At 34.3% G+C, this 72,089-nt stretch overlaps 1 pseudogene; it reads right to left on the reverse strand.

The window, feature by feature from the left end:
• Nucleotides 1-27,644: 27,644 nt before the first annotated feature.
• LOC103551178 (cellular retinoic acid-binding protein 1 pseudogene) lies at nucleotides 27,645-47,905 on the reverse strand (annotated as a pseudogene).
• Between the last annotated feature and the right edge of the window lie 24,184 nt (nucleotides 47,906-72,089).

Here is a 72,089-nt window from a genome sequence, read left to right on the forward strand (position 1 = left end):
TTAAAATAATTAGAGATCAAAAAGCTCTGGAGTGTAATTAACATTTTAGTGTAATTAACATTTAGATGGAGAATATACACTAATTTTTGTGTATGTATGGAAATTTCACTTCTGTACTCTTCTGAATATTGTTGAAAAATCATTAATTCTAGACTTACTTGGGTGGAAAATGTATTTCCTTCAATGACTTTTTTCTATTATCCATACATCAGTTTGTCCCAGTTGAATTACAAATCTGTTATGGAGATAATGTCTTTTTCCTCCGCAAATTATGTGATGAAATCTACTCCCTAATGTGATGGTATTTGGATACGAGGACTTTGAGATGTAATTAAGTCATGAAGGTGGGATCTCATGAATGGGGTTAGCACCCTTGTAAGAAGAGGCTAGAGTGGTAGCTGCTCTTTCTGCCACGTGAGGAGATAACGAGAAGCTAGCCATCTGCAAAATGGAAGAGACCCTTGACCAGAATCTGGCCATGCTGCATCCTGATCTCAGACTTCTAGCTTCCAGAACTGTGGAAATTTCTGTGATTTTAAGCCACTCAGTCCGTGGTAATTTGGTACAGCAACCCCAACTAAGACAGAACCCTGACTCAATTGTCTACCTACAATTTTACACACAAATTGTGTGGTATAATCATATTACCACAAAATGAGAAATTGTGTGTTTTCCACATAATTATTTTTTCAGAAAGTAGACACAAATAAAATTAACATGGGGTCTTTTTTCCAGCACCGTGACATAATTTGTATTGTATAGATAAACATCACTGCAAGCCTGAATGTTCATAACTGTGATAGATGTATAACACAGGAAAAGGATTAGATACAAAAAAAAGTGACAGTAAAAGTGAAAAGATATTATAGAAACCAGGGTAGGACAAGCAAACGACAAGATAAACACTATTCATTTGAAAGGATGTGTGGAAAACACTTTCTGAAGCTATTTCTTAGAATTTTGCATGCATTTTTCATGACTGTCAGATCTGTCAAATCCTAAACGATTTATCAAAATGTAAGAGGGAGCAAGTGTTTCCTGTCTGGTTAGTCGATTTGTTCATGTATTTTCATGTCAAACCATTTTGTCAATTATTTTTATAATTTAATAAGAAGCAAATTATTATCATATCAAGTAGCACATATATATCGGTTTTGAATGTATTCAGTCCCTTATATATTTTTCAAGGAAACACTTTACTTGAAAACAACACATGAAGATATGGGAAAATTGTCTTATATACTTTCAAATTTCTGTACCAATTTTGAATTACTGAGAGAATCAAATATGATTTTGATCATGTTGCATAGAGGATATTTATCATTTTGACCTAGATATTTGTGAATTCAAAATTCAATTTTCAATAAAATGGACTTGGTTTGAAGTTTTTTTTTTTTTGGCTGTTATTAACACTTGTAAATACTTTCCATATAACAAAAAATTATATCCATTCTAAAAAAAAGATGGGGGGCTGGCCCTGTGGTGCAGCGGTTAAGTGTGCACGTTCCTCGTCTCTCAGCCTAGGGTTCACCAGTTCGGATCCCAGGTGCAGACATGGCACCGTTTGGCAAAAGCCATGCTGTGGTAGGCGTCCCACATATAAGGTAGAGGAAGATGAGCATGGATGTTAGCTCAGGGCCAGTCTTCCTCAGCAAAAGGAGGAGGATTGGCAGTAGTTAGCTCAGGGCTAATCTTTCTCAAAAAAAAAAATTTTTAAAAACTTTTTAAAAATTTTAGAAAAGATGTTTTTGAAAGCTATAGTCCATTATGTATAAAAGAGAATATATCATTATTTGCTCTTAAAAATGGTTTATGATAAAAGTTTGTATACTTATAGATATAAATAGGAACTGAATTCTAATCTATGAATATTCATTTTCTTATTTGAAATTGTAGCCTACCAACTTTTTAATATCATAAATAATCTGATTCATCCATCTCATGCTTAAAATGATTCTACCCTTTCATGATATTTTGTTTCAAAGAATTATAATTTCCAAGACCTATGTCAGTAGATTTTTTTTTGTTTCAAATTTTTAAATAAAATTGATCTAAATGTGAAATAAGAATAAAATGGTGGCATAAATTGATGGTGGACCGTGGGATAGAGATTTCTCCCTGTTGGAGTGGAAGTTTACACATAAGTGAGGGGAAGAAGCTAAAATGATCCTCATGGTAATTATTGCATAAAAGTAACCTGAGCTCCTTGTAGAAATGGCTAATTCTAGGTCTGGTGCTGGAAATAGACAAGATGTACCTGTAACATGTCATAATGACAAAAAATGAGAAAGTACTCCCCAAAACACACACTCACAGATTCTTGGTGCGAGGATGCCAAAGCAATACAGGATTGAGCTGAAAGAGCACCCTTTATTCAAAGCTGGGACCATTTGAGAAACAAAATACAGTAGTATTGGACTGTAACCCAAGAATAAAATAAATATCTATGAGTCCATACTGATATAAACAAATGAACAAATAAAGGAGGAGGGGGAAATCTCTTGTGCAGAAGAATCCCAAACAATTTGTGGAGATACTGTGCTCTCAAGGAAGTGGAACATAACTCCTCACTTCTTAAACTGTGGATTGAACATAGTGATTTCCTACCAAACAGTAGAATATGGAAAAGTGGGAAAAAAGAGTAACTTTGTAATGAAGAAACCTGACCAACTCTACCTCAGTTAGGTGATCAAAGTCAATATCATCAGTGATAAGACATGTTGATAGGCTGTACACTTGATGTACACATGATATCATGAAAATAGTACTTCACCTCCACGGTCTTCTTCCCATAAACTCATAACCCAGTCCAATCACCAGAACAATGTATCAGAAAAGCCCCAAGGGACTTCGTACCTCACTAGTACTCCTCAAATCTGTCAAGGTCATCAAAAATAAGGAAAGTATGACAAACTGTGACAGACAAGAGGAGCCTGAGGAAACATGGCAATTAAATGTGTGGTGATATCCTGGATAAGATTCTGAGTGGACATCACACACCAGTTAGACACCCTAAACCCAGATCCTAAAGTGGACATTAGGTAAAAACTAGGAAAATCTAAATAAAGCATAGACTTTAATTTACCATAATGTATCAACACTGGCTCAGTAATTGTGCAAAATACATCATACAATTGTGAAATGTTGATAACAGAGGAAACTGGATACAGGGACACGGAAACTTTCTGCACTATCTTGGTAATCTTTCTGTAAATCTAAAATTATTCTAAAAAGCTGTTTATTTTTTTAAAAAAGACATGTTTCGGAAAATAATGGGTGATACTGCCCAAATTAAGTAAACAACTTCAAAAATTTTTTCCACTTCCCTTTCTGTTGTACGGATATAAAATGTTTCTTCTTTTGTGGTATACTTGTCTTAAAGAAACAGCATTTAAAAAGTTGTATGACTTAAAAATATTGTTTTAAACTTGTATAAGGGATTCAATTAATCTATTTTCTAAGGGAGAACTCCGTTGATTTATTTTTCTCATCCAGACAAGGCACTTCATCTTTATGAACATTAAATTTCTCATGGGTAAAATTAAGGTATTAATTGCTTTACCCTAAGGTTGTTGAGAAATCTAATGATTCAATGGATATTAAAAGACTTTTAGAAAATTATAATGAGCTACACAATTTGTATATATAATTTCTCCCTTCAGATTCTTAACACTATGTTATACTTACTATTTATTACTATTACAAATATGACTAAATGCTCATTCTCTTTATGAATATACTGAAAGAATTTAATATTTGCTTAATGTAGAAATCTCAATTATCAAAAAATTCATAATATATTATATATTATATAAATATATATATTATATATAATATTAATAAAGAAATTTCATTATAAAAATGCTGGCTTCTAGCATAGAATCTTCTGTTTTTTCTGCATCTAGGTTTTCCATATGTTGCTCATGTTCCAAAATGATAAATAAAAGAAATCCTTAAGAATCTGTTTATTTCTTGCCTCTCTACTTGTTCATCTCATCCATTTCGTGGATTTATAAAAATTTACAATTGAATGACTCCTAAATATACAGGTTCTGCCCATTTATCACACACTGCACGTACCATCACTGCTTACATATCTACAAGGATCTCAACTTAATGTGTTCAAAATAAAACTCTCATTTCTCTCTCGAATCCCCTTCATAACCTATGCCTTTACATCTTGATAAACAGCAATAAAAACCCACCCATTTATTCCACCCTAGGAATTATTCTTGATTCTTCTTTGCCTTTTACAATCCATGTCCAAATTTCACCAAGTTTTGTTAGCTGTACTTTCAAAAAATTTCAAAAACGACCCCTTTTCAACAGCTCCATTATTAACACCATACTCCAAACTCATCGTCATATGTCATTTGCACTTTTCCTGATTACTCTTTGTTCTGTGCACCCTATTCACCCACAGCCCATGCAATCACAAATCCTTCCTTGCACAACATCATCAAGCTTTTTCAAAATAAAATTTGAAATCTTTCTCATGACCTATAAATTCTTATGTGATTGAATCCGGTTGCTAGTCAAACTGTCCCCTTCGCACACTCTTCTTCAGATATACTGAGTCTCTTGCTGAACTCAGAAAATGCCGGCTCCATATTTGCCTCAGAGCCTTCGCCTTTGTACTCATTGTGCTCTCTGGTGGATTCATCTCCCCAAAATGTGCCATGATTCTTTTTCTCATTTTACCAAAGTCCTTTCAGAGAAGCTTTCCAGTTCATCCTATAAACATGACACCCCATTCACACAGTGTCACTCTCTTCCTTTGTTTCCTTTCTATTATGAAAATAAAGTGAATAAATTCGTGTTAGGTTGGAAGGAGCTCTATAAAATTTTCATATAAGGAGATTAAAACAGAGAAGCACACACACAGCCCAAGACAAATGACAACCCTCCTTAGTGTCATATAACAATATCACTTATCAAAATATTATATTTATGTACAATATTATCATAGCAAAAGTTTTAAAACATCCACGCAGAACAAATATGTGGAGGTAGGTTGATAACACGAAGAAGTTACAAGTTTTCTCTCGCTGTATTTTTTCTTATCAGTTTTATTGAGGAAGCATTTGCACAAGCAAACTGCATCCTCCAAATGTGTACAATTTATTACGTTTCGATGTTATGTACACTGAGGAAATCACCACCACCATTAAGATGCAAAACGTTTCCATATCTCAAAATATTCCTCACATCCTTTGCAGTCCATCTCTCCTTTTGCCTCTAGTTCTAGGCAACCACTAAACTATAGGTCAGTTTGCATTTCGTGAAATAAATTGAATCATATCTTGTGTACTATAACGTGCTTGGCTTTTTTCATTAATCGTAATGATTCTGAGATTCATTCTTGTTATTATGTGTATCAACAGTTCATTTCTATCTCTTGCTAAATAGCATTCCATTATATGGACTTGCCATATATTATCCATCCACCTGTTGATGGACCTTCGAGTCATTTTCAGATTTTGGCTTTGGGGAATAAAACTGCTATGAATATTTGAGTACAAATCTTTGTGTAGATATTTGCTTTCCTTTCCCTTATAAATACCAAAGAGTGAAATGTCAGAACTGATAAACAGTTCTACAAAGTTATACCTTTGTATTCCTATTAGCACTCTATGAGAGTTCCAGTTACTTCATATCTTCACCTACTCTCAATAATGTCAGTCTTTTTAATTTTAATCCTTCTAATGAATGTGTTGTGATATTTCATGGCTTTTTTAATTTGCATTTTCCTGATATCTAGTTACGCTGACAATTTATTTTTTTGCTTACTGTTTTTTTCAAAATGTTTAGCAATTCTTTATTGTATTATTTGTATTCTTATTATTGGGTTGTAAAAATTCATCATATATTATACATTGTGCCCATGGTCAGATATATGTATTGTTAATATGTCTCCTATTGCCATTTTTCTCTTTTAATAGTATCATTTTAAGAACGAGAGCTTTTCATTTTTATAAGGACATAATTTTGTTCTGATCTAAAAAATATTTTCTTACATTAGGTTTCACAAATATTTTCTTTTATAATTTCTTCTGAAAGATTTATGTTTTTAACTGTAATATTTGGGTGTATGATCAATTTCAATTTAATTTTGTTTATGATGTAGGTAAATATCTATATTTCCTTTTTTTTTCTCATAAAGTCATCCAGTTTTTCTGGCACTATTTGTTAAAAGGTTTTCCTTTCCCTGTTATATAGCTTTGGCCCCTTTGTCAAAAATCACTTCATTGTAAATGTCCAGTTCTATTTCCGGGCACTTAATCCTGTTTCATACATCTAAATGTCAATTGTTTTACCTTTACAGCAGTCTTAATTACTCTATAATTATAGTAAACCTAGAAATAATGTACTATTAGTCCTCATTTGTCAGATGAATCCATTTTAGAATTTCACATTCTTCATAATAGTTCATTGTCATGTTGGGTAACAATATGGAGCCAGCTGCCTGCACTTGGCCAGTTTTATCATTCCAGACTTTTTCTTTCCACTGTAGGAGCATTTTCATGTAGTACCACTTTATGCAGGCTGTGGATGGAAAGCTCTACTCACTTGTACAAGGGGGTGACCTCTATTAGTGTACTTTAAGTAGTCCAATCTTTTCTTTCCCAGTTATTATTTTTAAACCACATGATTGAGGTATGTTTGAAACACAAAAAGCCCTGCATATTTAATGTGTACAATTTGATAAATTTGGAGAGAAATATACATTCATACAACCAACACCAAAATTGATGCCACAAACATTTCCTTCACTTCCAAAAATTTCCTCCCATCCTGTTTAGTTATTATTATTTTTTTAATAAAAACACTTAATATAAGACCTACTCTTTTAGCAAACTTTTAAATATGCAATACAGTATTTTTAACTATAGGCACATGCTGTACAGTAGATCTCTCGGACTTGTTGATCTTGCATAACTGAAACTTGGTACCCTTTGAATAATGCCTCCCCATTTCCCCATACCCCACCCCCTGTCAACTACCATTCTACTCTCTGTTTCTATGAGTGTGACTATTTTAGATTCTTCACATATCTGGTATCATGTATTATTTGTTCCTCTGTGTCTGTGTCTGGGTTTGTCCAATCTTGGGTAGAATAATGAACTGACCATACATCAACATCCTTGGCTACAGTCCATTAGTCTTTGTAAAGGTATAGTTCAGTTAATATTCAGGTAGTGTATTCTACAGTAAACATTGTTCCCTAAGTCCAGTCCATTGCACGGTCTGTCTAGTTCTAGGAGCAATTAGTAATTTTCCATCATTATGTCAGATCTCCATTGGAATTGTCCTCTTCTCTACCATACAGTCTCACCAGTAAACCAGGTTTCTCTATCAGATGCTAAATTATATAAGCAAGAGTTTGGCAAATGTGGTCCACAGACCTAACATATCTCATTACATGTTTGCTTTTTTTAAATAATGTTTTACTGGAATATAGCTATGCCCATTCACTTTTTAATTTACTATTGCTGCTTTCATGCTCCAATAATCGAGTTGAATTGTTGTGAACAGACATCATACAGCCTGAAAAGCCTAAAATATTACCAGACTCTCCACAGAACAAAAAAGTGACATCACTAGGATACAGCAATACAGAGAGGAATTTAGGCATCCAAGGAATGATTTTGCTCTTGTCGCCAGCTGAGACTTTGGAGGCCAGGCTAAACTTGAGACTGGATGTATGATTCCATTTTGCAGTAGATCTTCCATGTGACATTTTAGTTAAGAAAGAACTCCTTAAAAGATATAGATGTCTGGCCGAGGAATTCATTTTCACTAGGGGTGCAACGAGCTAATAATTTCCCTTTCAAATATACTGTATATTTTTCAATGGCTGGAGAAACACTTTTGGTTCAGAAACCAAAAGTCCAGAGGATTCCAAGAGAGTTACATTGCTAGAGACTCCATTCAGACCTAAGATCAGTCACAGACACTTGTTGTTCCAAAAGACATAAAGGAGACAGAGACAGAAAGGTAAGGCCTGTTTTATAGCTGCTTGTAGTCTCTCTGTTGTGGAGGCCACTCCTCATTTTCCGCAGACTGCCTGGGAAGCTGCTATAAGGACTTCTATAACTCTCTATGTGTCAGATATATTCTTTTGAATATCAAAGAAGCTTATCAAGTGTTTTGAAAAATCAGGATACTCTCACCAACATCTCAAAAAGACTTGGTTTGTGAATAGAAAACCTTAAGAATAGAGTCTCTGAATAGAGTTGAGAACTGACAAAGGAGATTAGCAGTGTTTGCAAATATCCACGTTCATTTAAAAAGAATATGTTCTCAGATCATGGTTGTATGTCTCAGATTAAATTGGTTAGATATTTAATGACTAAAAATTTTGTCTCTTGTACTTTGTAATTTCTGAAGGATATTATTAAAGTGAGTTACTTAGGTTGTATATTTGTCAATTGCTCTTTGTAGTATTATTGCTCTTTGACCTATATGATTTTGAAGAATATAAAAATAGATATAGCACACTGAAAAAAACATTTAAATGCTAACAATCATCTTTTTAATTCTCATTAGCTTTTTGCCATAAATCATATTTTACATGTGTGTCAGTTATCAATTTACTGCCTTGCAACTCTGAATGCACCCTTCAGTATATGCTCTATAATAAAACAACAAAATTCCTTTAAACATTTTTTTTATTTAAAGTGAGTAAAATGTTAAACTTCTTGCCACAGGGCTCTTTAGGGATATTTTAAAGGTAAAGCACTTTCTGCATTTTCTGGTGTGGGATAGGAGTCAATGATGTGGGTGTGAGGACATTCACTGAATCCCGATCCTACCACATACCCAGAATGTGGTCTCTGCAACCATGCAGCCAGCAATTAGCTTTCCTCTGCCCTCCTGAACATGGCAACGGTAAGCAGTGGGCTCTCCAGCCTCCCTCGACGAGCCCCTACATGGCTTAAACTTGAGAAGGTGGCCTATTGTTTGCCTAGGAGCTTCAAACCAGCTGTAGCCTCACTTAACTGGTAAAGTTCTCTATTATCCAGCAGTCAGACCACAACTTCCCGAGTGAGGGAAGAAACCCTTCCCAACTTGTCCTTCTGTGGGTTCTCTCCTGCAGCCCTGGGATAACATATAGAGTTTCCTTGGATTTTAGAGGGTTTTTGTGTTTACTATAGCTAATAATTGTTTATATTAAATATTACCCTGTTTAACTTACTGTGTGGTTTCAATTTCCTGATCAGACTTGGACTACTACAGAATTTGTATCAGGAGTGGTTGCAGGAGAAGAACCCTAAAGGTAGGATTTGGGGATGGGTTTGGTCTTGCCTTTTGTCTTGATTGTATGTTGAGTCCTATGCCAATTAGAAATGTGACCCTAGTAAAGCATGGTATGCAGTGGAATCAGAATTAATTAGACTATCACCTGTGGTTAATTTTGATAAAGTGACAATTCAAGCACAAGCCTTTGGAGGTCAAATGGCTGCTGAAATTGACCATTATGGCAGTAATTATGGACTATAGAAACCACAATGTGGCTTGTGTTGCTTGAGTGCACTTGAGTGCTTACAGAGAGAAAATGACAAGCTCAGATCTGTTAAACCCTCACCGCAAGTGATATTCTGAGAATCAGACAGCTTCTTTAATAGCCCTACCAGTCTCTTATTTCTTATATCTACGGGGCTGATATGGATGAAAATAAAAGCAATATTTAATTGTGTGCATGCTAAATTACAACGATAATTGAATTCACAGTCTCCCTGAGTTTTTCACGTGAAAGTTAGGGCATTAGTTGGGAAATAAAGATATTATAAAACATAAAATGAGGACATCTGTCTGGATCCAGAAGAAACTGAGAATATTGAGTTATCAAGTACTTCTCAATCTTCTTTACCAGTAAAAGTAACTTACCTTTCAGTGTCCAAAACAACTAGCTTTCCTCATATTGAAAACACTATGATACTCTCAATTAGAGAATGTGTCATGAAAATGAATGCTCATTTTCCTCGGGACCCACTGCAGTGACCTCCCATTGCCACCAGAATATAAGTAAGATCAAATATCAGCATGTTTCAAGGGTCAGATATACACTTTGAGAAGAAAATAACTTACTCACAAAAGAATTGCAAAACCTTGGCAATATATATCACCAAAAACCTGGGGAACATATGTGATAATAGAATTTAAAAACTTAGACCAAGGAAGGCAAAATATAACACTGGATTGAATAAATTGATTGATATATGTGCACTTCTTAGAGACTACAATTTAATATATTAGCTCATGTAGCTGAAGGTTACTCTAACAGATTACTTGTTTTGTTGACTGAAACTTCTGTCTATAGGTGGCCTATATTTAATGAGATTGAAATGCCAGAGCTTACGTGACATCACCAGAAATCCAAAAGATTAGGATCCAGAAATTACAGAGTTAGGAAAGTTGGACTGGATCTAACATGTGTCACCTGCATACCCTCCCCCTTTCCAGTTATGTTCCATAAGAAGGCCCATAAGATGCTCCCTTCATTAAGGCACTGGGAAATACATTAGTGAGGGGAACACCTGTGCCATTGAAAGGCTCTGTGGTGTTCTTCTTTGGAGGCCAAGTATGACTATACTGAATACTGCCATTGAGATGGTAGTCTAATTCTAGGGGATGATGGGACCTCAGAACAGCAGATACCAAGTGGTGGCACTTAATTATCAAACACAAGATGTGTAAGTCAGTCAGAAAGGACAAAATGGATATAATGTTAATTGGAATGTTTTGGTTCGCCAGTCTTTGGTGGTGACTGATTTATCACAATATCTCTGGGAATGAAATAGATAGGCAGCCTATTAGTATATTTTTATCTTTAGAATAGAAAAATCTCTAAGTCTGGTAGCAAGAAACTAACTCAAGCCATCAAAAAAATTAGTTCTAGATTAGAGAGTGATGTCAGCATCATGGCAGAGTGAGCTCTTCCATTACACACTCCTCCCTAAGACACAATGTAAAGAACATTCATAAACCAACAGAGGACATAAACACAACACAATAGACCTCTGAGAGACTCAGGCAGCCATATGCTTGAAGGTGGAGGTGCTGGACTTCCCAGGAGGAAGTGGAAGGAGGTAGGGGGATCTCCTCTCCTTTCCCTGAAGCAACCCAGGGTGTGGGACCCCACGCAGCCCTGAGAGAAGAGCAGGAGGGGCAGCTTTTGTGGGAATGCCTTCACTCTATGAGTTGCCTACCAGCCATGGGAAAGCTCCACACAGAGAAGGCTAAGCAATTGCAGGGGCATCTTCATCAAGCCTGAACCCCAGGAGGGCATATGGCAAGGACAAAATGAGAAAGCCCCTGGAATCACACATGTAAAAGAAAGCAGCCCTCTCCCTGCCTGGCCCACCAGCTCAGCTAGTCTGCCAGAGCAAGGGACATCCAGAGTGCATGCACATGCATTTGCAAAGCAGCAGTAGCAAGCAGGCAATTGCAGATCGAACCTGTCAGCATAGATTCCAAAGGACAGGCAAAGATGCCAGGGATCATGGTGGGCTCAGAATACATAGCTCCTAACCAACCCCCCCACAAGTGGCAGCAGGTGGAATCTGCCACCAGATACTATCACTATATGAAGGTAGAAATCCAACGCATTGAATAGTATGAAGAAATATATTAAGACTCAAGACCAGAGGAAAATGACAAGCAGCCAAAAATCAATCCTGAAGTCACAGAAATTTACAATCTAAATGAGAGAATTCAAAATAGTTATCACAAAAAAACCTCAATGAGATTCAAGATAATTTAGAAAGACAGTTCAATGAAATCAGGAATAAAATGAATGAAAAGAGGCAATTCTTCACAAAAGACATTGAAAATATAAAGAAAAACCAATCAGAAGTGTTGGAGACGAAAAACACAATGAAAGAGATAAAGATAAATCTGGACTTCTTGAATAACAGACCTGATATAATGGAGGACAGAATTAGCAGTTTGGAGGACAGAAACATAGAAATGCTTCAGATGGAGGAGAGAGAACTAAGACTAAAAAGAAATGAAGAAATTCTTTGAGAAATATCTCACTCAATTAGGAAATGCACCATAAGGATTACAAGTATTTCAGAGGGAGAAGGGAAGGAGAAACGGGCAGAAAGCTTGTTCAAAGAAATAATAGCTGAGAACTTCCCAAACCCTGGGAAAGAACTGGAATTACAAGTAAAATAAACTAGTAGAACTCCTAATTGCATCAATGTGAAAAGACTTTCTCCAAGGCATATATTAGTAAAACTGGCAAAAGTTAATGACAAAGAAAAAATATTAAGGACAGTGAAGCAGAAGAAAATAACTTACAAAGGAATCCCTGTCAGAATTTCAGAGGATTTCTCAGCAGAAACGTTACAAGATGGGAGAGAATGGAATGATATATTCAAAATTCTGATAGACAAAAACCTTCAGCCAAGAATACTCTATCCAGAGAAAATACCCTTCAGATGTGATGGAGAAATAAAAACTTTCCCAGATAAACCAAAGCTGAGGAAGTACATGGCCACAAGACCTCCCTTCAAGAAATGACCAAGAAGGTCCTCTGAAAAAGAAAAAGAAAGACCTGAGAAAGGAGATAAAATGGTAGACAAAATCAGAAAATTGCAGTTCTCTATCAGAACAGGTTAGCAAAAACTTACTTTTAACATTAAAAATAAAGGGAGAAAAACATAAAAATTAACTATAATCTCATCACTTTAACCACAAACTCACAACACAAAATGGAATGAGTCTTGACAACAATGACTTACAAGAGGAAGAGGAAAGGGATGGAACCTGCTTAGACTAAAGAAATAAGAGGCTCTCAGAAAATGGGCTCTATCTCCTACAAGATTTTCTATACAAACCTAATGGTAACTACTAAACAAATAATCAGAAAAGAAACATAAATAATAAAAAAGAGAAAACTGAGAAAACCAATACAGAGAACTACTAAACTGAATTGCCAGTCCAAAATACATGGGACAAGAAATAAGGGAAATACAGAACAACTGGAAAACAAGTTATAAAATGTCAGTATTAAGCCTTCATATATCAGTAATCATTCTAAATGTAAATGGATTGAATTCTCCAACCAGAACACACAGAGTGGCTGGATAGATTTAATAGACATATAGAACACTCCATCCAAAAACAACAGAATACACATTCTTCTTAAGTACACACAGAACATTCTCCAGGATACACCATGTGTTGGGAAACAAAGCAAGCCTCTATAAATTTAAAAAAAAATGAAATAATAACAAGCATCTTCTCTGATCATAATGCTATAAAGCTAGAAATTAATTACAACATAAAAGCTGAGAAAGGGACAAAGATGTGGAGACCAAACAACATGCTACTGAAGAACCAATGGATCATGTAAGAAATTAAAGAAGAAGTCAAAAATATCTAGAGACAAATGAACATGAAAATATACCATACCAACTCATATGGGATGCAGCAAAATTGGTCCTAAGATGGAACTTCATAGCAATACAGGCCCACCTTAACAAACAAGAAATATCTCAAATAAGAAATCTTAAACTACACTTAACAGAACCAGAAAAACAAGATCAAAGCCCAGCATCAGTAGAAGGAGGGAAATAATAAAAATTAGAGCATAAATAAATGAAATTGAAACCAAAACCAAAAAAAGCAGGAGGGTCAATGTAACTAAGAGATAATTCTTTGAGAAGATAAACAAAATTGACAAATCCTTAGCCAGACTCACTAAGAAAAAAAGAGGGAAGCCTCGAATAAATAAAATTAGAAATGAAAGAGGACAAATTACAATGGATACCACAGAAATACAAAGGATTATAAAAGAATACTATGAAAAACTATATGCCAACAAATAGGACAATCTAGAAGAAATGGATAAATTCTTAGACTCATACAACATCCCAAAACTGAATCAAGAAGAAATAGAGAATCTGAATAGAAGAGTCACATGTAAAGTCATTGAAACAGTGATCTAAAACCTCCCCAAAAGTAAAAGACCAGGACCAGGTGGCTTCTCTGGAGAATTCTACCAAACATTCAAAGAAGATTTCATACCTATCTTTCTCACAGTATTCAAAAAATTGAAGAAGACAGAACACTTCCTAACACATTTTATGAGGCCAACATCACTCTGATCCCAAAGCCAGACAAGGAAACACAAAGAAGGAAAATTATAGGCCAATATTGCTGGTGAACATAGATGCAAAAATCCTTGACAAAATATTGGCAAACTGAATACAGCAATACATTAAAAGGATTATACATCATGATCAAGAGGGATTTATACCAGGGAAGCAGGGATGGTTCAACATCTGCAAATCAATGAGATACACCACATTAACAAAACGAGGAATAAAAACCACCTGATCATCTCAATAAATGAAGAGAAAGCATTTGAAAAGATCCAGCATCCAGGATAAAAACTCAATAAAATGGTTATAGAAGGAAAATATCTCAACATAATAAAAGGCCATATATGACAGACTCATAGCCAACATTATACTCAATGGTGAAAAACTGAAAGCCATCCCTCTGAGAACAGGAAGAAGACAAGGGTGCCCACTCTCACCACTCTTATTCACATAGTATTGGAGGTTTAGGCCATAGTAATTAGGCAAGACAAATAAATAAAGAGTATCCAAATTGGCAATGAAGAAGTGGAACTCTCACTCTTTGCAGATGACATGATGTTATCTATAGAAAACCCTAAAGAATCCATCAGAAAAGTATTATTAATACCCAGCAACTACAGGAGCTGGCCCTGTGGCTGAGTAGTTAAGTTCAGTGCTGCACTTCGGCTGCCCAGGGTTTTGCCAGTTTGGATCCTGGATGCAGACATGGCACCACTCATCAGACCATGGTGAGGTGGCATCCCACATAGCTCAACTAGGAGGACCTATATCTAGAACGTACAACTATGTACGGGGTGGCTTTGGGGAGGAGAAGAGGAAAAAGAAGGAGAAGGAGAAGAAGAAGAAGAAAAGATTGGCAACAGATGTTAGCTCAGGTACCAATCTTAAAAACAAGAAAGAATCAACAACCACAGCAAAGTTAAAGTATAAAAAATCAACGTAAACATCAGTTACTTTTCTTCAATAATGAGCTAACAGAAATAGAAGTCAAGAATACAATCCCATTTACAATCACAATGAAAAGAATAAAATATCTAGTAATAAATTTAACCAAGGAGGTGAAAGACCTATATAATGAAGCCTATAAGACATTATTGAAAGAAATCGATGATGATATAAGAAATGGAAAGGTATTCCATGCACATGGATTAGAAGAATAAACACTGTTAAAATGTCCATACTACCTAATGCAATCTGCAGATTCTATGCAATCCTAATCAGAATCTCAATGATGTTCTTCATAGAAATGGAACAAAGAATCCTAAAATTCATATGGGATAACAAAAGATACTGAATAGCTAATGCAATACTGATAAAAAAAAGAATGAAGCTGGAGGCAGCATAATCCATGACTTCAAAATATGTTCCAAAGACATAGTAATCAAAACATCATGGTAGTGGCACAAAAACAGACACACAGATCAATGGAACAGAATTGAAAGCCGAGAAATAAAACCACACATCTATGGACAGGCAATCTTCGACAAAGGAGCTAAGAACATATAATTGAGAAAAGACAGTCTATTCAATAAATGGTGTTGGCAAAACTGGATGGCCACAGGCGAAACAATGAAAGTAGACCACTATCTTTTGTCATCCACAAAAATTAACTCAAAATGAATTAAAGACTTGAAGGTAAGACGGGAAGCCACAAAAATCCTAGAAGAAAATATAGGCAGTACACTCTTTTACATCAGTCTTAAAAGGATCTTTTCTAATATCATGTATACTCAGGCAAGGGAAGCAAAAGAAAAAAGTAAACAAATAGAACTGCATCAGACTAAAGAGCTTCTGCAAGGCAAAGGAAACAGGAACAAAACAAAAAGACAACCCAACAACAGAGAAAATATTTACAAATCACATATACGACAAGGGGTTAATCTCTGAAGTATATAAAGAACTCACACAACTCAACAACGAAAAATTAAACAACCCACTCAAAAAATAGGCAGAAGATATGAACAGACATTTTTTCAAAGAAGATATATGGATGGCCAATAGACACATGAAAAGATGCTCAACATCACTAATCATCAGGGAAATGCAAACCAAAACTAAACTGAGATATCGCCTTACTCTAGTTAGAATGGCTGTAATCACCATGACAAAAAATAAGAAATGTTGGAGAGGATGTGGAGAAAAGGGAACTGCTACTCACTGCTACTGGGAAAGTAAACTGGTTCAGCCACTATGGAAAAAAGTATCGAGATTCCTCAAAAAATTAAAAATAGAAATATCATATGACCCAGCTATCACACTACCGGGTATTTATCCAAGGAACTTAAAATAAACAATTTAAAGAGGCTTATGCACCCCTATGTTCGTTGCAGCATTATTCACTATAGCCAAGACGTGGAAGCAACCTGAGTGCCCATCAACTGATGAATGGATAAAGAAGTTGTGGTATATCTACGCAATGCAATACTATTCAACCATTAAAAAAAGAGACGAGGGACCTGCCTGCCAGATGCAGTGGTTAAGCTCGCACATTCCTCTTCACGGGCTGGGGTTCCCCAGTTTGAATCCTGGGTGCGGACTTATGCACAGCTTGTCAAGCCACGCTGTGGGAGGCGTCCCACATAAAATAGAGGAAGATGGGCATGGATGTTAGCTGAGGGCCAGTCTTCCTCAGCAAAAAGAGGAGCATTGGTAGCAGATGTTAGCCCAGTGTTAATCTTCCTCAAAAAAAAAAGTAGACAAAATTGTCCCCTCTGCAACAACAGAGGTGGACCTTGAGGGTATCATGTTAAGTGAAATCAGCCAGACAGAGAAATACAAACACCGTATGATTTCACTCGTAAGTGAAGATGAACTATCACATGGACAAAGAGAACAGATTAGTGGTTACCAGAGGGGAAGGGGATTGGGGGGCAGGCATAAGGGGTAAAGGGGAACATTTATATGGTGACTGACAAATAATAATGTACAACTAAATTTTCACAGTGTTATAAGCTATTACGACCTCAATAAAAAGAAAAAAAAAAACATTAGTTCCAGATATAACTCAGATAACAGACCTAGACTCCGTGAGTGAAAGGGATACTGAGCCCCCTTGAGGGAAGACCGTGCACTGTTGTCACAAATACACACTGTAAATCTTCTTGCAAGGCTTCCCCAGAGAGTCTGTGGCCATTTAACAAAGTGGATGTACACTAGACTAAGCAAAACGGCATATCCAGACCTTTCAAGAATAACCAGACACTGGCTCCAAATTAACAGTAACGTCTGGTGACACAAAGCAACACTGGGGCCCATGAGTCAGAGTAGGGGCTTTATGGTGGTCAGAGGATTGATGGAATTGTGTCTGATTACAATGAGCTCAGTTGTTCCGTGGATCTACTTGTGGTTATTTTCTGAGTTCCTGAATGTATAATTGGAATAAATACACTTTGAAACTTCAGTCTTCACACTGGCTGTTTGATCTGTGGGGTGAGGCCACTAAGGCTGAATGGAAGCCCGAGGCAATTTCTCTTTCTTCCTAGATGATAAACTGGAGAGATACTGCATCCCAGGGAAAATTTCATAGATTAATGGCACCATCAAATAATTGAAAAAAGTAGGGATGCTTTTAATGATCACATTCCCATTTAAATGACCAGTTTGGCCTGTGCAGAAGGCAGAGGGATCTTGGAGAAGGACTGGACTACTGTGAAGTAAGGGGGTGATGACTCCAGTTACACCTGCTGCCTTAGATAGGATACTTTGAGTGGAGAACATCTTCAGAGCCCTGGGACTTGCTATGCAGCTGTTGATCTGGCTCATGCTTCTTTCTCTGCATCAATGTGTAAGGACCACCAGATACTGTTTTCTTTCACCTGCCGGGACCAACAGTATATCTTCACAGTGTTGCCTCAGGACTATGTCAATTCTCTTTTTTGCCATAATATTTTCAACTGAGACCTTGATTGTCTGACATTTCACAAATCATCACACTGGTCCATTAAACTGATGACATATAGGTCCTGATGAGCAGACTATAAGTGCTTTATTTAAATGGTTTTGTATGGCATATGTGAATGAAAGAATGGAAAACAAACTCCACAAAAATTCCCCCTATCACCACCGCAGTGGGTTTTTTGAAGGTTTAGTGGTCTAGAACATGTCGAGACATTTCCCCTAGGGTCAGAAACAAGTTGCTGCACCTCACACCACTTACCACAAAGAAAGAGGTGCACCACCCTATAGGAATTTTTGAATTTTGGAAGGAACATATACCTTACTTGAATGTGCTGCTTCAACCCATCCCCAAGGTCACCCATAAAGCTATCTGCTTGAGTAGAGACCAGAGCAAGAAAAGATGCTACAGCAAGTTCAGGCTACAGAACAGCTGCTCTATCACTCGGTTCTTATCATCCAACAGACTCAATGTTACTTGAAATGCCTGTGGCAAATAAGGATGCTCTGGAAAACCTTTTGCAAACAACATTTGGAGAATCATAAAACAAATCTCTAGGATTTTGGAGCAGATCTATACCTTCCTCTGAACAAAACTATTTTCCTTTTGAGAAAAAGTCTCTGTTTTGCTACTATTGGGCCTTGGTTGAAATTGAACACTTAGCCATAAGCCACAAGGTCAGCTAACCACGTGGCATGAGATTCCCATCACGAACTGGGTATTAACTGATCTAACGAGCCATAAGGCATGGTGTGCACATCAGCATTCTCTCACGAAGGGAAATGGTATATGAGAGACCACTTGTGGACAGGTCCAGAAGGTATAAGTAAGTTGTATGGACAGATGGCCTAGATTCATTAAACGCCAGCTTATGTTGTATTGCCTTCTCCGTCTGAATTCAGACCTATGGATTCCTGGAGTGTTCCTTATGACCAACTAACTGAGGAAGAACAAAATTGAGCATGCTTCACAGATGGGTTTGTACAACGTGCAGGTGAGACCTGCAAGTGGACAGCTGCAGTGCCAGAGCCCATTCAGTGATGAGTATGAAGGCGAGCGGTGAAGGAAATTCTTCTCAGTGGGCAGAACACTGTTACATGGAATGCCCCTTACCAAGGCTAATCTGGCTACGCCTACTGACAGATGCCTAATTGGCCAACCAAAGAGACCAAAACTTAGTCCTAGACATGTTGCCATACTCTGTGATTATATTAGACCTTTCCATCACGTAGGAGGCAAACATTTGTCTTCTCTGAAGTAGACACACTTTCTGGATATGGATTTCCCTTCTTTACCCATAATGCTTCTGCTGGTAGCATCATTTGTTTTCTCACAAAATGCCTGATCCAGAAGGTAGTCACAAGGTACATATTTCTAGTTACAAGATAAATAAGTAATGGGGATGTAAAGTACAACATGATGACTATAGTTAACACTGCTGTATGGTATATTTAAAGTTACTAAGAGAGTAGATCCTAAAAGTTCTTATCACAAGGGAAAAAACATTTTTCTTTTTTTTTTGTTTGGGTGTAACTATATAAGGTGATGAACGCTAACTAACCTTATCATGCTAATCATTTTGCAATAAGTGTAAGACAAGTCATTGTGCTAAACACCTTAAACTTATGCAATGCTGTGTGTCAATTATATCTCAGTAAAACTGAAAGAAAAACAAAACAAAGCAAATGAAGAAGCAAAATGCCTGATCCCGTATCATGGCACTCTGTACAGCGTTGTGTCGGATCGTGGAAGTGATTTCACAGCAATGGGCTCATGCCCATGAAATCAACCAGTCTTCCAATTACTCCATCATCCTAAGGAAGCTGAAGTAATAATAACATGGAATGACTATGAAAGACACAATTACAGTACCAATTGAGAAACAGCATCCTGAAAGTATGTACTTTAGTTTTACAGGATGCAGCATATGCTTTCAATCAGATACTGTTGTATGGTGCTGGTTCCCCCACAGCCAGAAAGCATGGATCTCGGTGTCAAGGGGTGGAAGTGGAAATGGCTCTTCTCACTAGTACACTAGTACACCCACACATGGAATTTCACTTTTGTCCCAGTAACTTTGAGTTTTGCTAGCTTAGAGATCTCACTCTCCAAAGCGAGGAATGTTTCCACAAGGGGACACACATGATTCCATTGACTCAGAAGATGAGATTTCCACCTGGCTATTTTGCCAATGAACTAACAGACAAAATAAGTTTAATTCCTGGAGTGATTGATCTTGATTATTAAGGTCAACTCAGGAGCCACTACACAATACTGTCAAGGAAGACTATGGCTGAAACTCAGGGAATTATCTGGATGCCCCTTAGTACTCTCAGCCTCAATATTAAAGGTAACTGAAAAACTACAGCAAGCAATAACTGAGACTCAGACCTTTCAGGAATGAGGGTTTGGCTGTCCCACCAGTAAAGAATCCAGAGCATCAAGGAGCTGTCAATATCCACTCCAGCCCAACTCTGGCCTAGTTCAACCAGCAAAATTCTCTGTTATGCGGTGATTGAACACACCTCTAGCCAGGGCTAGACCACTTCTGAATTTATCTTCCTTTGGTTCTCCGCCTCAGCCTTGGGGTATAGAATTTCTTTATATTTTACAGTTATTAATTTGTCATACTTACTTATTGTTTTTTCATATAAATTTTAGGTTCATTTCATTTCTCAACAATGCAACTTGCTGCAATTAATTATCCTTTATATTAATCCACCCCTGCTTAACCTACTGTATGTTTTTATCTCCTTAGGATTCAGACTATTATAATATGATATTAATATTTATTCACAAGTTTTCTTCCATTTTTAAACTTAGCATTATTCCTTTTTGCTTTCTTTTGTAATAAAGTTATTTTTAAAAATTATTTTGTTTTCTCCATTATTTTGTTTTACTTTTATGAACAGGAACATTTATTTTATTAAGTACCTGCAGGTAATTTAAATGCATATAAACTCAGATAATAACTTAATAGTAAATTTACTCTTTCTGAACAAAACCTAGAACTTCAAAATTTTCAAAAACCTTAATCATGAACCTTTTAACCTATTCTTGTTGTGAAGAGGTATTTGAAATTTTTCATTTTTTTCTCTTGAATTATAAATACTTCTAGTTTTTTCCAGTCAGTGTTCATTTAAATTTGTTCGTATGTTTACCGGTACCTTTTTTCACAATTCCTTCATAACCCTGAACTGCATTATGGGATCTTTTTTCTTCTTTCAGGCCAAAAGAAAAACTTAGAATTTGTTGGTGTTGTATTTGATTCTTCCCCCCATCTCCTTGATTCTTTAGCATCATTTCCACTGTCCTGCTCATATTTTTGTTTTTCAGTATTATTTCTTTAAATATATAAAAATATATATATTTTACATTTGAATCTGATCATTTCTTTATGGCTCAATTTTTAGGTATGTTCTTTTTAGTCATTCTTGTTTATACATAATGTGATGTGTTCTTTTTGTGTTAAGCGATTCTTGGCTGTGCATTCTCTACGTTCCATCAAACTTTCTATCACTTTGAGACTTCTAATTGAAATTCCTTTCCTCATGAGAATATTCACTTTTGCTTCAGCCATTTGCCTTGGGCATGACCAATATGAGAGTACAGTAAATTAAATTAAATTTTCTGCTTGAATCTTTTTGAAACTTTGTTGATCACACAGCATGGATTTGGACTGCAAAAATATATGATGCCTTGTTAGTGGTTATGAATTCTCAAGAATGATTTCATTCTCTCTTTACCAAATTAAAGTGGAGAGAAGCAAGTGTCTTTGTGTCTTGAGTTGTATTCCTAGTGTAACCTTTTGTGATCCTAATATTTATAGGAGTTTCCTATGAAAATACAGCACTGAGGCAGTTCCTCTCTCCCTGGCACTCTATGACTCTCAACACAGGAGCTCAAATATCCCTATTGGGCAGAAACTCTCAAGGGGAAAAAGTTGTGTAACTGGTTGTTCCACAGATTCTCTGGTTTTGTTCTCCACAGATTATCTTGTTTTAGGATCTATAGATTTCTTATTTGATATCAGTCCAGTAATGTACATAAAATGGTTTAGTTTGATCCAGAATTTTACTGTTCAAGTAAGGAGGGTGATTCCACCTCCTGTAGTGCTTAAAAACAGTAGTTGATAATATAAAATGATTTACCACTTTTCAAAAAACAAAGGGTACTTCTTAAAAGTTATTTCAAAAATTCAGCAGACACTAAGTGAAATAGACATAGAAGAAAACAACCAAAGTATTAAAATGACTATTTGCCCCACACATTAGCAAATATCATTTTAAATGGTGAACAACTAAGCTATTTCCATTAATATTTTTATTTCACATTATTTTGGAAGTTCTTATAAATCTAATAAGAATGGAAGGAAACAATCAATTATGTGTTTAATTTTCTCATTTCCTGATACTGTGATTTCAGGTGACAGAATCCAGAAAACACAGAAAATAAAAGAAATAAAATGAGGGTATGGCAAGTGACGAAGCACTCAACATAGAAGCAATGTTGATTTTCTTTAGAGTCGTGAAAGCTAGTGAAGGCACATACAAAGCTATGAAATGTTCAGAAAACTAAAATTTAATGAAAAGAATGTATAGGAGTTATAAGGAGAAAATCTAACATCTTTAATAAATCCATAAAACAAAATCTAAAAAGAAAGTTCAAATACCCATATTCCATAGTCTCATTTTGGAGAACACCTAATGCAACAGCGCTAATTCCCTACGTCTATGTGTATTATCTGTCTATCATCTCTCTCTCTCTCTTCCTCTCTCTTTATCATCTATCTATCTTCCTATTTGGAATGTGAATAGAGTCACAATTTTTAAAGACTGAACAAATTTTACAAAATACACAAGAATATTATTTAAATAGTTATCGTAGGCGTTTTTAACCTAATGTTAATATTAAGAATCTACTTTAATATATTATCTCAAGGATAAACAAATATATCAGTAAAATAAAATTCAGAAAGATGACCTCATATAGATGGAGATTTATTATATGACAACGTTAGTGTTTCATTTTAGTAGTAAAAGGATTTCAAAACAGTTCTGGCTCATGTGATGGTCACATGGAAGCAATAAATACAAAATTACAGGAATAAACACATATAAAAATAAATTCTAAATTAATTAAAACCTGAAAAGAGATATGGTGAGAAAAAAATAATTTAGAAGACTCTACACAATCTAGAGATCCATAATTTTTTTAAAAAGGAGAATACATTAAATCTTTAGAAAAGAAATGCAGTCATATCTTTCAAAATTAAAATTATATTGTAAAGAAAAATATAGCTGAGCCGTATCAATAAATTGAGGCATACTCTCAATGACTATTAACCTAAAATATTAAAATCTGAAACATGAAAATGGAAATTTGAAACTGAGGAAAAAGCGCAAACAGCTATATACAAAAATGTATGAACAGGCAGTTCACAAAACAGCAAACCCAAATTAACTGAGAAGTAAAGGATGCTAAATTAAGGGACAAAAATACATAATTTCATTCTAATGGATTGGCAAAAATGAAAAAATAGTACTATTGCATATTGACGGTGAATATAAAGGGGAAAATGATCCATTTCCTAGTAGAAATATGTATTTCTTGAGCATGAATCATTCTGGCAAAAAGTATTTAAATAAATTTTGGCAAATAAAAGGCACACACTTTAGTCTATCAATCTCACTCTTGGGAATCCAAAACACTTAAATGAAAGCATCAGTACTTAAATACCTAAAAAGAAATAAGCGAATGTCAATCAACAGAGGAAAGTCATAGACTGTCACAGCTGTTTGGGGAGTATGAGTGAAGTGGTTAGAGGGAATAAGTTAAGTGCATACAGTGAGCTTTGAGGGATTTCTATGTTATATTGTTATGTTGTTCTGAATTAAGTTTCAGAGTACTACTTCTAAATATCATGACATTTGTAAAACTGTGACTACTTCCAATAAATTATCTTATTCAATTATATATGGAGAAATCTATGGACAGATACCTACCTTAGAAGACAGAAGGAGGATAAGCAAAGGAACAAAACATATCTGTTTGCTATTCTTGTTTTGCAATTTAGGAATTAAAGGTACAGACATTTAAATTAATTTATTAGCTAGAATCCATTAGTGATAGAGTTATGATCCAGTGAGCTTACAGCCTGACCATCAACTACTTATATACATTTACATAAATGTGTACATATAATGTATGTTATATATATCCAATCTAATATATAGTAAACTCGATGGTTGCTAATATTAAAAGAAGTAATAATAAGCAGGACCTGGAAGAACTCAAGCTATTTTCTTTTACCGATTTATTTATGAAAGCCTAGGAATGTGATGAGTAATTGATCTATAAATTTACTGAAAGACAGAGAATGTTCAAGAGTCCTTTATTTTGTGCAATTTTATAGTTATTTTTTTCTCAAAAATTGCATATTTTCCTCCTTGTGACAGTTATTACAATCAATAAGTTTTCTTTATTTGTAAAGTTTGCCAACAATATCTTTGCTGAAGAAAATATATCACTTTGTGATATGCTCGCTAAATGATTACACTTTTCGTCTTTGATAAGAACTTTACTTCAGTTATGAGTATATAATTAAATTCGAATTTTTCTTATGTTGGTTTCATGAACATGAACTTTAGGTATATTTCCTCAAAACATGGCATTGTAAATTAAATTGCTTTTGCAACATATTTCAGTAATCTTGTTTTCTAGTCCATATCCTTGACTTTTATTATATTACTACTGATTTTTGAAAAAGTGAAATCCAATTCTGTAATATATGACAGAGTTTTGAAAAGAAATCTAGATTGTGATATTTTCAAAAAGAGAATCTAACATTCATGTATAAAAATTTTACTTCTTTTTCTGCTCTCTGCAAAGGCACACAATCCTGTTTCTTAAATTAGGTACTAAACAGGAAAGCAGAAAATCAGCATAGTTGAATATAGTATCACTTTCATTTGCTATTGCTATTTTGAAAATAGTTTAATTTTATTTAAATAAAAAGTCAATATTTCATGTGCATGGACAAATATACATATAGTGCTGGCTTGCTCTTATTATAGTATAGAGAGGTCTTGATTTTAGAGATAAAGTAATTTTGTGCATCATATTTGTGATGCATGCAAACTGAAAATTAAACTACGCCATAGAGTATGAAAGGAATCTAGGAGTAGATATAACATCTGAGCATCTTACACAACATACTGATAAAGACTAGAGGAATATATTTCTTATATATTTAGGTAAGAATAAATTTTTTACCTGAGCATTATCTTAGTAATGATTTATTCTCTGCAGTGTTTTTAAAAATGAAATCCCAGAATAAACAATATATCATATTTTTCAAATTTAAAAATTCCCAATCCTAATAAAAACAATATACAATTATGTAATTAATGAAAAAATCAGTTAAGAAAAATTAGCCGTTTATTTTAAACCAAATAAAGCACTGAGCTTTACACTATTAATTAGTATGTTTAATGTCAACTGACCATGGATGCTGAGAATATGTCTCTAAATACATATGAATAGATAGATGATATCAGATATATATATATATATATATATATATATATATATACTCTCATATCAGACAAGGACAAGCATACACATATTAGGTAAGTATCTATCATAAGCATGCAATTAATATTTTGAAAGCTCAACAAAATATTAACGTACATAACACAGCATTCTCAGAAAGATAAATATTGAAAGAAACTTGATTTTTGGTAAGGAGAATGTTGTTTCTGTTTGTTGTTTGCTGTAATTTTTATTAATGTACTGCTGGATAAGTACTGTCACTATTCTTGTTTTACAAAGGCAAAAACGGAAGTACCAGAAAAATATGGAAAATTATATCTAGGATTATTCAGGGTAAAAGTTGAATGACAATATGGGTGAAACTAGAGGACATTATGCTATGTCAAATAAGGAAGACACAGAAGGAAAAATACCGAATGATACCACTTACATGATGAACCTAAAATAGTTAAACTCAGAAGTAGAGAGTAGAATGAGGGTTACCATGAGGAGGGCCTGTGTTCTCCTCTCACTTTCCCTTTACCTGGCACAGCTGTTTCTCCTGAAAAAGCTCTGCATATTTAATCCAGCCTTGGTGTCATCTTGGAGGAGCCAAAATGGCACAGAGGGTACAAAGAGTGGAGTAAAAGAGTAGGCAATAATATAGTATTTGGGGATTGACTTTGCAGTTCTCAAGGAAAACCACATCTGGAGAGGCATGAAGCGCACAGGTATTCCCTGGCTCAATGTAGTAGTCACATAGATTTACATGAAATCTATGAAAATCTACCCTACACAGAAACAGTTGCCCTCTCAGAAACTATTCCTGTCTCCTCTGCTGGGCAGTCGGAGATCTCTTCCAATGTCACCTTTTTGGGAACCAAAAAACCTTTTTACAGATGACTCTAAGCTGACACATGTTTTATATTCCATTGGCTAGAATAGGTCAAAGGCTTTTGCTTAAATCAGTCACTGACAAGGACAAAGGGTCCCTATGGATTGGCTTAAATGAGTAAAGAATGATCTCTAAACTTGGGTTGCATTCACTTTTCCCCAGGTCAACGGAGGGCAATAACTATCACTCTTCCGTCTCACCCTCTCTCTCATCATCATTACAAAATTGTTTACAAGATAAAAATAAGGAAATAAATTATTTGCCCAGATATCTAAAACTAAGTATCTTAATAATGGCACACTCACATCTTATAATAATAATCAGAACTTATAAAGAGTAAGTTAAACCCATATATATACAGGTATAAAGTATTTATGTTACATATCATTAGAGTTAAAAAAAAAAAGCAAAACAAGTTCCAGAACAGATCTAATAATGTAACTCTGCTTATTATAAAATATTGAAATAGAAATATAAACATGGATATATAGACATATATAGATAATGATATTCTTAAATTCAGCCATCACATTTCTTAAAACATGCAACAGAAATGGTTGTCTTTAACACTGGGACTGATATTTGGGTAAGTTCGAAAAAGCGACTTGTATTTTGACTTTGAGCTCTCTTCTATAATTGGATATTTCTATAATTAAACAGTGCTTGCCTTAGTGTCAATATATGTGACTTGATTTGACCTGTCTTAGCCTTCTACATGTGCTGCGATGTCCTTGTTTATTTTGCAAGTAAATACATTCATTTTCTTTCAAAATATAAATTATTATAAAATTATCTCAATGAACTATTGCTTGACCTCCCAGAACATGCACATGCATCTGGTATTTGCTTGCATGAAACAAAACATTTGAGAGAAATATTTTGAGGAAAAGTTTTCCTCGAAATGAATGAGGGCCAGACTTGGATAATCTTTAGGTCTGGAAACATTCTATAACCACTTCAACTGTATGCAGACAGAAATACTCTGGTTCAATAAATCTCTTGGTCGAGGCCCTTTTAAATGATCAGTGATCTAAAGGGAGAGTATATTTTCAACAACATTCAAGTTAAATATTATATTTGTCATCTTTATTCATTTACAACTCATATTTTAAATGAACATTAGTTGGAATTAATCTAACATCATTAATTTATTTTGTCAATTTATGTCATATAATTTAAATGTCATAAATATTTTACATCATTTCTACCATACCAGTTCACATGATGGTGCAGTTCAGTATATATTTGCAGTTTGATATAATCCCTATCTTTATTTCGGAAATACATTTTTATGTTTTATTTTTATGGGTACACCCAATCAACCCATCAAGAAAAACAACGCCAAAGATGTGCTTTTTCGCTTTTTTTTTTTGGCATAGATTTCTTTTCCTTTCTTATTTTTTTTCTTGAGCTGTGTCCAACCAGTGTAATGACCAATGAAACCGCGCAGGTACTAAACTACAGAGCACCAGGGACACAGAGGCACGAAGGCCTTGGGAGAAAACACTACAACACTGTTGTGGGGAAAACAGGATCGCCTACTGTTGATACAGGGGAAGGGGAGGTCCACTGGCAGCTCAGACCTATGAGATTCCTAGGGGAACATGCATCCCACCCCCAAAGCAGGAGCAAGCCAGCCATCTTCACTTCCGAACATAAATTCTCGTGCAGACCAAGTCGTGGGCGCCGAACTTCATGATGAGCTCGTCACTGGCCAGCTCGCAGGTCCAGTAGGTTTTGGGGCCTCCCCCTCAATGAGAGTTTGTGTGCAGTGGATCTTGTTTTCATTCTCTCAAGTGGCTAAACTCCTGCACTTGCGTCCATCCACTGTCTCCTCATCAAAGCCTTCTCCGACCTTGAAGTTGATCTTGGTGGTGCACACCGTGGTGGATGTCTTGATACAGAACTGATCATCCTGGCGGATCTCCACGTGCGGCTTGGACTCAGTCACCACGGCCACTTTCCTCAGCATGGCGTTCACGCCCGGCGTCTTGAGTAGCTCGTCAAAATTCTCACTGCTGATCAGCTTCCAGGTGTCCGCGAAGTTGGGCGTGGTGGCACTGGTGGTGGTGACAGGGAGGCGGCGGCAGGCACACTCGAAGCTGCAAGGTGGAGATTAGCAGTAGATTTCTAACGCAATTACTGGATCATTCTCTACTTCACTATAAAAGTGTAAAGCGTGGTATTTTATCTACTGAGTCCTTAATCCTTAGCCCAGAGGCTGACACATGACTACTAACTTTCCTAAAAGTTTCCTCCCTTCTTTTTTTAAAAAAAAATCTTCTATGAAAATATGCTTAACACAAATATTTGCAAATACATGGTGTTTCCCCTGCTTTCTCAAGTTTCAGGCATGGGGTAAATAAGGTTTCATTTTATGAAGAACTAGAGTTAATCTATACTTTCACAGGTTTATAGGGCTAGAGAGCTGTTTATGACTGTGGCTTTTGTCAAAGGATTTTGCCTATTCTGACTTGATGTGTCTAGTTCTACCAATCTCTCATGCCGAAAATGACTTTTATGCTTTTCCCTTAAAATTAATGTAAAAAGTATTTTACTTGATGACATTCTGCAGATGCCTGACCTCGCTGTTTTAAAGCCTTGCTAAGTTTCAACCTAAAATTAAGCTCTCTTCTTTATATTTAACTTTTAGAAGTGGCTGTAGGTTACCGAATGTAAATGTTTAAAAAATACATATGTCAAGATGTTGATAGTTTCTTATTTGCGCGTTTTTGAGACATAAAGATTAGAGTACAATTCCGTTTTTGTATTCACATATTTATATAATTGAGATCATTATTCTAATCCTAGAAATTTAATAAGTATATTTTAAATGATCCCTAGGTAATGCCTGGAATTAAGGAAGAAATTAGCAATTGTTTGAAGCTGAATGCTGCAATAAGTTTTATAGGCATTCATTGGGAGTCTGCAACAGCCCTCGTTAGGGGAAGGCTAATCAGGATTGCATCAGGGAAATAGCTCAAGTACCGACTCAGGAGATGATATGAAAATAACCATAACAATTAAAGAAACTAAACAAATAAGAAGGATATGAGAAATTGCTTAATACACTAATTGTTACAGTCATAAAATGGTATAATGTAAGTTATTTCAAATGGATATGTTACAAAACTGCATTGTATCATGATAAATCAATAGCAAGAAAAGAAATGTTGAAAATTGGAAAGGGAATACTTGGGCTGTCTATAAAACTTGAATATAAACTTAGAGACGACTTCATCTTATAAAACTACTGCAGTGTTAGAAGCTGGCGTTCTCATGTTTGATGCCAGTGAAGAGGAGGCTTCACCTGGAGGCCTTCATCTAGTATCAGGTTGTCAGTGTGATGAGTTTTTTATTTGAAGTATGGCTCTAGAAGGTATTCTCACATGGAAGCCACTAGCATGCTAGAAAAGAGGTGGAGTTAATGAAAAAATCATTGAGCATAGTACAAAGGCAAATAGTTCAATATATTTTATGGCATCTCTACATGCACTAACTGATGCAAGAATTAAAGTAAGTTTATGTCCTTTAACCCAAGCTTCTGGAACTTGGCATCAGGAAGTGAGAGTCTTCCTGATATACACATCCTAACTTTGTTACCAAGCCTTGAAAAAAAGTCATATTTATAAAATTGTGATTATTAAAAGACATCGCTTAAACATCACATATACTGATACATATTTCATAGGCGTTTGAGAGTAAAATTATTTCCTGTTTTTAATTAAGTGGGTTGATTACTCAGGCCCCAGCACTGTGATACATCCTGTGCAGGTACCATGGTTAGTACATAGGCCACAAAGTCATGGGAGCAGCAAGCGTCCACCTCTGTAAGCTGTGACTAATAAACAAACATGTATACAAAACAGAAATTAACAAAAAAAATAGAAATGATGAAAGATTATACTTCTCATTCCAAGTGTAACAAAATATAGTGAGCCTGTTAATTTCACCATCATGACTCATCTACTTTTCAAGTAATTTTCAGTCACATTTCTTCATTAAATTTGTTCTATGATTAAGACTTTATTTTCACATCATTCATATAACAATGTGGGAATGAAACAGTGGCATTTACTTTAGGACCTTGTTACAGGTTGAAATGTGTTCTTCAAAAATTCATATGTTGAGCTGATAGCACCCAGTACCTCAGAGTGTGACAGCCTTTGGAGTTAGGGTCCTTCAAGAGGTAGTTAGGTTACAATCAGGTCATTAGGGGGCCCCTAATCCAATATGAGTAGTGTCGTTACAGGGAGAGGATATTAGGACACAGACACACAGAGGGAAGACCATGTGAACACACAGGGAGGAGACAGTCATCTAAAGCCAAGGAGGGAGCCTCAGAAGACATCAAACCAGCCAACACTTTGATCTCCAACTTCTAGCCTCTAGAACTGTTGAGAAAATCAATTTTTGTGGTTTAAGCCACCTACTCTGTGGTACTTTTTTATGGCAGCCCTAGCAAACTAATACAGACTTGGACTCAGAAGGAACTACTCTGCATGAAATTTGTGGTGAAATGATTCACACTTGCATCCGATTCTGTGGGAGAAAAAAAAAACCTGATGTAATTGTTTGCTTTGTCCTCACAGAAGAAAAATTCAGCTATATTAATGTGTTCTTTTCTTTCTTTCTTTTTTTTTTTGTTGTTGTGAGGAAGATTGGCCCTGAGCTAACATCTGTTGCCAATCTTCCTCTTTTTGCCTAAGGAAGATTGTTAACATCTGTGCCAATCTTCTTCTATTTTATGTGGGATGCTGCCACAGTGTGGCTTGATGAGCAGTGCTAGGTCTGTGCCTGGGAGCCAAACCTGTGGATCCCAGGCCATGGAAGCAGAGTGTGTGAACTTAACCACTATGCCACTGGGCCAGCCCCCTTAATGTGTTGTAATTACTGTTTGGCTGCTGGAAGCTTTTAGAACAGAAAACTTTCAGACTTTTAGATATAAAAATTAGTAAATATTTATGTTATAATCAATATTAATTATCATTTTGTTGCACATCAATATAAAATAAGACAGGAAAATACATGCCTTTTTGTCCTTGTGAATAATATATATATAAACTTTTAAAGAAAAAGTCATATTGATTTGGATCTGTGCTTGGGTTTATGTTATCAGAATATATACTATCTATAAATAATAAAAATAAGTGAAATCTTAAAATATTTATAAATTTCCTTTAAAGCCCGATTTAAATTATTTTCAAGTTGTCTAGTGAAACCATTTAAAATTTCATTCTTTAAGGGGCCAGCCCGGTGGCAAGGTGGTTCAGATCGCATGCTCCACTTCGGCGGCCCAAGGTTCACGGGTTCAGATCCCAGGTACGGACCTAGCAGCCCTCATCAAGCCACGCTGTGGCGGCGTCCCACATAAAATGGAGGAGAATGGCACAGATGTTAGCTCGGGGCCAATGTTCCTCACAAAAAAAATAATAATAACAAAATAAAATTTCTTTTTAAAAATAAATACATAGATGAACAGCACCCATTTTAAACACATTTATCACTAATACAAAATTTGTATATAATATTCATATTTTTACATTTATATTTAATATTAAAAAAACGTTTTACTTGTTTATTTTCACTTAATATTTTGGATATTCATCCAACTTTTGAAACATGAAATTTACATAGGAAGAAGCCAAATTTGATCAAAATGTAAACTTTTAGTGATATTATATTTTTTATATTATTGCTCTTTTAGAAACATAAAGCAATTCTAATTTTAATATTTCTTATCTGGAATCACTTTCTGCAAAAATCTCTCCAGGGCTGGTCTAATATATCATAAAATTTAAGAGATGGTGCAAATTCCTTAAGAAATCTAGAAATCTTTATTTTTCTTGTTTCAACTGTTTCTCCTGGATTAAAAAACAATTGATTGCAAGTGCATGAGCCTTGAAAATTGTACCATACTGGCATGAAATCCCACAGATATTCTCTTTGCTTTTCCATGGTCTGGTGGTTGTTAACATACTATCTATTTATATTAAGGGTGACAATTATATATAATGTTATATATAAATTTTCCAATTAGGTTTCTGTGAATATACCTCATTTAATTATTTGCATTGCCTGGTTTTAGAAATTGAGATGTACAAAGTACTTTTCTATTAAGGCTGATAGATGAGTAGGGAGAAATAGGTCCCAAAGTGGTCAAAATGTATAAACCTCCAGTAATAAGATGAATGGTTGCTGGAGATGTAACATACAATATGATGACTATTGTCAACAGTGCATTGGAAATTTGCTACAAGTAAATCCTGAAAGTCCTCATCACAAGGAAAAAAATTTGTAACTATGTGAAGTGATGGATGTTAGCCAAACTTGTGGTAGTCATTTCACAATATTATACATACATCAAGTTATTCTGTACACCTTAAACTTATACAGTGCTGCATGTCAATTATATTTCAACAGAACTGGAAGAAAAAAAGATCCTATATAAATTGTCATTTTACATTTTCCAACATGATGAACTTAAAAAACGTTCATGCTTTGAATACTATAATAGCACAAAGGAGAGAAATCTAATTAAATTTAGAAATATGCATCTCCTGAGAATGTGTAATGTGAACTGACCCTTGAAGAAATTGTAATAGTTCAACGGGAAGAAAAAATAAGTAAGAGTGAACTGAGCACAGAAAATATCAGGCAATTCTTTTTTTTTTCCCCCTGAGGAAGATTAGCCCTGAGCTAACATTTGCCACCAATCCTCCTTGTTTTGCTGACGAAGACCGGCCCTGAATTAACATCCATGCCCATCTTCCCCTATTCTATGTGGGATACCTGCCACAGCATGGCTTGACAAGTGGTGTGTAGCTCTGCACCTGGGATCTGAACCAGCAAATCCTGGGCCACTGAAGTGGAATGTGTGAACTTAACCTCTGCACCACCAGGCCAGCCCTGAATATCAGGCAATTCTGAGAGGAAAGAATTGTGAGACAGTCTGATATATCAGGAAATGCAAGTCTCTGTACATTTTATTGGTAGAAAGTGAATGAAAGAAAATTAATATGAAACATTGTTTCAAAGGGTAGTAGATGAATGAGTTTATATACTAATCAAAAGAATGTTTTATTTAAAAAAATTTATTCCTAAACTATGGTGAATCATTGAAGAATTTTGAAAGCAGGTATAGGATCTCCAAGTCTAGTTACAGTATGTCAGATAGCGATTGAAACAACTAGAATAATCTGGAAATATCATATTTTGAAGTACAGCAGATAACTATGGAAGGAAACAAGATTAGTTGAATTAAAACTTCAGAGAAGCAAGAATCCTACCTGGTTTTGAGATGAGATTGTTGGCCATTCCTGTTTCCCTGTCTCCAGGGGTGATTGTTGAGTATAGGCAAAGGCTAAGGTGAGGGCTTGCGGTCTGCAGGGGGACTTGGTGAGAGGAGACCAGCAGACCTTTTGACAGTTGTGTAATCTTGCCCAAGAGATTGGAATCTAGATCATCCCCAAATGCATGGCCAATTTTTCCATTGGCTATTTGTTGAGGGATGGGAAGAAGAAGTGAAATCGTCCACGCTCACAGGGTTTTTAGGCAATAAAAATGTCACTAGAGGGAGAGTCCTGCAGCATACACAGGACAGATTTTGTGATCAGGGCATTTGAACTCAGAGGCAGACTGTATCTAACTAAAACAGCAAGTTGAGCTGGATTCAGGAGACTAGCTGTCCATACTAGCTTCCTCAGTGAACAAAGGTGAATCATCCCTTGATGAAACTAAATCAAACTCTGATCTGCATTGCTTTTATAAACAAATTTCCACATATAAGAGAAAATATGATGATAAAGGAAGCATGAAAATGTGAAAGGATCAAGAAAGTGAGGATATAGTAGAAGCAAAATCCCAAATGATACATGGGTAGGAACTAGCAGACAAGAATTATAAAATAATTAGTATGAATACATTGAGAAATTCGAAGAAATGATGGAGAATCTAAGCAAAACACAGCAATATATTAAAATCAAATCACATTATACTAAAAAGCACAATATCTGAAACTAAGAACAGATTAAGTTTAACTAGAGACTGAATACAGGAGAAGAAATGATTGGGGAGCTTGAAGAAAAATCAGTGCAAAATGTCTACACAGAGAGAACAAAAGAATGAACAGAAGATACCCCCAAAAAGGGAGATATGGAACATAGTTTAAAGTTATAACATATATATTTGTAATCTTGGGAGAAGAGATGAAAGAAAGGGGGCAAAAGCAATGTTTTAAGATTTTTAATAGCTTAGCTTTTCCAAAACTAGTGAAAAACTTCAACCATCTGATACAAGAGTTCAGTTAACCCGAAACAGAAAAGCACAGATACACACAAACACGCACACACAGACAGACATGCGCAAACACACAGAAGGGCATCACAGACTGGTGGCTGACTCTTCAGGAGACCCACAGAATCCAGAAGGCAGTGGATGCTCTTTAAAATTCTGAAAAAGAAAAAAAATAACAACAATAATCACACCTATCAAACCACCAATCTAAAACTTGGTAGCATAGAAAATGAAGGCAACATGGATACAGTTTTAGAGAAATAAGACATCTTAATCCTACAGAAATTTGTTTTAAAAATATAACATCAGAATACACATTCTTCTAAAGGGCACAAGGTCTAGTCATTAAGATAAGCCACGTGATGATCCATAAAAAGCTGTTAATACATTTCAAAGGAGAGAATTTTACAGTATATATTCTCTGGCAGGATGGGTCTAAATTAGAAATCAATAACAATGAGATATATAGAAAAATCTGAAAATATTTGGAAATTAAGCAGCAAACATATAAATAACTCAGTCAAAGAAGTTAAGTAAAAATATTTGAATAATAATAACTAAAGAGCATATCACAATTTGTGGGATAAAAGTTTCTCAGGAAAATATTGCCATTGTCATTTCTCCTTTCAAATCTATTTTTACTTCATGTATTTTTAAGCTCTATTGTTAAGAGCATACTATTGTTTTCCAATTTTTTAAAACATTTTATTTAGAACAGTTTCTGATATACATTAAAAATATAAAGAATAGCATTTCCATATACTCAACATTCAATTCCGTCTATTATTAAGAGCTTACTTTAGTGTGATGTATTTGTTACAATTACAGAATCAATATTGGTCTGTTTTTATTACCTAAAATCTATACCTCATTCAGATTTTCCTAATTTTTACTTAGTATGTTTTTTCTGTTCCAGGATCTTATGCAGGATACCACATTATATTTAATTGTCATATCTCCTTAGGGTCCTCTTGGCTATGACAATCCTCAGACTTTGTTTTTGATGACTTCGAGAGTTTTGAGGAGTGTTGGTAAGGTATTTTGTAGAATGTCCCTCAATTGTAATTTATCTGATGTTTTTCTCATGATTAGACAGGGGTTATGGGTTTTTTGGGAGAAAAACGACAAAAGCAAAGTGCCATTTAATTCACTTTAAAACAAAGGTGTATAAATACACAGTGAAGTAATTCTCATTGTATCACTCTATGCTAAGTGGTTGGAGTGAAATTAAAAAAAATTCTTATAGGCTTCATGGAGCTTGATACTTGGATTAAACTCAAACTCTAATTTGGGTGAAACATAAATTTGTTTGAATACTCTCATTTTTCATATTTGCCACAAATTAAATTTCTGTTTCTGAGTAGAACAGTGAAATTACGTATATTTCTTTGACAAAGTTAATCAGTGATTCCATTAGTCATAAAACGATTTGAGTAAATTAAAAATCTATTATAAAATATACTGCTTCAAGTACTTGAGATCAAAGTGAGAATAGTCTCTTTCTGCCTTTAGCATTGATTCCTTTAAATTGTTGCTTAAAGAGTAAAATAGAAAGAAATAGATCTATTTATTTAGAAACAATTAGACAGACTCTCAAGCTTATTCTTTGTAGCACCATCCAGTTAATTCTGACTCCTAGCAACCCTGTGTACAGTGGAACAGAACCCTGCCCGTTCTGTTTGCGCCATCTTCTCACCTTCTGGTGCTATATCAGACCATGCTCTGAGGCTTTTATTCATATGGTTTTCATGACATTTTTTTTGGAAGTGGGTGACCAGGTCCTGCTTCCTCGTCTGTTTTAGTCTGGAAGCTCTGCTGATACCTGTCCACCATGGGTGACCCCACTGATATTTGAAATACTGGTGGCATAGATTTCAGCATCACAGCAACATGAAGCCACCACAGTATGACAAACTGACAGAGAGTGGTGTGGTTCCCTGCCAGGGAAGTGAACTCAGTCGGCAGTGATGAGAGCGCGAAGTTGTAACCACTAGACCACCGGGGCTGGCTAGAGCTTATTTACAACAGTACCAGTGCCAAAATATCAAAAACCCTTATGATAGAACTTTAAGATAACATAAGTATAGATGGGCTGGAGTCACAACAAATCAATGACATTATATAATATTTTTGTAACACATTGTCTTAATCTTAAATGCTCTCTGTTTACTCGATTAATTTTAGAGCACTCCTTAAAAGGAGTTATTATCTCCATTTAAGGACCAATAACAATAGAATTAGATTTAAAAACACAAATTATCTAAAAAAGAGCAATAAAGTAAAAAATAAAGGAACAATTAACCATTTCTATTATGATCTTCTTAATTTTGTTTCTAAATAGAGAGGAATGCCATTGGGACAACGGTTAGTTTAGTAGGATACTCTCAAATTTAGATTCCAGCTGTAATCCAGACGTTCAAAAGTGCGCTTATAAACAACTGATTTACAGTTTTCACTTGAGGATGTGGAGAACTGAAAAGATTGTTGATCCTACCCTGGGAAAATATTTTTTTTAAAGTCAGACAAATTGCATAATCATAATTTTTCTTTAATCAATCAAGGAGAAAATGGCACAGAACAACCAGCTAATCTTACATCTGCAAAGGAACATATGGCTGCAAGGAGAGATGGGATGCGAGAACTTCTTTACCTGGGATAGAGGGCAATTGCTTACCTGAGATAAATGCAGCTAGATGAAAACTTCATCCAGACTAACTAACAATTGGGAAAGACTTATAGCTAGTCAGAATATAGGGTTCTCTTTGGAGCTACAAATATATGGAATGTTTACACCCTTTGCAAACTTTTTCTCCATTAAACCCACCCAAGACTTACATTAAGAAAAAAAATTGAGATTTCTGAGAAAGATCACTCTTTCTTTCTTCATTTTATATAGATAGATATTATATGGATATGCATAGATATATCTTGCAAAAACAGATCAGGAGAGACCCACATCGAAAACTTGGTTTGAATGGTGAGACTGATGATACCACACACACCAAGAAGGTAGGATAATGTTTATTACTTAGGTAACTAACGTCTCTGGGGAGAGCAAGGCAGACATCTCAAGCAAGGCCAAAATGGCTTAAAAAATCAAGGAAAAGTAGACTGGTTTTGGTGTATTCATTATGATGAGGGGATGGAGTTGGAATGAGGTTCCCTGCACTGGCAGATGCTTTCATGGATTCAATCTCCTGCTGGTGCCAAAGGAAAGAGCACCCAGATTTCTTACTACCTTTCCCAGATGTGTGTGTTACAAGGGGAAGAAGAGGGAGCGAGGAGTTCTCAGCACATGAAAAATAGGGTCAGACATTTTACGTATATACATAAATACATATATATGTATATTTTTTTACTTTATATTAGATAAGATTGGACATAACTTAGCCCATTTGGTAAAGACCTAAAAAATAACTTGATCTACTACTTTCACAAAAACAAAGGAATTGAAGTAGACAAAGCCTCACCATTTAATCCATAAAAACTAGTCTTCATCTTCAACCCTACACATAAGGAGGAATCTTTGATGCCCTTTCCAAGTCCCATTGGCAATATTCCTCAATTTCTTTGAAAATATGAGGAAAACTATCCAATATCTTTATAAACAATACACATGTACCCATGCTAATGGATGCTGGATAAAATTTCACAAGATCAAAGAGGCCAGAGTGTTCATCCTTAAATTCCCTAAAACTATCCGCACCAGAGATGAGATCCTCTGATGTGTGTATAACAGTTAAGATTTTGAAATCAAGATATTGCAACATAGGTATATGTGGAATCTTAAAATGACAAGTTTCTTCACCATGAAATCATGGAAGAGAACAAACCCCGTTTTAAGAATACTTTTACTTAACACTGCTTGACTTACATGAGCTTTAAACGTTCATAAAGAATTTTAACTTGTAATTACATTAGAAGAGAGTATATGGAGTAGCTTGGCTTGAGTTTTCACCACTCCTGAAGTCCATGGATCAATAGGTAGCTGCGCCTTCTTTTAATATCCCTGGTCCTTTCACTCTTTACTAATAGCCCAGGACTGAGAGGCAATCATATCTTAGTCTTCCATAAAAAGAAAAGCAGGAAAAGAAATAGGAAATATTTTTCAGAGGCAATATAAGTAAATTTTGTCTTTTGGATAATACCATATTTAGGCCCGTGTCAAAGAAAATTGCACTGGATAGAATTACACAGGCCAGGAAAACTTTATGCAAGACTACTGCAGGAAGGGAGAGAGACTGAACCCAAATCCACTGCCACAAGAGGCAGGAGAGTTTTCAAGTGCTGGGGTGAGCTAGTGGAAAGTACTGGAGGACATTAGGTGGAGATTGGTGAACGTGATTAGGTCATCTGTGTTTGCTAGTTGACACTTACGGAAATTAGATTCCTACCTTCCCACGGAGACTGGGAGATAAAGGCACTATATTTTTTGATGATTAAATTCAAAGAGATGTCACCTTGATCCTTGAGAAAGGCATTCCTGGATTGTAAAATTGGCAAGTGGCTGGGAGAAGATTTATATCTCAAAGGGCAGAGACAGACTTTGCAATTTCAAGTTTTCTGAAGTAAATGAGGAAAGGGACATCAGGGGCCTAGAAACAGGAAGAAACCTGTCAACTTTAGTCAAGCTGAGGAGAATGGTAAGACCCTCTTGGTCACTTAACAAATATACAGATTGTAAAAAGTACAACCCTATTGTTTAAGAAATATCCAAGGTAGCAGTTATGGTATAGATTTGTAGATATCCATTTAAAACCCATTTCTAGTTGGGACTTTGAGAGAGAACCAATGTGCTACTGGAGAAACAGAGGCAGATGTGGAAAATTATCACTCTAGGGATGAGGAAAAACATCACAGAGAAAGAGAAGGTGACATTTTCTATGATGCAGATTGCTTCAACATTAAGGAAAATCCTCAAGAGATCTTCTGGTTCTTCCTTGATTGATGGCTACATCCTTATGGTTGACTGTCAACTGAACATTTCATTGTTGAAGAACCAATATAATGTGACAATTATATTAGCATATAATGACAAATGAGCTTGGCCTAATTTTGGAAAATTTTACAAGTATTATTTTAGATACTATGACTAATGATTTGCAGATTAATAATTACCATATGTTTTATTTTGGACGGAGCCTAAAATGACATTTCCATTAAATACTTTAAATTGCTTTATTTTTAAAAAGATTATATTTTTATCTTTGAATTTCAAAAGCCTATTCCCTTTAAATAATTCTCAAATGTATCTAATACATATTATCCATAATCTATATCTGGCAATGTATTGCTCTGTAGGCATGAATAGGGCATGTTAAAAAGGAAACGTCATTACTTTTTAATCTAGTCAAACAAATTTAAAGGCCTGTGTTTTTATATTCATCATCATCTTAAAGAAAATCTTGTTGTGGGATTGACTTTTAGTTATCTAAGTTTGAAGTAATCATTTTAATTTTGGAAAAAGAATGTGCGTTCCTTTACCGTTAGGTTGTTGTAAATGGAATTAAAGATGCCCTGTATTAACAGAAGGAAGAGATAGCACAGGCAAATGGAAATTTTAAATTTTTGTTGATTTTTTAAAAGAATCGAATGACTTTGCCACTGATATTTTAGAATATAAAATGTGTTACTTAAATATTCTTTGTTATTAATTTTTGTTATTTCATAAATAAAATAGATTTACTTTCTTTCTTTTATCTGTGAGGCCTTTTTTGGTCCTGTTATGTATTTGATTGCTATTTAATATTTGTAAGATAAATTTGTTGGACTGTATTACCAAAATTATGAATATTATTTATTTTAGTATCATTGCCTCATTTACAACTGTAAATGACTGGTAAAATGTAAATGACTATAAAAAGACTGGTAATACTTACCAGTTCATGATGAAACTGAACCTCAGATAACTTGAGTAACTTGCATAAGATCACAGGACTGGTGATGTCTGGGGCTGGTCTTGCTGGGGATGTATTTCTCTTAAGATCATTACCAAATAAGACTCTCTCTCCCAAAATGCCAACACGAAGAAGAAAATGAAGATGAAAAACGAGAGGAAAATTAAAATCTAAGAAATCAAGAAAAGGAAATGTGTGTCTGTCAGATTAATATGGCCAAACGTTTATATAGAAACTGGATTACAGTTCTCAAATCCCAAAGCAAGAATTCAAATTAAAACAAATGAACAGATGAGCAAATTTCAGGATGGTCTGAAGTGGTAGAATGCAAGTTTTTCTGAGCGATTATCAAGAACTTTTGTTGGCTTTCATTTGTACTTTGGATGAATAGCGGTTTTGGAAAAGATTATCTAGGCTTCAAAGTCTGTGCAAAGTCATGACTTCCTCTTTGGCATGACGTTCCACTACGGTCAAATTAGAAATTTATAGCTTTACGGTACATAAATTGTGATGCTTGGCAATAGTGCCAAGGGGTGTCCAGCACTCTACTCAATGTACTAGGTCTCTGGCTGCTGATTATTAGGGCTGTTACCTGATTGTAAGGTGAAGAACAGATCTTAGTGGGTCACACAGAAGGTAGAGGAAATGATTTACGTGTCTGGAAGTGGTCATTGGAGGTAGAAACACACATGGTTATGGTTTCCATGAATCTGAATGATCTACACCCTACACTACTTAAAATTTCTTGCCCTATCCACTTTTCACTGTGAAATTCTTGCTTTAAGTCTGTTGAAGAGCCTAATTCATTTTAGCCTTTTGAAAGCAGAAATGTTTTTTGGTGTGTAGAAAATATTCAATATTTTATTTACAAATATATAGATTATCCTTTTCCTTGTTTACTAATTTATTTAATCATTTATACACTAATTCGTTCATTTACTAAATTATTAATTTTTCAATTTGCTCATTTATTTAGGAAATATTTAGTATCTGTGGTTGGAAACAGCTGGTGCTTGGTAGAGTGGGAATCAAGATAAGTAAAGTTTGTTTTTTCAGGTAGTTTATATTTTAGTGAAGAGGAGACAAAATGAAGTAATAAACAAGTAAATGTATAGAATATTAGGCTGTAATACAAGTTGTGGAGACAAATAAAGCAAAGTAATGGTAGAGAGAATGATGTAGCCATGGGTACTATTCTAGAAATGGCTGACAGAGGAGACCTCTTCTGTAATTTTCACTCAGGGATCTGAGTTAAGTGACAGAGGTATATGTGGTTATTCAAATGAGTGAATGTAAGAAAGTTACTGGTAATCAAGATTAAATCCTTAAATAGAACATTTAAGAGAACACTTAAAAAATTGTTAGAAAAAATTTCCCACAAGTATAGGAAAATAACTTTCATGGGTCCAATTATTTTAGAAATACTGGGCTATACAGAACCCTTCTAGAAGGAGGGAAATATAAGCTAAGACAATGAAATAAAAGATCATACATTGTGTTAGGAAAAATAAAGAACAAAATGATTTAGTATATCTACGTCGGAGAATGAAATGAAAATCAACAATAGATTAACAACAGTAGATTAGAAAGACCTGCTATAACTTTGGAAATTAGGAAACCAGCAGTTGATAAAAATGCACTTAATATTGTATTGAATATACAATAAGAGTATCTTATATTTGGATTAAATCTTCATAAGATTATCATCTATTTATGCATTATCATTTTAGAACTGAGAAATCAAAGACATTCATGTTTAAGTGACTTTATCAAGTGTAAATAACGAATGAGTGATATTATAAAGTCTGGGTATCTTTGGACATCCAGAGTCATGTTTTTTTCTATCAGGCTATCATCTAGAAATTTTAAGATACTGTTTAAAAAAATATTTTTCTGATAAAAAAGTTGAATTCCAATAGAATGTTTGTTATAATGTATTCTTTATAATTGTGGGCGTAAACAGATTCAAAAGGTACACAACATTATTATGAAGAATGTTATCTTACAGAAGAAAACCTAGATAAAATACCCTTAAAAGTAATTTCTGTGAACTTTTAAAACAAGCTAGATTTGCCTGGGGGCCTGTTAAAGTAAGAACAGGTGAAAGCCAGTAAAATTTTTAATTAAGTACAGAATTATTGATAGAAGTTTGCAAAAATCAATTGTATAAAACCATTCTTTTTCCTTTTTTGGTGAGGAAGATTGGCCCTGGGCTAACATCTGTGCCAATCTTCCTCCATCTTGTATGTGGGATGTTGCCACAGCATGGCTTGATGAGAGGTGTGTAGGTCCATGCCCAGGATCCAAACCTTCAAACCCTGGGCCACAGAAGTGGAGCATGCAAACTTAACCACTACGTCACTAGGTTGACCACTATAAAACCTTTCTTGACATTTAATTTCCAATTCTCTCCAGGACTGACAAATAGCCTAAAACTCTCTTGGGATTCTAGCAACTAGCTTTCTAACTTAAAGTAAATATTTTCATTAAAAACAGATGTCTATCTGTACTATGCCTTGTAATCCCTATTGAAATGAATTTCATTGGAGGAAATTGAAACAATGTAGTGAAAAAGTCAAATCTGGAAGTAATCTAAAATTTATATTGGTTCCATATTTTCCTGAGAAAGATTTTTTTAAAGAATTTTATGATACATGGAAATACTATGGGCTTTTAGGATTAAGCTCCATATTGTCTCTCTTGTAAAGAGCCTATAGGATGCACACTAGTTTTAGTCAGTCATAGGAAAGAAACAGCAAATACAGGTACAGTCACCTAGAAAAGAAAATGTTTTTGGGTTCTTTTAAATGGTTAGGTTATCATTTTTTCAATGCCATTTTTATTCTATTTGCATCTCTTTAATTCTAGTCTAGAGACTGTAAGAGCAATCCCTGATTCTCCTTTTCTCATCCTAACAACAAGCAAATCTGTCACCACAAATGCACATATTTTTCATATCTGCCATTTCGATTAATTTCTTAACCAGTTGCTAGTCTTGCCACACTGCCGATACTCTTTTTTCTCAGTCTTCAGTTACTCTGAATAGTCGAATGAACAGTTGTAAATTATTAGAGTAGATAAAATTATTTTGGTTATTAACGAGGCAATAACTATGATATACGATAATAACAGCTTCCACTTATGGAGCACCTACTCATTTATGATATGCTCTTTAAAATTAATTGTTAAAATACTGACTTAACCATCCATTTCTAATTTCTAAGAAAATGCTATGTATGTTTTTTTCCTTATAACTACTGATACATACGTGTGCTTTCTGTCTAATCTGTTTAATTAATTTATATTCTCATAATTTAGAAATTTACTTCCCTAAGAAGTGAAAATTCTGCCTTCCTTTTACAGAAAAGAAAATTCTGCCTCTCCAAGACAAGCAACCCCCCTGGAGATGTTTCAGATGTCAATTGAACATTGGAGACATTTCTATAATCAACTTCTGTTTCAATTGGAAAAAACTCACAATTTGTAACAAATTATAATGTGTACCACAACCAATTACAAGTATATTTCTGTTCCACATTCTTCTTAATTTGGTAACAAAATAGTGTTGTTATGATAATATTGTACTCCATCAAAATACTAACACAAAAACAAATGATTGAATTCAACATAGACTTTTTAGCTGAATTTATAATGGCTTTCAAAATGATGTCAGATGTTTCAGCTTCTACAGAATGAACTTCCTAAGCTTCATTTAGATTACCAAAATTTTATGGGAAAAGCAAATCATTGTGAAATTTAATTCTTTTATCTGATATTGTCTTGAAATATTTAATTAAGCTGAAACAAAAATGACATCATTCAAGTGAATTTGAAGTTTCTCTTCTACTAATGGAACTGACATATTAGTAATCATTACTTCATTTTTCATACATGCAAAATAAAATTTGAAAACAAAAATGAGTTAAATGAAATTAGAACAGTCATTTGATCTAAATGAAAAGTCAGACTTTAAAGAGTGGTATATAAATACATTTTCTGGAGCTAAGCAAGTTAGAGTGCCAACTTCAGGTCTTAAAAATTAACATGTGCTGCTTTGGAAATAGATGCTGCTATGGGCAATAATGATGTTATCTGGTCCCCAGGTTAGAAGGTAAATTTTGATAAACATAGTGTGCAAGTTACACATTCATCTTCATATTTCCTGAGAAACAGAATTCAGTACTTAATTTTTTTATAAACATGCATTTTAGCTCATTGTGATTGAAAAGCATTATCACATAATACAAAAGCAATGACCATAAAATATAATAAACAGTTTTAGATTTCTACGATGGAGTGAAGGACAAAACCGTCACAGCAAGAGTGATGAGAGTACTTTCTTCAAGTTCTACAGCAGCCCTGCTCAGCCATTCCCACCCTTCTTGCAGGCCGCTACCTTGCCTATAATTTCTCCCCATTTCACATTGAACCTGCCTATTGGCGCTCTGGAGACTTCATGCATCTTAGACGCTGCAGCACTAGTGGTGTGCTAATTGTGTGATGTAATAATATCCCAGCAGGGAAGTAGCTGTATTTCTCCCACCACCACCTAAAAATAGAAGAAATAGCGGCCCCTAAATGTTTCTATCCAAATATGATTTGAATTATTGAGTGCCTATTTGCTGTCCATAGAGCAAAAGTCTTGGGCCAGCCCATGGCATAGTGGTTAGGTTTGCGTGCTCCACTAAGTCGGCCCAGAGTTCGCCTATTAGGGTCTTGGGCATGGGCCTATGCACCCCCTATCAAGCCATGCTGTGGCAGGCATCCCACATATAAAGTGGAGGAAGACGGGCACAGATGTTAGCTCAAAGATGGTCTTCCTCAGCAAAAAGAGGAGGATTTACAGCAGATGTTAACTCAGTGCTAATCTTCCTCAAAAAAAAAAAGTCTTAGTTATGCTTTCCTGGAACAGGATCAGAAAAAGAAAGAGAAGTCATTGCTGATTATCTTTCAGATAAATCATTTATTAAAGTGAGAAGTCTGTTCACAACATACACATGTCATACATTATCAGACAAGATGTTGGAGAAACTGGAAGTACAGTATGACCATCTACCAAATCCTCTGGTTTATTTTTTGTAGCTGTTCATTATTAGCCTTTATTAAAAACAAAATGTTTAGGCAAAGCTATAACAGACTGATACCAGGAAAATAGGCGTACACTGCAATTATGAAACACACCATTAATTGTTTAGGTTTGTATCAGATATTTGGACCTGCTGAACTGAATAGCGTAAAACCAATCCTCCTTAGGAAGAGTCTATATGATTTAAAACAAAGAATACTTTGAAGATGGTAAAGGGATATTTCCTAAATAATTTAGTCAAGTTTTTATTACAATCTTTTGGCCTAATTAGCATTTAGCAGCTGCTAGGAGTTTTGTAGGAAAAGGAAACATACCTCTAAGTGAAAGCACACCAGGACTATGTAAATATCATGATGGTGTTAAGTTTGTAAACTTCTTACCAATAATAAAGACACGTGAATTCATTGTCTTTCTGTTGTTGTCTTTCCCCCAAATATATCACTTGTTATAAGAAAATAACACTTATAGCTTGAATCAATATGGAGGCAATAGGAATATCCAGTAGCTTTTGATCCACGTTTGGCCTTCAGGTATTGGTTGGTAAGTGGTTATTAGTGCCCAGAGGACCTCAGAAGACAAATGCATAGTCCTCATGTCACTCCTTCTAGCATTATGTTATAAAGTTGTATTTCTGTTTATCCTTTGTCTTCTCAAATAGAATGTACTTTCATGTAGGGAAAGCACGTGTCTATTTTGTTCACTGCTGGTTCTCCACCACTCAACATTCATGAAAGAAATATTTATTGAAAGAATGAAATTGGCTTTTGTCTTTATGGCTCCTTTGGGTCCTTTCCTAGTTATAGTACCAGTTGTCTATTACACAAGGTATTTGAATTCGGAAAATTTGGGAAAACTATGATTGTGTAAAAATGACTTAACCTACAGAAAGTTTTACTATTTCCTCCTCTAAACTGAGCTGGGACACGCCAAATTATCTACCCCTGTTATTGAATCATGAGTCAGTAAAATTTCCTAAGATACTGCAAACACTATTAAAGATATCAGTTTATATTTCAATATTTGCACATTAATATATTTATTGTAAAATTAAACTTTTTATTTATTATAATATAATCCATACACATTTTAAAATACTTCAAAATAAAGAAAAATATTAAACGAGAATAAAAATGTTTTATCTGTATCTCTCATCCTTTTAGTCCTTCCTTCTCAGAAATAAATACTAGTAACTCTTTCTTTTGTAAATTTTATGGTCTTGGTTTCCTCATTTGAAAACGAGAATAATTATAGGATCTAATTCATACAGTTTTATAAGTAGTAATGTCATGGGTATTATTATCTTCAAATAATAAATATCTGGATTTTTCAATTCAACTTTTTCATATTTTCTTATTGACTCTTGTTTTCCTTTCATCTGTCCTCAAGTTTATAATGTTGTTGTTTTCTAAGTTCTGGAATTAAATGCCTGTTTTTAAGATTACATTAATCCAACACTCTCTACCAAAACTTCCACATTAAGGCTTTTAAAACACATTTTCTTCATTAAACAGTTTTCCTTAACTTTCCAGAAGGGTTTACGGGAATCTATATTCTCTGAGAGCTTTGCCTTCTTAACAATGAAGACCTTTATTCTTGAATAATATTGTGACGGAATATTTCCAGATCATGTCTTTCCCCCTCAGGTGGTCTGAGGAAGGTCTCCTGGCATTAAGTCCTGCCTGGGAGAAGTGAAGTCAGGCTTCAAAGAGTCATAATTTTTCCCTTAGAGATACCTTTTTAATTTTCTTTCCTGATTGGATATTTGTAAATTCTCTTCTAAATTTGGTAACTCATCAACAGTACGTGGCCATAGATATTTACCTTTGAGACATTCCCTAAAAGTGTTCAAATTAATGTTTTCAGCTATTAAGTTGTTTTTCATTTCATTGATTGCTAAACTATTTTGCTTGATTCAGAGAAGCTGGTTAAACCTGATGCAAATTCCCATACTAGAAATACATTTTTCTGTTGATTATCTGTTCGTTTATTTCAAAATACTAACTTTCCAAGTTCTTTGGGAGATGCTGGGATGAGAGCATCTTCGATACACCTGAAACGAAAGATCTCATTACAGTAGAGCACTTCACAGACTATGGCGTAAGCAGCGAATTCTTCCCGAAACCTGAAGGACAGTAACTCAGCAGTTGTTCTGACTTTGCTAACAAATTCTATTGCAAAGACTGTCATATGTTCAAAACTGAGGACATGCTGGCAGTACAATACATACCCTCTCCTAGCTTCTCGTTACTAATTTATAAAGACACCAAACAGCTAGTCAATTGCAGTGGCAATAGCTCCTAAAGAGATGAAGAAAACTATATGACTGTTGCTGGGGAGGCTTTTTACAACTGAAAGACTTAAATCATACATTCTTTTTTTGTGACTGAATAGAACATAGAAGGACTGGAGTGGAAGTAGGAAATTTTGCTGTATTTGTGTCAATTATTTGCATCTATCCAGGACACAAGGGCTTCTTAGGCTTGAGAAATAGACTGCCTTCACACTATCTCAGGGAGAATGCTTGAAATGTCAGGAAGTGTTTCTTCTTTTCTATTTTCTATATTAAACCCCATTCCTCGTAGACAATTTCAGAACCTGTAATTCTGGGGGCTCAATAAGTGCCAAGTGAAAAAGGAAAGACAGTAGTATAGTCTCACGTCCTGAGGGGTGTGGTGGCTTCAAAAAATGTCACTTGAGGCAGAAACAGGGATTATTTGAGACCAAGACAAATATATAATGGTGATTTAATCTTTTATCCAATTCAATTTACAAAAAGAACCACAAACATAAGCTGTATTCAATGGTTTCACAGATCACAGTGAACTGAAATGAGCAAGGGCTAGACATTAGAGACTGGTTTAGCGTCTAGGCCCCACAACGAATCCTGATTTTAGAAAATATGTCTTTAGCACACGGTTGGATGATGTGTGGGGCTAAGAACGCTCTACACGCATACCTGAGATAGAGTGCTGAGCATTGACAGCATTCCATCTCAGTTCAGGAAAATGAAACAGAAAAAGAGTAACATCAAAAACACAATTCATCTTAGGATTTGGGGGGAAATTTCGTGATATAAAAGAAATAGGCAATGTCTTAGCCTGGATAGCTTGAAAGTAGAGAGCCTGAAGCAAAGTTTACATGTTAAGGTTTGATTGGAGGGTTGCTATTTCAGGGAAGCAAAAATGAAGAAATACGTAGGTGAGGCAGAAAAGCAGGGTGATTAAAGGACTGGCCACAGCCTCATAAGCAATCACAGCTGAGAGCTTTAGTCTTCAAATGAACCGTAGGGAAACATGTGCTCAGAATAGGTTATTGACTGGAGGCCAGATGATAATTGTGGAGGTCTGCTTCCCCTCTCAGCTTCCCCTTAGGCAATGTTTGCCCCATAAGGCATCAACTTCTTCAGACTTTTGGATTCTGTTAACCAACCCTCAGGGGCGGCTGCTGTGAAAGCAAAGCTTCCATGGATGCATTCAGACTGAACTTAAACTGACTGGATCCACTTCACCCTCTACCATGCACAGCAGGTACAATAGATAAGGAGTCATAAACTCTGTATAGGCCGGATAAGAAATAATTTAGACTTTGTACATGATAAGGTCTCTTGCCATTGAAGCACGAAAGCAGTCACAGATGATATAAAAACAGATGAGTGTGGCTATATTGAAAGGCAACTTTCTTTGAAAACAAAGGTTGTAGGGTGGATATGGCCAATGGGCCATAATTTGCCAAACTCTACCATATAGGATGTACTAAGGTCTTTTTGTGCCCTAGAGGACATGAGGCAACCAGTGTTGTTAGGAGATAATGTAAATGTATTTATAAATGCAAATGTATTTATAAATAAAATCAACCCACAGAATTTATCATCAGAAAGTCATGTGATTAAAACATCTTGTGATGAAGTTAAAATCAATGTGCATATTGAGTAAAATATGAACGTGTTGAAAGTCGTCTTGCAAAATGTTGCTCGTGGTAAAAAGTCTATCTGAAAATATATGCATAATGTAAATAATGAGAAAATTTTAATATAATAATCTGAATCTGTTAAACATAGTTAAATTAACTAATATGGGGATAAGTGAAAGGAAATGATGTCAAAGTAGGAATAAGTATATATTTTTTGGATTGCATATGCAAATGATTAGTGATTTATATCTTGGAGATTTTTAAATTATGATGCCATTATTTCTATTTAGCCTTGTTCTCCTCTTAAATCATGTGTTACCTCACTGCATGGGAATGGTTAGCTTTATTTTGACTCAGTCTCTGTGTCCTTAGAGTTCCCAGCATGCTCCCTTCCAGTCTCTGCCACACACTATATATTAGTGGGTTTTTTTTCCCTATCTTTTACTTACATGTGATTGAAATCACCCAGTACAGTTCTGCATCACTTTTGATTTTGTCATAAAACTAGAACTATGGACCCATTACAGGAAATGTTGGGGATCATTTTTAGACAAGGTATTGATTTATCATCATAGATAAGTAATATAAAATACTAACACATAATAAACTAGTATTCATCTGCACTGAGTATGTCAAACTTGAAATATTGTAACTAAGACCTCCTAAAATAAAACAATTCTCTTTGTTTTGTGAAAGATCTTTAACTTTGGTTTTGTTTGAGCTTCTTTATTTATTTTGCCTAATTTAATTTCAATAATTTAATTATTGTAATTGTTAATTAAATCCAATTATTTAATTATTGACATTTAACTAATAATTTAATCTCCACTCTCATTCCCACCTCACAGAGAAAACCATTTGAATGACTGATGCTTAGATTTTTACCTGTATATACTCTTATTATATGGTATTTTTCATTTTTTAATTTATTCCAAAAATATTATACTATAAAACTCATTCTGTTAAATTGTCACTCAGTACTGCATATTTGCATAGTTTTTGCCCTTTAATTATGGCCTAGTATTACATTTTTTAATTGGTGGGAAAGTTGTATAAGGTAAGATTTACATATTTTTCTCTTAAATAAACATTTATAGATCCTTCTTATAAAATAACCCACACATGTAATATTAGTTTTTTTTTTTACTTTGGGAAGATATTAAAATATGAATTCAATTTATGAAATGGTTGTGAGACTACAGAGGTTTTCTATTCCTCTTGAGTCAGTTTTGGTAAGTTTTTAGATTTGCTTTAGTTTTGTTGAACTACATCTATTAATGATATCATACAATTATATTTTAGATTTTTTGTTGCACCTATATTTGATGACCTCTATTTAGTTCCTAATATTGTTATTCCTTCTATGTATTTTTCCTTAACCAATCTGTTAATATTTTTGGTTATTTCTATCTTACTAGTCTTGGCAAGAACATTAATTTCGATATTTGAGAGTGACTATAGAATACTTGCTTTCCATTTCATTATTTTTTTCCTATTATCTCTATTATTATATTTCTTCTCCTTTCTTTGGCTTTATTCAGCTCTTTCTGTAATCCAACTCATTATTCAGCATTTCTTCTTTCCAAATATTAACATGGAAGCCGTGGTATACTGACATTTAAGAAAATAAATAAAACGCTGAATTATAGCTTGTAACTATTACTGTGGTTCAAATATCCCATCATCGTTAAATTTAAATTACTGACGTCCAATAGCTTACAAAATTCCTGAAAATTTAATACTTGGCACACACAAGCCAGAATGAGTCATTTCCAGCACAACCCTGCATTTGGGCTGTGTATTTCTTTGTAAAGATTGTGTTGGCTAGATCCTACAAAATTAGAAATGTAGTAGTTTGTTTTCATATAGTGCTAAATATTTTTAAAAATTATTAAAGTTTCTTTTTTGACCCAGTAGTTTTATAGATTTTTTTGTTTTCAAATATATGAGCTTTATTTAGTTTTCTGTTTGTAATAATTTCTATTTATTTTTAATTTAATTCAGATAATATGACCATTATGATACCTGGTTGAGAACATTGTTTGAGACTTGCTTTAGGGCTGAGCATTAGGTTATATTTAATTTTTTAATGTTACTTAGAAGAATGTATATTCTCCAATTTGGGAGTGCAAAATTCTGTATACACTCTTGAAACCAATTGTGATAATTCATTTCAAATATTATAATTAAACTATTATGTTATCTTCTTGATTTACCAGTTACTCTAGAAAAAGTGTCCAAATATCAATTAAATATCTACTATCTATCTACTTAAATCCATGCAACATAATTGAATCTCTCCATAGAAGTTTAAAATGAATACAGCTTCCTCATGAATTGAAGCTTCAATCACTATGCATTTACCTTTTCTGTCTCCAAAAATGATTTTTGACCTGAAAGTCTATTTTTGCTGATGTTTATGAAGGTCTACTACATTTATTGATTGATTTTTATTTGTTCTTAGTTTCTTGTTATATTTCTCATCTACACTGTAAATTATATTTTTAACCTCTGATGTCTAATTTTTAAGCAAGGTTGCTGTGGTTGTTGTCTGCTGTATTTCACAGTAATCTGATTTCTGTATTTTATAATTCTATTTTTAAAAGTTTACTCTCTAAATATTCATTTCTATTCATGTGACTTGTTCTTTCTTATATATATTGACAATTATGCTCATGTAATAAATCTTTATGTATCCAAGAATGGCTTTAAGTTTTGGAATTGTCACCCTGTCCTCATAATTATTCCATACTAAAATATTTATAACTGTAGGAAAAGTAAACCAGTATTTCAGCTATTGTTTCTGAAGATGATTCTATAGCTCTTCAAAAATCCCCAAAATGAAATGAAAGAGTTGAACAGAGAAAATGGAATTTTTTAAACAATCCCGTAAAAATTTAACATTCTTTATCAAAACAGAGTCCCATAACTGGTTGGAGTTTCTAATATTGTGAGTTTAAGAATGAGCGTGTTTTAATAGATGAAGATTTGGGATGGTGTAAATAACCTTTCTCTGCCAGGGGAGATGTTTATCATGATAAATCTGAGTGCAGATGCTATTGAGCAGTTCAGTTAAGATCCAGCGAATGGCAGAAAAAGGGAAAAAAACAAAATAGATGGTCTAACTTGTTATGCATTAGCAAAATGGGCTTCATTTGTGTGTAAATTTGCTTAATTGTATTAATAAATGTAAGAAATGATCCATAAACAAGTCAATCATATCTGAATCAGAAGACATAAAACACCATTTTCATATTCAGACTTGCTTTGAAAAGCAGATGTTTAATTCATAGTAATTAATTTTTAATAATTGCATGCCATCAGTAGGAGAATATTTATTAACCTGAAGAATATAAATGCAACTTGCTATTGATTCTCCGACAAATCAAGATAGATTATTTAGCTGATTTCTAATTTTACTGATGCAAAATGTAAAAGTTAAAAGTGGATTAAAAACCAAGCTAAATTTCTCACAGTACACAATCACAAAAAACCCTCAATTTTTAAAAAAATGATTCCTTGCTGAATTCAGAGCTTGTTTATTAAACTTATTTCTATTTATGATGTTATATTTCTAAAAAGTAGTTTTAATCAGACAAATTATATAATCAAGTATTAGTTGGCAATAAAAATAAATTTTTCATGTTACCTCCCAAGCTGGGTCACCTGCCCTCCACAAGACATGCCAATAGTCAAGAGGCAAGATGGTAGAGAAAGGGTTTTTTATTACAGCTTACTACCAAGAGGGAAGATGGCCAACTCACGTCCAAAAGAACCATCTCCCAAAACAATGATTACAGTCCTGTTATATAGGAGGCTGGTCTCTTGGTGGGGCAGGCAGCTGGTCCCCAGGTGGGGGCCGACATCAGTTCCCGGTTCCTGATAGTCCTTTGTTTTGCTGGATATGCATCAGAGACTGGAACAACACCTTATGCCCTGATCTTTCAGTTGTCACTGATGATGGCTATCAGCATAGACTCTCTGCCCCAGGAGTTATCACATTCCTAAGGAACTCAAAAGACCAAAGATGTCATCTTATTGCAGCCATGACGGGCCATAATCTACAGAGCATGTCTGTGCTAGTTAATCAGACATCACTTCAAGTTACAATATGGTTTCTTTTCTACAATATGGCTTCTGTCATGTTAACCTTTTGTGGAGCCCATGTCACTGATACATCCTACAATATGGATGAAACTTGAAAAAATTGGGCTAAGTGAAACTAGCTAGGCTCAAAAAACCACATATTCTCTTAAATGCAAATTTATATGAAATATTTAAAGAAGACAAGTATATAGAGACATAATGTGGATTAACAGGTACCAGTTAATAAAGGTAGGATTGAGAGTGACTGCAAATGAGTGCACTGGATTTTTGAGGCATATTGGAAAGGTTTTAAAATTGGATTGTAGTATGTAGTGTACAAGTCTTTAACTTTGCTAAAAAATCTTTGAATTGTACTTTTAAAATGGGTGAATTTTATTGTAGACATATTTATTTCAACAGAGCTGTTAAAAACTAGTGTAACTCACTATATATAAAGACTAAAAGTGAAAAATTATATAATCATCTCAAGAAATTAACAGAAGGCATTTGTTACAATTCCATATACATTGATTTGGAAAACTAGGAATGGAAGAGACTTTCTTCAATCTGGGAAAGAGGTCCCACACCATATTTAACAATGAAATACTGATCATTTTCCCCTAAGACTGGGAAAGAGGAAAGCATGCTCTGTCTTACCAATCTTCTTCAATATCACGTTAAATGCCTTAGTCATTGCAGTAAGGCTAGAAAAATAACAGATGGGGGGCATCTAAATTGAAAAGGAGGAAATGAAAACTATACCCACAGACAACACGATTGTCTTCATTAAAAATATGGAAGAAGAATGGGGCTGGCCCGTGATGTAGTGGTTAAATTCACATGCTCCACTTCAGCTGCCCAGGGTTCACAGGTTTGGATCTCCTGTGAGGATAGCACTGATTGTCAAGCCATGCCGTGGTGGCATCCCACATAAAACAAAGGAAGATTGGCACAGATGATAGCTCAGCAACAATCCTCCTAAAGCAAAAAGAGGAAGATTGACAATATGTGCTACCTCAGGGCCAATCTTCCTCAAAAAAAAGAAAGAAAGAAAAAGAAAGAAAGAAAGAAAGAAAGAAAGAAAAATAATGAAAGAATATACTAAAATGTTAATAAGACTAATAAGTGAATTTAGCAAGGTGACAGAATTCAAGGTCCATATACAAATATCAGCCTTTCTTTTATATAGTAGCAATGAACAATTGTTAATTTAATTAAAAAACTAGCATTTATAATAGTACCAAATTATTTTTAAAAATTAAATGCAATCTAGCAAGCTCCGTGAAGTTCTATATGTTGAAACCTTGAAAATACTGATGAAGACATTCAAATAAGACCTAAAGAAAGAAGAAATGTATCATCTTCATGGATTGGAAGACTCCTCAAATTTAACCCATAGATTCGGTGTCATGATCAAAGTACCGGAAATATTTTTTGCAGTAATAAATAATCTAGTTTTAAATTTATATGGAAATGCAAAATACAGTAGTCAAAATAATTTTGAAACAGATGAACAAAGTTGGAGGAGTCATACTATTTGATTTTTGGATTTTATGAAGCAATAATAAAGAGCTAATTTAGACATTTGTATCCACAGAAGAGAATAGAGAATAGAGTATAGACACAGTCTTAAAGATGAACAGTTAATTGATTTTTCACAAGGGAGAGAGAGCAATTAGTGGAGAAGGGATATTCTTTTCAACAAAAGATGCTGGTAAATTGGACATCTATATGTAAAAATCAAATGAGCATTAACCATTCTTCAGAGCTGTAGAGTTAATTCAGAATAAATTGTAAACCTAAAAGAAATGCTCAAAACGATAAAACTTCCAGCAGAAAATACAGGAAAATGTCTCTGTAATTTTAAGGTAGTCAAAGAGTTCTTAAATATCATAACACAAGCTCAATCCCTAAAAAGAAAAAAAGATAAATTGGAATTCATCAAAAATCAAAAGATTTTAAGTTAAAAAAATTCTTGTTTTTTTGAAAGGCAATGGTAAAATAATGTGAAGAAAAGCCACAGCCTCAGAAAGAATATTTGCAAATTTTACATTTCCTAAAGGACTTATACCCAGAATAGATAGTAAATGCTTAAAACATAGTAATAAGAAAACCATCTAATTTGAAAAATTAGCTAAAAGTTTGCACAGACAATTCACCAAAGAAACTACATGAATGGTCAACAATCACATAAAACAGGTGCTCACTATTATTAGTCATTAGTGGAATACAAATTAAAAACACACTGTTATCATAGTCTATTCATGTGTTGGAGTAACTGGAATTCTCACTCAACATCATGGGAATGAAAAATGGTACCATCACTTGGAAAAATATTTGGCAATTTATTTTATATATGCACTTACCATATGATCCAACATTCTAATCCTTGCTATTCACCTAAAATTAATGAAAATTATGTTGACAGAAAAACCTCAACACACGTATGCTGAAACTTTATTAATAATCTCTGTAAACTGGAAACAACCCAGATGTCTTTCACTGAGTGAATGAATAAACAAAGTATAGTTAGTATATTTATCCACACAGTAGAATATTACATAGGAATACAAAGGAACTAGTTACCAAATTATGCAAGGCATGGGTTAATCTCAAATAAATTTTTAAAAAGGAAAGAAACCAAACTCCAAAGACTACATACTATATGAGTTAATTTATACGTCATCCCAGAGATAGCACAAGTATAGGGACAAAAAGAGTTGGGAAGAGATGTTAACTGAAAAAGGACATTTAAGTTTTCTTAGGAGGGTAATGGAATTGCATAGTAGCAAATACACAGCCATATGCAAAACACCTAGTACTGTACATAAAAATAGTTGAATTTTATTGTACACAGATGGTATCTAAATAAACCCGAGCTTAAAAAGTAAATGTGTTTCCAGGAAACATTTTCATCTTAAATGTGAATATATTTTCTATTAGATAGCAGCATTTTGGCTCATTAAACAAGAAATTACAGGAGCAAATATTCTTTTAAATAAACATAACTTCTACATAAGAGGAATTTATAATTTCTGTCTTTTATATATAGTGTATTTTACCAGTTTAATACGGAAGCTTTCCTTAAAGGAGATTAACACGTATATCTTTTATTGATAAAAGTACTACATTTTCTGAATTACTTTGATTTTTAAAAATTATTTTGCAGTAGGCTAGCAATAAATGAACTCTTGCTTAAGTTATATATACCACAATTTTCCAAGATAAGAAATAGCAGAAGGGTAATTTATGCTCTTTCCAGTTAGAAACATCTTTCAAAAATTATTGGCTTGTTCTCTATAGTACATTGCAAGTGCAAGGATCTCCAATTATTCTGAAGTACCTGGCTTATTGCTACCTCATGAGGGTGATGTTTATACAAACAGAGAATGCATACTTATTCCCCACATCCTTGAATTTGTAATATAGCTCTAAATAGTATTATATGCTTTTTTACTTCAAGCGCATTTCCAATGTTTTATGCTATAAATCATGTTTTATTCAAACTTATTTGAAATATATGTAGCTAAAATACACAAAAGCATTTCCATGTAGAGTCTGGTAGAAATATTAATGGCTAGCCATGTGATGCCCTTATTGATGTGAGAAACATTTTATGTCAATTTAATTTGTGATACTTCTTAAATTTTATAAACTTTTTATTTTTTACTCCCATATTTAACAAATAAGTTTGTTTTTACCTTGGAAAGAATTGGAGGTTAAAAATAAGCTTCTGTTTAAACATTTTAGCATTGAGCTATGTAGAATGATAGAAATACTATGACGATTTAGTACATTATTTCATAATCTAGAATTTTGACCTTTAGAGTGAGCACTTGTTAACTGTATATTTTTATGATTGGTAGATAATAAAATTAAAGTATAATTCAAAATATATTAATTTCTATTAGTATAGAATGATTAAATAATATTTTTTCTTCCTTTGGACAAGTATATACTCTCCTAAAATACCAGCTAATATGGGACAAGAGTAAGCAAATATGGGTGCTGGACAAGAGGTAAAATTTATCACCCTGATCAAATTCTAGAAGGACAACCTGGTGGATCTCAGTTGGAATCTAACTAAGGAAAATTAGGATGTTTTTTAATCTATCCTAAAAAATGATTGTATATACTCTGTGTTACAGCAACTATGTTGTTTGTTTTGACCATAAGTATAATTCCTTCAAATCACATTTATCAAATGGCTCAGCAATATCATAAATCCAGGATCTAAAGTTCATTCAGTTTTCCAGCATTGAAACTGGGTGCACCGGAAGGAATACATGCAAAGGTTTATGAGCACTGAATTCTTAAGCAGCTACAATCTACATAATGGAAGTCATACTAGGGCAGGAACACATTGTAGGGGTTCAACTAAGACAGGATGGTTCAGGTTGACAAAGGCAAGGACAACTACAGGAAAATGACAGTCCATGGGAAGAGAAGTAATAGTCATCTCCATTCACAGGATAGAAAAAAAAATTTAAAAAGTGCTTAAAAACTAGCAAAAACCTTTATAGTTGATTATATCTCAATAACCTAGCATTAATCTAAGAAATGGTAGGTATTCAACAAATATTTGTTAATGAGCTTGCTGAATGATAGAGCACATCTGGAGAAGTGCTTATAATTTAAGCACACACCAATACCACATTCAAGAACTGAAAAATGTATCTTTTACTTATTGCCTGCCATCTGAATAAATGTTGGGAATGTGTGAATTCAACCTTGCACATTACTATGAAGGTTAAAATGTTAGAGGAAATATGTAACAGGTAGTAAAGAACTAAATTATTCTATTTCTTTAAAAGAGTTAAATCAGTTAATTATAGTGTAAGTGTGAATTTCCAGTTTAAAGGTATTGTTTTAAAAACATAAACATTTACCATCACTTCTTTCAGGAGTTAGAAGAGAAGACAATAGCAACAGCATATTGGAGGTCAGAAACAAAGCCAATTGTTATTTGGCAGTTGACCCTTTTCAATTAAATCCTACACAGCAGAATGGAAAGCTGAGCAGCAATCTGATTTGCACAGTGGAATATTTGAAGCGTTCAGTACTGAGCAGCACAAGATAGGTCCAGATGAAAGAATGAACATTGGAAGATTGCTTAAAAGATGGATTTTCTACACGACACCATCAGGAGAGGTTCTCTTTCCATCATCTTAGAAAACTGGAAGTTTATTCTCTATTGGGGTTAAAAATTGAGAGCATCTGGACCAGCAGGATCCTGGCCACAATTTGTCCACAGCTGAGAGAAAGGTTGTCACACCAAAACTTGGTCATTAAGAGAATGCTAACTTTACCCACCAGCTAACTCTATTCTGCCCTCAAAATGGTGACAGCCAGAGAATAAATGCAGTATATTCTGGGAAGGCTGAACATTCCTCTCAAAAAACACCTGAGATACTGACACTGGGTTTTCTCCAGTGAGATTGCCCAGACAGGTCACCCCAGAGTTCAGTCCGCATTCAATACACATGTCTACAAATCTTCAAATAAGGTTTTAGTGACTTATTCTTAAACATTATTCAGGGTCACAGATATCAAAGGAATGCTCCAACATTAAAGCATGAGAAAAAAAAAAAGACAACTTTGAGGAAACAGAGATTATAAAGTGACATAACTGAAATACAAAGTAGAAACAAAGCAAAGCAAAAGCTTCCATTACCATCCTCACAGATAAAAGAGGTGACACCTCATCTGTTAAACAAGAGCAGGGTACTATCTAAACAAATAATTCAGAGAACAAAAAAATCTTGAAAATTAAATATATTGGCACAGAAATGAAATTTCAATAGAAGGCTTGGAGGATAATGTTGAACAACTCTAAGAATAAGAATAAGAGCTTTAAAGAGCAGAAAGACCAGATACCTTCGGTAGATCCAATATATGTAATACTTAAAGAAAACAGATTTAATAGAGAATAGATAAGAATTGATAATATGATTCAAATTTCCAAACTGAAAGACCTTATTGAGAGACAAGGAAAATGGATGTAAGTAGATTCATTTTAGGAAATCTAAGCCTGAAATTTAAGAGTGCTGGAGAAAAACAGAATATCCTAAGTGAATTCAAAGAGTAAAAGTTTAGATAGTAATGATCAAGAATGAGATTGGCACTAAATTTCTCAATAGCAGCACTGGAAACTAAGAGAAAATGTAGCAATGACTTTTAATTCTGAGGGAAATTGATTTCCAACCTCGAATTATATCCCACTCAAACACTTACTTGAAGAATTACCTGTATATTTACAATAAATACTTAAATGTATAGTCCACATATGTAAGGTCTCAAAAATCTTAACTCCAAGTAATTTTCTTTAGGAAACTACAGTGGAGGCAATCCTGAAAAACAAAGGAGTTACTAAGAAAGGAAAGGATTTACAAATCTGGAAAAAGGTGATCCAACATCACAAAGGGGAAGAGAACACTCAGCATGAGAATGGGTGGATGTTGTGCTGAGCTATGATCCCCTTCAAGAATGAAGTACTTATTACCCCAGCTGCTGGCCTTGACTCCTGCAAACAGCTCTGAGCTGCCGGCCTCCTTCTGGGAGTGCCTTAGCTGAAGAGAATAGCCTGCCAAGACCACTCCCTCTGCCAGGAGCTCTGTGTTGCAGTGACTGGTTGAAGTGGAAGTATAAAGGCCGAGCTCATTCACTCCACCTTGGGACAGCTGTGTACTGTGCATTTAATCTCTATCTTTCTAAATAGCATGCTTATAGTCTTATTTCTCTTGGCTGTTCTTTTTCAGTCATTAAAATGCGTGTAGGGTTGGCTGCTCTTCATGACAAATAAACTTTGTAGATTACTTTATTCTTTAAAGGAGACTCATGTTTAAATTTAACATACATTAAAGTGATTATGAAAAATAGGTGACCTAAAAGGGAGAAATCATGTAGCAGACATTTTCCTCCCTTATATGTGCCTTGGTGATGTTAACCACCACTGAAAAGAAGGCATTCCAGACATAAAGACATCGCCAGAATTTGGAATATAGGGAAATTTTATTGTTTATCACCTACTTTATGTATTGAGAATTTCCGTAAACAATAATCTAATATAAAAGAGAGAAGTTTCCATGCCTAAGAAAAATTATAGACAGTTTTATTCAAACAGCACATACTATACTAGTTACAGCTACTTTATAGGTTGATAATTTTCTTATTTCTTTGCTCTTCTTGATGATCTAAAATATTTTCTGGTAAGTATATACCCTCATAGAAAATCAAAAACACACAACAATGATGATATTTGCAGAGACTAAAAACTTTTGATTTTATTATGAATAAAGAGAAGATTGTTTGAATTGTAGAGCTCAGGTAACTGAATATATTTAAAGACCGAACAAAATACATTCAATAGTTATTTATTTTACTAATAAATTTATAGTGCATTTATTTTTAAATATTATAACTATGGAAGTATTTAAATATTTACTATTGGGAAATCATTCACTATCCTCATTCTTGAAGGAAAAATATTATTACGTATATAATATGCAGCTGTCATTTGCAAAACTCTATTCGCTTTATAAACATTTAACAAGAAACCAAGTGATCAGATAAATACCCAGACAGTTATTTCCCAAGTTGTAGTACCACAACGCCTGAATTCCTACTGCTACTAATGCCAAATTATATCACCTCGAGTGAGGTCTTTTGTGTGCTTGTGTTAAAAGCATGTTTCCAGGGGCCAGCCTGGTGGCACAGGGGTTAAGTTAAAACGTTCTGCTTTGGAGGCCCAGGGTTCGCTGGTTCGGATCCCGGGTGCGGACACGGCACCACTTAGCAAGCCATGCTGTGGTAGGAGTCCCACATATAAAGTAGAGGAAGATGGGCATGGAAGTTAGCTCAGGGCCACTCTTCCTCAGCAAAAAGAGGAGGATTTGCCACAGATGGTAGCTCAGGGCTAATGTTCCTCAAAGAAAAAAAAAAAAGCATATTTCCAAAGAAGTCTATACAAAAATCATCAAATCCATGTTGCCTCAACTAGCATCCAGGTCACTTTTGAACCAAGGTCACCACAGAGATTACCCTTCAGCTCATGCAGAATTCTTTTTTCTGATTAAGATATATACTTTGTAAAACAGAAAAACCTTTTTCATAAACAATTTCTATTGATAAAGTTAAGATTATTTAACATAGTTTATTTCTTAGAACTGGGAAAATAATTGCCAGACAATATGTTCTGCTAGTAAAGTGTTGCATTCATTTTCCTAGAAATTAAAAAAGAAAAAAACAATTTATTCACACTGAACAAGAAAGAGAGACATAATGAAAAATCAACAGAATAAAACAAAACAAAGCTTTATATTTATATTTTGTTGTGGACTGACAGGATGCTGAAAACCAAAACTTTTTCTAGAGGAGAAAATCACATCCAAATTAAAAATTACCAATGATCCCTCTGATGGTTGTTTAGAATAATTTGGAAATGAACCCTATAGACTTTAATAGTATATGTAGTTCTAGAAAAGACCTGCCACAACAGTGTCTGTCTACATACAACTTCTCTTACAATGTGAGTGGAAAGGTGTACTTGTGAACTTCTATTGAATACCCATACTTCAAACTTCAATGATCTCACATACTAATAGGTACTATACCATAAGATAATGTGAAAAAAAAAATAACCTTTCATTTCTCAAATTCATTATTTATTTAGTAACTTCTATGCAGTCAATCCAAGACGCTGGTGTGTGTATATATGTGTATATAGATAGATGATGCATGGATAAACTATTTAAAGAACATGGAATAAAGATATATTGGACCCAAACCAGAAAATAAAAATTTTGTGATACATCTTTTAGTGCTGTCTGCCCTCAGACCCCACTGCACGTCTTAACTCCATACATATTTTATGCCAGCACCTGGATTGTATGTACTCCTAACAGACTTCAATGTTGCCTGACGATAGGCCCCATATTTTTTTTCATTGCCATATACATATCATCCATATATTGACCAATATTATTTTCACACTTCAAATACATAAAAGTGGGAAAGACGCCTCTGCCAACAAGGGGCTTTCACTGTAGTATTCTGTGTTGGGATATTACTCTACATTTTTGTAGACCAATGGGTATCCTTTTTCCCTTTTATTGCATAATATAAACAAAATACACTCATTTCTATAAAATTTAAGATGTTTGCTGGTACATATGGAGGACTACCAAGAAATTAACATGTTGAGAGTTTTCCTCACCGCAGGAATAGCTGACCTGTTGTCAAGACAGAGATGTTAAACAGAAGACAAGTATAGGAACGGACATTTTATAACTTCCCTGTTGCAGAGCACAAGTTTATTCAGCTTGTTTCTCCCTGAAGCCATGTACTCATGGTTTTTTTTTTTTGTATCTGGATGCCAAACAATTTATAAAAACCAATTAGTAGGGAGTTTTTATGTATTGTCTGATTTAGAGGCACTAACCCAATTTAGTGTCTCAGGTTCACAATTTCTAAGTCAAGGGTAAAAATAATCACACACTGAGTGATATTTAATGGGTAATAAAAGTACCATTTGAAGAGAGAATTAGTAGTATAACCTTTAAGCTCAGGCTCTCTTAGGTGTAATATATAGCCATAGAAGAAATGGCTTGTAATTAATTGTGTCATTTCAAGTTTTGTCTTTTTCATCACTAACTCTGCTCCCTTTTCGGAGATGTGTCTCTGTCATAACAGAATAAGGTGAAGAGAGTTACCCGTTCCAAGTAACATGACCAAGAAAAATTCCAGAAAACTGAGTTTAGACCATTTACTGGTTGTCTATATTTAGTCTTTCTACTCCCCAAAGGTAATGCAGGGATTTTATTTGTCCCCTCCAAGTCCCTGATGTCATTATTCTTTCAGAGTACATGGCTAGCATGCCATAAGGTTAACTGTTAGATTTGAATAGAGCATGAGTCATTTTATTAGTTGCTAATTGATTTGGAAATCGCATTATCATTTCAATGAAATAATACTTTATTTTATGAGAATAAGACTGCAAAGAGTTTCTCCCAAAATGAGCTTTATTTTTATAAAAGAATAAAAACATCATGTTTGTTTAGAAATCCCATCGTTAGAGGGACAGTGTTTCTATTTGGTTAGAATAAATATCCCAAATAGTGCATCAATATGTTATAATTTTCAACTACCCTTGCTTATGCATTTAGACAATTTAAAATATTTGTATAAAAAATACACAACTTGGAGAATTGTCTCAAAACAACACAGAAAAACAAAACTGAGCACGTTCAAAGTACAAATAACATTTCTTTTACAAAGAGAAACAAGTTTGAATGAAGATCATTGTGATCATTGATGTCTCTGGTAGTCCACATAATAAACCAACACTAGTCACTGGTTACTTCTAATTCAGATAATGTTACATATGCCAGAGTTGTACCAGATAGAGTGACTTGCCTATCTGAATATCATATAGTCCAACATTTATATCAGGTTGATTAAGCAAAAAATAAGATAAATAGCTAAATATTAGAAACTATGTAACCATTATTTCCAAGAGTAATATTTCTTCTCAGATTCCATTTATATGTTGATTAATTTTTCCTCAATTCCACATTCACGTTCTATTGTTTTTTAGGCATGTACTATAAAGTGTGTTTTATAGCTGATTTTTGTCTGTATTATAAAAGTCCTTTCAAACATTACCATCAAACAACTGAGGAAAAAGAATTGTTTTAAGTGTAAGTTAGAAACAAAAAATGAGCTGATCTTATCTAGTGAATAGGCTGTTTTGACTTTGAAGGAGTGAAACTGGTAATACTACTTTAATAATGATAACGAAACCTGACAGATTCACATTTAATATTCAGTTGGAAACACTATATGCTCTCTCTAATGAAGCTAGTTGATCAGATATGATTGGAATATATTTTTCCAGTTACTAGTAGAAGAAAAGAATAAATTATTTAGATTACATTTTGGAATTTGCGATCTTTGAGTTGCTATTTGATTCTGTAATCTAATCATACAGAATATTCTGGGTTTATATCTCATATGATTTTTAAAAAGCTGTTAAGGTCCTTGGAGTAGAAAATGTTATTACGCTATAATACAATTTTGTGCATTCTTGTTTATCTTAATTGTTATCTCCCTCCAGTCTTGCTCTCCTTCAAACTTTCGTTTTCACAAAAACTAAGCTACATATTTTATGACACCACCCCCTTGTTTACTATCTTCTATTGGACTTCCATTCCCTACAGGGGATCAATCCATCCACTAACGTAATGTTCAAAGAACTTCATCAGCTCACCCTAGTCTTCCTTCCTAGTATTATCTCTTCGCACTCAACCCCATTGATATTCTTGCTTTAGTCTTAAGGAATTACTAAAAGTTCCTGAGTGTGATTTGTGCTTCTTCATTTCTACACAGTCTCAATTCAGCTCCCTCTGCCCCTTCCTCCCACCTTATCCATGTTGTCTAGTGATATGCTATTTAACATTTACAGCACAGTCTAGGCTTCTCCTTCTCTATGTTAACTTTCTTGAAATATTTATCCAGCATTAACTGACTATTTTGTGGCTTCTTTCCTATTTACTTATGCATTATTTTCATATGGCATTTATTCCAATGGAATATAATAATCTTTTCACTTATTTGCCTCTTTATAGACTGTATATTCCCTGAGAGTAGAGAACTTTTGTATTCCAAACTTTTCCTCAATGATGAGAATAAGCTTGACATGTAGCAACCTCCTTTTTTCCCCTGAATATTTGGGAAAAAGCTAAAATTTATGACATATTTCAAAGTTGTTGAATTTTGTAAGTCAAAATATTCTAATACAAACAACTTCTGTACTTCCAATACCAGCCAAAATCAGATGGACCAATCTGCCCAGAAAACTGAAACACTAGATAAAATACGTGATACAATAGTTTTCATGATATTCAAGAACAGTTGGGAAACAAACAATTCCTTTCAGTGTTGCTCCATCAAAGGAAGAAATCTATAGCTGAAGCTTCCAAGCTTCTCTTGGTCCTTTCATCTTCTTCTATATCATTCCCCCTCAGAGGTACCAGAACCTGTCCTGCGAGGGTTCCTCCTATGATCTTCTAGGTTGTGACACTCCTGGACTTGGTGTTGGTAGCTGCTTCCTACATTTAATACCTGCATACCTCATCCTCAGAGGAGGAAGGAGGAAGAAGGCAGAAGGAGGTGGAAGCTCCTTCATTTATTCAGTAATATTTGCCTCACATCACTTATACTTTTCAAGATTTTCTCGGTCAAAAATAAACTCAAACAATTAAAATTTTGCCACATTTCTCTGTCTCCTTGGAGGTGGAATTTAAGTTCCAGGTGATTAGTCTATCTAATTTGCTGACTTAACTGGGCTGTATGTCTTCACATGTGCTTCTTTGACATCATCGAACTTCTATAATGCCAGCCACAGTACTGCTCTAATTCCTTCTCAGTGTTGAAAGATCTGCTTTCAGGGGATTTTTTCACTGAGATAATCTCCTAGTTTTTTGGAGAGACAGAACAAGTTGATATTCTTCCATAGGATCTAATAAAGCCTCAGAAACACTCCATTGTTTCAAATCATCTTGACAACATTGATAATTTCTAAGAAGCAAAACCAGCTAGAATTCTTAACGGGAATTGTGACAGAGATATAAAATAAAGGCTAGACTATATTTCACAGTTGAAATATATTTAACATTCATTCTCTAAATTTCCTAATTCTGATATTCAACATACCTAACTCCAGAGTCACACAAATTTTTGACAATAACATAATTTTGGTACTTATTAGCTTTGTGTCTTTGGATATATTACTTACATTATGTTTCAAATTCTGTCTCAAAAATGGGAATCACAATAGTACCTACCACAAGAAAATCTGCACGATTCCTCTTATCTTATGTACTCAATTTATTTTTTCCTTCCTAGGAAAATTCTCCTTCTCCTAAAGTTGTTAAATATTTTTCCCTAATTTACTGCATAATTTCTAAGCTAAATAGTTAAAAATAATGTTCTCAACTGATTAAAAACCAATAATCATTATTAAAATGTGGCATTGAAATATTTTATTTAACTATAAGAATTTTAACTGTACTCTTCTAAATTGTACCTATGTACAAAACTTCTACAATTTTTCTTCTTTTTTATTTATTGAATTATTTAACCACTACAGAGGATTTAGGTTATTTTCTTAGGGCTTTTGCTTTTTTTTACTTAACATTAATGTTATTGCAACTAATGATGGCTATACTTTTAAAATATTTTATTTGATTATCTATAGCCATAGGCTTTAAAATTTGGTTACCTTCATTGGAATATGTAATCACTTAAATCCATCTATAAACTCCATGAGGAAACTGCGGGCTATAGGAATTAAGTATTTTGTTGAGGATTAAACATTTACTAAATGTTACAGTTAGGATCTAAATAAACCTAGTTCTGTCTTCTTCCAAACCCACATTCTTAAATGCATTTTAAATATAATGCCAATTAATCATTTTTAATCAGAAACAAGGGAGAATAAATTATTATGTAGCTTATGGTGACTAACCATACAATGTTTATTGGTGAAATAGAATAGCAAGCATTAAATTGTTTATAGCAAGATGTCAACAATAATTTCATTTTTTCATACTTTTTAAAAAAAATTCTAGTGGCTTATAAATGCAATTCGTTTTTAAACCAGAAGAGATTCAAGACATAATATCCATACTCAAAATCCTACAACCTTATCTTAATGCAGACAAATAGGGAAATAAAGGGGTTTGTGTGTGATGATGTCAAAACACTCAGCCTCATGTTTCTGAATTGAATTATTACTATTATTATATGAAAGACTTTAAAGCTCCATTCCAATTAGGTAGTCAATTACAAATCTTATCATGATGTAGGACAGGAAAGAAATGTCCAGATGGATTGTTCAGCAAGAACAACTAATACAGGAAAATCATGTACTGCCCTTGAGAAGTATTGTAGGATTCCTGTCCCTCAATTCTGATCTTCTCAACTAGATAGACCTGCCACAGGGATGAGGAAATGATTTTAGAGAACACAATTCTCATTTTAGAATCTAAAAGTTCTTATATGAGAGGCTCAAGTAGTTTGTAAAAATCATAGCGAATGTAGAAAGTGTATTTATAGTTCAGGTTGATAAAATTTGAAAGAAAACTATGACAACAGAGAAGAAGTGGTTAATTTCCTACCAGGTGCTTTGATTTACAAATAGAATCAAGTGATGTCTGGTAAAAGATAAAGTTAAAAACTAACTATTGGTTCCAGTTTCTTCTTATTTCTTCTTCTTGCAAGGAGCTTGGAAGTCTCCACTCCATCCTAACAACAAGTAAAAGCTGAAAAGACTGAAAAATCAACAACTCTTCTTGGTTTCACAAGAGAGGGAATGACACAGGGTAAACCTCTGCCCCCAAGTTAGGAGAGACAGACAGGTGACTATAGACAGTCATGGCTTACTGGAGCAGAAACTCAAGAGCAGAAATAGCTCTGGGAACCAGTGCCAGGATAGGAAAACTTGAACTGTCATTAATGAATTGCTGGAGCCTCAGCATGGACAACTGAGAGTTAAGAACTCCATGGGGACCCACTTATAGTGAGCCCCCATGATATCATTAGATTTATCGTCAAGAACTCAACCAGGTTCCCATAGTAAATATCAGAGAAAAATCCCCTCATGCTTCTGGCAGGGGCGAGGGGAAAAGTAACCATTTTTGAAATATGCCAGAACACTCTATTCTTCTTAACAAGGCCTGCCCTCAGGGGAAACTAGTTAACCAGAGCCTAGCCGGCTAGGGTATTTCTGAGACTGATTGACCTGGGGAAGGGAGATACTCAACTCCAGCTCCCTCTAGCCAACCTGTCCTACCACAGGAGAGGAAAAAACTTGTGAAGCTTACAGTCCAGAGGAGTAGGCTCATTAAAAAACTGGGCATTAATCATAGGACTACAGAACGCTTCCCCTCTGCTCACACCTCACCACCACGTTACTAAAGACCTATTTATAGTGGTTCTACTTACCCAATACATCATGTCCAGCTATCAAGAAAAAAATTACAAGACATGCTAAAAAGCAAAACACATGCTAAAGAGACAGAGCAAACATCAGAACCAGATATGGCAGGGATGTTGGAATTATCAGACAAGAAATTTGAAACAACTATGATTAATATGCTAAGGGATTTCATGGATAAAGTATACAGCATGCAAGAACAGATGGGCAATGTAAGCAGAGAGATGGAAATACTAAGGAAGAACTAAAAAGAAATGCTAGAGATAAAAACACACTAATAGAAATGAAGAATGTCTTTGAGAGGTTAAAAAAAGGATTGAAAAATTTTGAGCAAATTGACTTATTCTTTGTGCATCTCAGTCGAATGAAGAGATTATTTTTAAACAAGGTAAATAATGTAGTTAGAGACCATACAACCTCCTCATGCTCCCTACAATCAGCCCCTGCAATTGTCAGTAGGTGGCAGAACTCTGCTCTGGTCCCACATCCTTCTGTATATACAGAAATGTGTTCTCTGATTTGTAGTAGCAATATCTGCATCAGTGTTGTTACTTCCAAATTTGAGACAATTGAATATTTTGCAGTATGGAGTAACTAAACTGACCCAGATTTGATCTCATGATCTGACTCCTTTGCAACCCATGTTGCTGTAAGGTGGAATGGATTACTTATTTACCAATTGCAAGAGGATTACTGAGTATTTTATTGAAGGCTTTAATTCAAGAGAAGCTTAGAAAATAAATTTTTAGACTATTGTAGAATCTGCACTTTTCTCTCTGTTTTAGTTCAGATCTTCCACAGCTCTTCAAAAAAAGTATCACATTCTATCTACTTTATAGATTCCCCGCTAGCTAAGTACAGTGTAAGGAAAACAGTTGTACTAATGCGATTTGAGGGTAAAGGTTTTTCCATGCTTGAACCAGAGGTATAATAACAAAAACAACACAGCAGTAGCAAGTATCATAGTGAATTACCAGTTCTCTAATGAGGCTATAAATTCTGTTCATTTTTTTTTCATGCATGTAAAGATGAGCAGTGTTTCAGGAAGTAAAATATGTAAATTCAGTCATAAAATGTTGACTTGGAGTTTTCTCTTTACTATTTCATCCAACTCACCAATGATGTTGTTTTGCAGCTGAAAACCATATTTATTTTAATAGTGATTTATGTATATTTCCGTTTATATTCCAAATATATTTCAATTGAACAAATTTGCTTAATTTTTTTCCCACTTCGTTCCCAAATGCACCTTTTCTATGGCTAAATAGTCACACTGACTCAAATCTAAAGTTAAGGGAAAAGCTTATATTCTTACCATAGAACTAGAACAATCAGCTGTGCCTGCAGGCTGCTTGAGGCAGATGTCATTCTGACTGACTTGAAAGAGATAATGACCTTCTGGGACTTTGACATTAATTGTACAACCTGAGTGAAATATGCCTCTTTGGAAAACTCTATATTTGTCCAATATTGGAAAGTAACCTTCTTGTAAGAAAGTTAAAGCCCCATCCCCAAATGACTTGGCCTCCTCACTTCTGTGAAGTAGAGTGCAAAGTGGTAACAGATAAAATGCTACCTTTGTTGTTTATGAAATTCTCTTAAGTTTGAAAAGCACTTCTTTAGCCCCAAAGGAATTGAAAAAAAAATCAGAAAAGTTAGCTGAAAAAATTCACTAACTTTGGAGGAGAGTTCTTGAAAAAAAAGAATTAAAATAATATATTAAAAACATGATAAAAATTATAGTGACAGCCTCAAGTTTTTCCTTCGCAAAACTCAAATAGGAATTATTTTAATTGAAATCGATTACATTTACCTTTATTGGAGGTGTAATATGGAAACTTTCTACCACCATCTTTAACGTTATGTGATTGTGGTTTATTAAGCATATTAGTGAGAAGAATTTTTCTGACATTTTTTCTTTTAAGGCATGTTGGTAGTAAAAATGTTCTCACTTTGTATGTAGAGTTAATATGTTGATTTATTTAAAATAGTTTAAAAATTTGTTTGTTATTCTTCTGTTAGAAACCATGCTTGTTAGTTTCTGGCCAAATATGCTATCCAACCATTTTGATTCAACTATTCCTTTCAACTGGAATATTTGTCCATCAAATAAGTGTCTTTAAAAATAATTGCTGTCATCCAATGCCAAACTTTTCAGTAAAAATCTTTTGATCTATCATTCCAGAGGAAATAATCTCTTCTTCCCCTTAAAAGCATGTCTACGATTTTGTACCCAGCACTTCTGCACTTACTATTTTTTTATTTACAAACTTTATTTCAATGGCAAATATATGAGTTCCTTAAAGACAATGTTATTTTCATGTTTGTGTTATCTACATGATCCAGCAGGAAAAGGAGAAGAGTGTAAAGGAAGATCATTTTTTTTGCATTCAAATTCTTTCTCCTTATTATATTGCATTAAGGAAATCATTTACTCTATCTGAATTTTGCCTGTCTTATTAATAAATTGGTGATATTCATGCCTGTCTCATAGCATGTCTGATGATCAAATACAATAGCATGTCTGTTACATAAAAGTCAGTCTTTATATATTTATTCCTTCCTTGTAGAAAATGCTTTTTGTATATTTATTGAATGAATAGATGATAACATTATTATAAATGTATTACATATTGCCACTTCTTGAGATGGTAGGGAGTTCATATGGAGAAAGACGTTTGGAATTTCTAAGATTCACCAAAAATTTGCAACAGCAAGACAATTTTTACTCTAAATTGGAAATTACAGAATGAGGGTGGCAATCAGCTGTTTTCCATCGTCTCTGAAAATAAGATGAAGATATAGATTGACTAATTTATTGGATGTTACTAAAATATAAATGAAATTAGGATAATTTCAAAATAATTATACGTTAAAAACTTTTTGCAATTCAGTTATTTGCTTTTATTTTTAATATCCACCCCTTTACACAATCAATGGGATTTGTCAATCAAATTTTTTACTGATGTTGGGTAAAAATTCTGACGCTGAGCCTCCTAGCAAACACAGTAAGAAAGACAACTTTTCCTTTGTTTGCAAAGAGAATACTGTAAGTAAAGAAAAATAAAGATACTTATTAACTCTATAACTTTGGACAAATTAAGCAATTATACTTTGCCTCAATTTTTTCATAGTTTAAATAGAAATAATAGAAGTAACTTCCTCATATAGGCATGTTACAAGGATTAAACTAAATGTGCCAGTATTTGCGAATCATTTAAAACAGTGGCTGGCACAAAGTAAGCACTATTTAAGTGGGGTTTTTTAAAAATAAAATAAATGCTAAGGAAATTTCTCAAGGAATCTCCTCCTTTGTTATAAACAAATGTGTAAGGCTACGGATTTTCTGTTATATTATAAATCTACCATTCCCATAGCTAC

The sequence above is a fragment of the Equus przewalskii genome, chromosome 16 (assembly GCF_037783145.1).
Source record: "Equus przewalskii isolate Varuska chromosome 16, EquPr2, whole genome shotgun sequence".
Classification (NCBI taxonomy): domain Eukaryota; kingdom Metazoa; phylum Chordata; class Mammalia; order Perissodactyla; family Equidae; genus Equus; species Equus przewalskii.